General features: G+C 43.4%; 2 protein-coding genes across 5 annotated transcripts; one reads left to right on the forward strand and one right to left on the reverse strand.

Moving 5' to 3' along the window:
- The first annotated feature begins 28359 nt into the window (after positions 1-28359).
- LOC125517665 lies at positions 28360-33560 on the forward strand. Of its 4 annotated transcripts, none has more exons than XM_048682874.1 (10): positions 28360-28749; positions 29004-29015; positions 29175-29288; positions 29695-29791; positions 30724-30973; positions 31058-31223; positions 31336-31564; positions 32175-32404; positions 32477-32725; positions 33300-33560. In XM_048682874.1, coding segments are annotated over exons 5-9 (864 nt in total). In that variant the 5' UTR covers positions 28360-28749; positions 29004-29015; positions 29175-29288; positions 29695-29791; positions 30724-30971; the 3' UTR covers positions 32714-32725; positions 33300-33560. The 4 variants fall into 4 exon arrangements, with proteins under 4 accessions (XP_048538831.1, XP_048538833.1, XP_048538830.1 ...); XM_048682876.1 differs by having other exon boundaries at positions 29175-29281; XM_048682873.1 differs by lacking the exon at positions 29004-29015.
- Positions 33561-35161: 1601 nt separating this feature from the next.
- Positions 35162-41473, reverse strand: LOC125517666. The gene is made up of 3 exons (XM_048682877.1): positions 41151-41473; positions 37390-37761; positions 35162-37320 (listed from the first exon to the last, which is right to left on the reverse strand). Exons 2-3 carry the CDS (start codon positions 37707-37709, stop codon positions 35478-35480), a joined length of 2163 nt encoding a protein of 720 aa, XP_048538834.1. The 5' UTR covers positions 37710-37761; positions 41151-41473; the 3' UTR covers positions 35162-35477.
- Between the last annotated feature and the right edge of the window lie 30616 nt (positions 41474-72089).

Consider the following 72089-nt stretch of genomic DNA (forward strand, 5'->3'; position numbering starts at 1 on the left):
CGCTTTTGCGTGGGTGAGGATAGCTGGCTAGCTGGATGCAACACCAGCGACCCCAGTACATCTAAAGTTAGAGACGGAAACGGGAAATCACGGTGCAGCAAAAACAATAAGCGCCGGAATAAAGAAGACAGCCCGAAGAGCACGGCGGTAAACGCCGGATTCAGAAGCTCTCGAGTAGGTCCGCAAAAGCCGCCCTTTAAAGGCGCCAGAGATGAACTGTCCAGCCTAAACAAAATTCTGGACCAAATATGTCAGATCCATAGCACCCCCGATAAACCTGCAAATCATACCCACAGAGAATGTTGGGTCTTCAAGCAGTCCGGCAAGCTCAACGCCGTACACAAGGGGGAGGATACACCAAGCGAAGACGAGGATGAGCCTCTCAAGCAAGACACTGGGGAACAAAAGAAATTTCCACCAGAAGTCAAAATAGTGAACGTGTTACATGTGATCAAGGGGAGAAACAAAGTGGCACTCCCAGAGAAATATGCCCAAGGGCCTATCACCGCGGAGTCCTGCCACTGGTCGTCTCAACCGATCACTTTCGACCATCGGGATTACTCAGCAAGTATCCGGCGTGCAGGATGGGCTGCCTTGGTATTAGACCCAATAATTGACGGATACCATTTCACACGAGTCCTGATGGACGGTGGCAGCAGTCTAAACCTGATATATCAGGACACAATCCGCAAAATGGGGGTAGACCCAACGAAAATTTGCCACAGCAATACTACCTTTAAAGGAGTAACGCCAGGCCCAGGGGCTCATTGCATGGGCTCCTTGCTACTAGAGGTTATATTCGGCTTCCCCGATAACTTTGGTAGCGAAAATTTAACCTTCCACATTGCTCCGTTCCAAAGTGGCTATCAAGCACTACTTGGACGCGAAGCTTTCACTCTCCTTAATGCAATACCGCATTACGCTTCCCTCACACTTAAGATGCCCGGTCCACGTGGAATCATTATAGTAAATGGAAATATTGAGTGATCCCTGCGCGCCGAAGAGAGTGCGGCTGCCTTGGCAGTCGCACACTAGAACAACCTCACCAACTAAAGCATTCGATAGGTCGTCAAGACCACAGACACAGTTAGACGAGTCTGACGCAGCTATATGTAATTCATACAAGTTTGATGGCCACACCCCTACTACAAATACAAGGGGCTTAACACGCGCAGACAAGTGGCAATTTTTACTCATCTTGACTTGTACATGGTTTCTTTAAACCTACCTTTTTGCACGACAACTTTTCACTTAAGTTTCTATCTTTTACAGATGACCATCGTGCTACACCCGTCCAGGATACGGCACAACGGAGACACAGGCGCAGACGTGCAGTAGGGACCCTGCGTAAACCTTTCTTACTATCTCTTGTTGATACACATCCCTTGGATTCTCAGTACTAATGAGAAGGATGCTGGCGTCTTGGCATGTAGCCACGTCAGAATAATGCACGTACCTGGACACCAGGGGCTTCTTACAAAGGGCACTGTTTAGGCCTGGTTTATACCATAAAGACCGAATACCTTAGGGAGTGTTCGGCGTCGCGAGTTTGACCTTATATGCATCAGCTCCGAATCATGTCTTTGGTTAAATGTTGGGTTTGCCCGGCTCCTGTGTTTTGCTGCCTTACGTTCTGCTCTATCGGCTAAGGCGGCACCAGGAGAACTACTGCGATTGTGCCCTAGGTCATCCGGACGAGCACCTCAGTAGAGAAAGCCGAAAATGGACTATCATGATATAGCGTGAGACTGGTCAACCACTCGATAACCTATCGGAATGTTAGAATTCCTCCGCCTTAACGAAGGGCCGTTTCCCGGCCAAGTAGGAACGCACCCCGAATTCGGGAGAGTGCGGAGCCACCAGGGGCTATATAGTATCCCCACCATCAAACTCCTATGGCTAAGTGAAAGTGTTAAAGCATTATAGTCCGGTTGCCTCGTTCGCTGCGCTACCACCTCATTAATAGGACCAAGACATTGGATTAAGTGTGAACACACGTCTTCTGCGAACACCTCCGCATTATATGCGTGGGGGTTGAAGCCGACGACTGCAATCTTTCAGGTTATATACATATATACATAAACGGCCGCATAAGAGGCATCATATTACTTCCATGCAAAAGTATAAATACAGCCTTAATAAACTTCATAACCATTGTTTTTACAATGGGAATACATCTCACTCAAACATAATATTCTTCAAGCACTGGGCCTCTATCAAACGAGCACCCTCAAGAACTTCTTCAAAAAAGTGCTCGGTAGCCACTCGGCCTATGGCCGAACCCTGCGCTGCAACAGTGGTAGCATCCATCTCCGCCCAGTATGCTTTGACACGGGCAAGGGCCATCCGCGAGCCTTCTATGCACGCCGACCTCTTCATCGCATTGATGCGCGGCACCGCACCAAGGAACTGCTGCACTAAGCTGAAATAGTTGTTCGGCTTCGGCTTTTCCGGCCACAGATGATCTACGACGGACCTCATGGCGAGTCCAGACAATCTATTGAGTTCGGCCCATTCGGCTAACTGATCAGTCAAGGGAAGCGGACGCTCTGGAACATTAAATTGTGACCAGAACAGCTTGTCCACCTCACGATCTGTTTGATCTCGGAAGTATTCGGCCGCATCGACAGCGCTCGCCGCCAAGTCCATATATGCATCTGCCGAACTCCACAGCCGATCCAGAGGGGCATGCCGCGGATCTCCGAACTTCCTCCGCAGCATAAAGGGCTTCCCAGCCGCAATATCCCCGGCTTCACGCAGCTCCTCCTTCTTCGCCCTCATAGCAGAGCGGGTGTCTTTGGTCGCCATCGTGGCCTTTTCAAGGTCCGTTGCCTTCACTCGGTTTTCTTCTTCAAGGAACTGGCAACGGTCGGCAGTGTCTTTTAATTTTACAGCCATCTTGGCCATCTTCTCTTTGCTCTCACAATGCGCGGCCTTCTCGGCTCTTAACTCTTCGACCGCCTTCAAAGCAGCCACATTACTACTCCTTGCTTGTCCGTTGGCTCGGGCAAGTTCCGCCCGAAGGGTCTCCACGGTGGCAGCTCCATCTGCAGTCACAACATATTAAAGATACTGGCATCATGCTGCTCTTACTATGTGACATTCACCAGAAAACATTACTTACCCTGTGCCTCGTCAAGCCGCTTGTTAACAAGCTCGATGTGGGCATATGCCGCATCCAGTTGCCGCTTTAGTTCGGCAAACTCATTAGTCCGGCTAGCCACCGGAGCTTCCACCACCCGCACATAAAGGTGGTTTGGTTATTACCTGGGACTACGATCCTCTGTTCGCCGCCGTTCTCCACGGCAACTAGAGTCTCAGGGGCTACTATCTACACAGGGCACACCTAAAAATGTGCGATACTATCAAAAAGTATATCATTTCACGTACCTCAAAGCCCGTCAGTAGACTCATAAAGGCTTCATGCAATCCGCTTTCGGCGGACGAAATTCTTTCCATCACCGTATCCATCAACGTACAGTGTTCTTCTGAGAAGGCCACTCGCTCCAACAGCTCCCTCAGTACATCCGACCGCATACCAGACGGTGCCGGACTCTTTTGTGTGCTCTCTTCGAGAGCCGGACGCTGGGGACTTCGGGTAACTATAGGATTATCTTCTGGCCTCACCGGATCCGGAGAGGCCCTCCGTGACGACACTTCAAGGTCGCCCGCTTCTTGAGTGGGGGAGTCCGGGGGAGGCGTTTCGCTCTCCATCATCTCCAGAAGAAGATCCCCCGAAGACGAGCTCTGCTAAGAAGGGTTAAGATCCAAACTGCAAGATAAATGCTTCGGTTATTTTCCTCAGAGGTAAGGTAGTATATCTTCACTATTAAAGTACTTTTTGATTACTTACAGCTCGTTAGAGGGCAGATCCCCGCACGGACTTTGTGTGGCAAGAGCACCCTCCAAGGCAGGACCCTCTGGTGGAGATTTCTTCTCCCGTTTGGAAACCTTGGTTTCCGGATCTTCAGAGGTAGTGCTCTTCCTTCCCCGGGGTGAGAGAATGTCAGATTCCTCCCCTTGGTTATCCTCCCTCACGGAGGCGCCCATTCCCTCGGTCGGAATAGGTAGCGGTGGAGGCCTGCTTTCGCCCTCTTTATTCCCCCCTTTATCTTCCTTTGAGGGCTCCGTGCAAGGTGCTAATTGGAGCATCTTTTCCAGTACCGGATTTTCCAAACCCTCAGGAAGGGGGGCGAACACCGAATCATCTTCGCCTTCGTTAGCTAGTCCTGGTCGAAGAGCGATTTCTCAGAATGACGTCATGATAAATGAAAGACGGGGTATTCGGCTAGAAGATTACTTACCTGGTCGGCGGTGCGGTTGCTGCTCAGGCCCACGTCCTCGGTAGTATCCGGACACTCTATTTGAGGTCCGAAGAATGATTTATACATCTCCTCGTGCGTTAGGCCGAGGAAATTCTGAATAGCGCGCAGTCCTTCTGGGTTGAATTCCCACAAGCGGAGAGGCCGGCGTTTGCAAGGCTGGACTCGACGAACCAGCATGACCTGCATTACCATAACCAAATTAAAATCTCCCTCGAAGAGATCCCGGATGCAGCTCTGCAATATGGGCACATCCTTGGCTGGACCCCAGCTTAGCCCCCTGCTGATCCATGACATCAGTTGTGGTGGAGGGCCCGAGCGAAAGGCAGGGTAGGCTACCCACTTGGCACTTTTGGGAGCGGTGATGTAGAACCACTCCCGTTGCCATAATTCGGACACCTCTGGAAAGGAACCTTTTGGCCACGGAGCTCCTGCAATCCTGCTTATTAATGCACCTCCGCACGTTGTGTCTGTCCCTCGACTGTCTTCGGCTTCACATCAAAGGTCTTGAGCCATAGGCCGAAGTGAGGGGTAATGCGGAGGAAGGCCTCACATACGACAATAAATGCCAAGATGTGGAGAAAGGAATCCGGGGCTAGATCGTGGAAATCAAGCCCGTAATAGAACATCAAACCCCTTACGAAGGGATCCAGAGCGAAGCCTAGTCCTCGGAGGAAGTGGGAGATGAACACGACGTCTTCGTTGGGTTCAGGAGTAGGGACGATCTGCCCTCGGGCGGGCAGTCGATGTGAGACTTCGGCAGTCAGGTACCTTGCCTCCCTCAGTTTCTTGATATCCTCCTCTGTCCGGCCATGAAGGCTGGATCCGAACATGATTGAAGGTACGAAGCACCTGACCTAGGCTTTCGGTGTTAGAACTCGGGGCGGGGGAAGGATTCGATTGAGCACGGGAGGAAAAAAGTAAAAGCCTTGTCCCTTTATAAAGAGGGTGAATATCAAGCATCCTCTCCGTAGCCGTTTGGGACTTTCCTGTAATCTAGGAGTCCTAGACACAGTTGGGTTACCCACGACCGTATTGATGAGAATCCCGTAATTAGGGGAACACGATCTCTGCTTTGACAAGACGTGTCAAGAAACCGCCTCGCGTTATGTGTGGAGTTGGTTGGAGAAAAATGGTTCAAATAATCACCGAGCCATGGCATGATGTCATGTTGCCAAAACGTGTCAGTAGATTAAGATTTGTGGAAATATATTCTCTCTACGGTGGTATGTGGAACTTATTTTGCAGGGTCGGACACTATCCTTGTATTCAAATTCTTCTGTGATGTGTTCGGAGGAGGAACCCGCCTTGCAATGCCGAAGACAACACTGCGCGCCGGACTCATCGTCGTTGAAGCCTGGTTCAGGGGCTACTGAGGGAGTCCTGGATTAGGGGGTCTCCGGACAGCCGGACTATATCCTTTGGCCGGACTGTTGGACTATGAAGATACAAGATTGAAGACTTCGTCTCGTGTCCGGATGGGACTCTACTTGGCGTGGAAGGCAAGCTAGGCAATACGGATATGTGTATCTCCTCCTTTGTAACCGACCTTGTGTAACCCTAGCCCTTTCCGGTGTTTATATAAACCGGAGGGTTTTAGTCCGTAGGACAACATACAATCATACCATAGGCTAGCTTCTAGGGTTTAGCCTCTCTGATCTCGTGGTAGATCTACTCTTGTACTACCCATATCATCAATATTAATCAAGCATGACGTAGGGTTTTACCTCCATCAAGAGAGCCCGAACCTGGGTAAAACATCGTGTCCCCTGCCTCCTGTTACCATCCGCCTTAGACACACAGTTCGGGACCCCCTACCCGAGATCCGCCGGTTTTGACACTGACACACACCCACTTAATTTTCTTTTTTGAGCTTTCATACACTTATAGCTCTAGTGCATCCGTTGCATGGAAATCCCTACTCACTCACATTGATATCTATTAATGGGCATCTCCATAGCCCGTTGATACGCCTAGTTGATGTGAGACTATCTCCTTCTTTTTGTCTTCTCCACAACCACCGTCTATTCCACCTATAGTGATATGTCCATGGCTCACGCTCATGTATTGCGTGAAAGTTAAATAAGTTTGAGAATGTCAAAAGTATGAAACAATTGCTTGGCTTGTCATCGGGGTTGTGCATGATTTGAATATTTTGTGTGATGAAGATGGAGCATAGCCAGACTATATGATTTTGTAGGGATAAGCTTTCTTTGGCCATGTTATTTTGAGAAGACATAATTATTTTGTTAGTATGCTTGAAGTATTATTGTTTTCATGTCAATATTAAACTCTTGTTTTGAATCTTACGGATCTGAACATTCATGCCACAATAAAGAGAATTATATCGATAAATATGTTAGGTAGCATTCCACATCAAAAATTCTGTTTTTATCATTTAATTACTCGAGCACGAGCATGAATTAAGCTTGGGGATGCTTGATATGTCTCCAACATATCTATAATTTTTTATTGTTCCATGCTATTATATTATCTGTTTTGGATGTTTTATATGCATTAGTATGCTATTTTATATGATTTTTGGGGCTAACCTATTAACCTATTTTATATGCATTAGTATGCTATTTTATATCATTACGATGGGTGAACAAATTATTGCAGAGCAATTGATAGAAAAGCGCAAAGTGATGACGATATCTAAGGAAATGATCTTGAATATAGGCATCATGTCCGTGTCAAGTAGACCGGAACGATTCTGCATCTACTACAATTACTCCACACATCGACCGACTCCTGCCTGCATCTAGAGTATAAAGTTCGTAAGAACAGAGTAACGCATTAAGTAAGATGACATGATGTAGCGGGATTAACTCAAGCAATATGATGAAATCCTCATCTTGTTATCCTCGATGGCAACAATACAATACGTGTTGGTTCCCCTTCTGTCACTAGGATCGAGCACCTCAAGATTGAACCCAAAGCTAAGAAAAGCACTTCTCCCGTTGCAAGAAAAACCAATCTAGTTGGCCAAACCAAATGGATAGTTCAAAGAGACTTGGTATCAAATCATGCATATAAGAATTCAGAGGAGATTCAAATAATATTCATAGATAAGCTGATCATAAATCCACAATTCATCGGATCTCGACAAACACACCGCAAAAGAGTACTACATCGAATAGATCTCCAAGAACATCGAGAAGAACATGGTATTGAGAATCAAAGAGAGAGAAGAAGCCATCTAGCTACTTGTTATGGACCCGTAGGTCTGTGGTAAACTACTCACGCTTCATCGGAGAGGCAATGGTGTTGATGTAGAAGCCCTCCGTGATCGAATCCCCCTCCGGCATGAAGCCGGAAAAAGCCCCTAGATGGGATCTCACAGGTACAGAAGGTTGCGGTCGGTGGAAAAGTGGTTTCGTGGCTCCCCTGGAAGTTTTGGGGGGTATATGAGTATATATATGAGGAAGATCTACGTCAGGAGGTCAACGAGGGGCCCACAAGGTTGGGGGCATGCCCCACCCCCCTAGGCGCGCCCTCCACCCTTGTGGTCGCCTTGTGGCTCCTCTGACTTGCACTCCAAGTCTCCCGGGTGTCTTCTGGTCCAAGAAGAATCATCGCAAAAGTTTTATTCCGTTTGGACTCCGTTTGGTATTCCTTTTCTACGAAAAGGAAAAAAACAAAAACTGGCACTCGCATTGGGCTCTAGGTTAATAGGTTAGTCCCAAAAATCATATAAAATTGCATATAAAACATCCAAAGCAGATAATATAATAACATGAAACAATAAAAAAATTATAGATATGTTGGAGACGTATCAGTATCTTCACCTCGACCGGAAGCACAATTTGTGGCCCCTCAACCTATTGCACCTACTAAAAATATTGGTTATGAAATTCCTTTGTGTATGATAGAACAACTGCTAGCTAATCTTTATGTAGGAGATGGAACAGAACATCCTGATATGCAGTTGATCTATGTGGATGAAATTCGTGGATTATTTAAGCTTGCAAGTTTACCCAGAGATGAAGCTAAGAAGAAGGTTTTCCCTTTATCTTTGAAGGAAAAAAGCACTGGCATGGTATAGGCTATCCGATGATATTGATCTTGGAACTGGAATCGATTGAAATTGGAATTCCCCCCAAAAAAATTATCCTATGCATCTAGTTCATCGTGATCGGAATTACATATATAGTTTTTGGCCTCGTGAAGGAGAAAGTATCGCTCTAGCTTGGGGGAGGCTTAATTCAATGTTATATTCATTGCCCAATCATGAGCTCTCGAGGAAAATTATTATTCAGAACTTTTATGCTCGGCTTTCTCATGATGATCAATCCATGCTCGATACTTCTTGTACTGGTTATTTTATGAAGAAGACTATTGAATTTAGGTGGGATCTTTTAGAATGAATTAATCGTAACTCTGAAGATTGGGAACTTGAAGGAGGTAAAGAGTTAGGTATTAAGATTGAGTTTGATTGTGTTAAATCTTTTATGAATACCGATGCTTTTCACAAGTTTAGCACTAAATATGGACTTGACTCTGAGATACTAGCCTCCTTTTGTGAATCATTTGCTACTCATGTTGATCTCCCTAAGGAAAAAGGGTTCAAGTATCATCCCCCTATTAAATAAGAAATTAAAGAACCGGTTCCAGATCTAGATGAAACTATTATTTACAATTTGATCTAGTTATGCCTACTGCTTATATTGAAAAACCACATTTCCCTGTTAGGATAAAGGAACATGCTAAGGTATCAACCGTGGTTCGCAAAAGTAATATTAAAGCACATAAACCCTCTGATCAAATTAAAGTATAACTTAGTGTTGATATGGTTACAGATCTCCTGGCAGAAAATATAGATGGGCATGTTATTTATTTCTATGATGAAGCTGCTAGAATTGTCAAACCCGATGAAAAAGATAAACATAGACCCATTGTTGGCATGCCTGTTGTCTCACTTAAAATAGGATATCATTGTTATCATGGCTTATGTGATTTAGGTGCTAGCGTGAGTGCTATTCCTTTTACCTTATACCAAGAAGGTATGAATGACATAGCACCCGCTGAAATATAAGACATAGATGTTACTATTAAGCTTGCAAATAGAGACACCATCACACCACTTGGGATTGTTAGAGATGATGAAGTCTTGTGTGTGGGAAAATAAAATACCCTACTGATTTTCTAGTTCCCACAAGATGACTTTTGTCCCATTATCTTTGGTAGACCTTTCTTGAACATTGTCAATGCTACTATAGATTGTCATAAACAAACTATCAGTGTTAGTTTTGGTGATGAGTCTCATGAGTTTAATTTCTCTAAGTTTAATAGACAAAGGTCATAATAAAGAATTTCCTAGTAAGGATGAAATAGTTGGTCTTGCTTCTATTGCTATGCCTCGTACTGATCCACTTGAACAATATTTGCTAGACCATGAAAATGATATGCACTTGCATGAGAGAAATGAAATAGATAAAACTTTCTTTGAACAACAACCTCTGCTAAAACACAATTTGCCTATACAAACTCTAGAAGGTCCTCGTCCACCTAAAGGTGATCCTGTGTTTGAATTAAAACAATTGATTGACACTTTGAGATATGCTTATATGTGACACCCTGGTTTTTGCCATTTTTCTTTCTCCGAAGTTTATTGCAAATTTGGTTTGAAACTGAGTTTTTGAATTAACTCATTTGGACTTAGCACTTGGGCATTATTTTGATTTTCACCCAAGTGACTCCACTCACTCCCAACAACATCTCTTGTTCTCATATATTTCAAAATATTGCCATGGGAATATTTTTCTCACAGGCAAAATATTCATTTTCCCTCTGAAAATGAATGATTTTCCCTTCTGCTCCAAAGCAACCCCTATTTTATTGCTCCCAAAAATATGAGAAAATTCCCAAATATTTTTTGGACCATGCCTCATCTTCCTATGCAAAAAAATCCTATGGTCATGTGGAGTACTTTTTCTGTAGAAAATCATTTCCATTCTGGTCAGAAATGGTACTTTGTGAAGGAAGTATATTTTTGACTACTCCCCTTGAGCTGAAATTTTTATAGCTTGACGACATTCCTAGCTAACCCATAACCCCCAAGTTTCGGCTCCTAACTCTCTCTAGAATTCTCTCAACAGTTTCTGTCCAAAAACTTGCCAAGGAGCTCTAGTCACCTCATGTCGACCTAGTTTTGATCCAACACCTCAGAGAGACTAAACACTGCACAGACAAACCCCCAGACATGATTTCACCACTCGGGTGCATCGCGTTGCACCAGTGCACGCGGTGACCGCGTGAGTCCAACGTGCCAGGCGTGTGTTCGACGTGCTCTGAGCGCCGGCAGAGCCACTGCTCCGCCGGTGAGCACGCCTCCGGCCATTCCATCTTGTCTTGGAGCTTCCCCTGCCTCGACCCGTCCCTCCTGACCTCTCGCTGGAGCTCCCAGATGTCGGCGACAACCGCTGCAGACGCGGATAAAGAGGAGCAGAGGGCATAGTGCGCCCATGTGCCTAAGTCGTCTCCCTCCCGCGTCGTATGCTTGGCACCACCTCTCCTCTGTGTGCGTGTGAGCTCCTCGACCCCTCCCATCAACCCGAGCCCCGTTCGTCGCTGCTCGCCACTCCACAAGCCTCTCTAGCGATCTCGATCCCCTCCTCCGATGGGGTGAGGTGTCAGCGAGCCATTAGGGATAATTTAATCGGCCTGACGGCCTGGGCCCACCAGAAGTGGCCCAGGGGGTGTTTAACTACGTGCACGCCGGCGATGAACCTCCAGCGAGGCGAAACGTGTGGTGGTGTCCGAAAAATGGTCTCCAGCAACCATTTAACACGCGGAGGCTACCTATGGGATGCCCAGGCTCACGCGCATCCGTTGCCATAGGCGGCGGCGGCTGGGAAGCGTGGGGCTCGCCGGAGACGAGCTCGCGACGGCGGCCCGAGCACGGACTCGACCGGGGGGCGCTAGGGGGCACGGGGGAATATGCTAGCGCTTGCTACGGGATCCTGGGGAGACCCGAAGCACGCCAATGTGCTCGGGCGCGAGCTTTGCTCGTCGTGGCTGCGGGGACGAGGTGCACGCTGGTGGTGAGCTCTCGGACGCGATGGCGGAGCTAGCTAGGGGGGTGCCGGAGCTCAGGGGGATAGGGGAGGATGCGGGGGCTCACAATGAGGTCGACGAGAGCCTAGGGGAGCCGGGGTGGTCGGAGCGCGGCGAATCGGATGCTAAGGTGCGGCGGCCGAAGGTGGAGAAGACGGGTCGAGGGCGACGCTTGACGGCTTCCCTGCTCGGTCTTGAGAGTGGAGATGACGAGGAGGAGCCCGACGGAGCTCCTGGACATGGAGGGGCGGTGAGAGGAGGCCAGTGGCCACGAGATTGACGTCGCCGCGCACCGGCTCCTCATGGTGAGCTCCAAATCGGGGGGAAACGAGGCGAGGGGGAGGGGAAAAGGTCTAGGGTTTCAAGGGGAGAGTGAGAGGGAGCAGGGCTGCTCTTATCCATCACTCCGGCTCTTGATGGCGGCGCGTGCGGCGTCAGTGGCCATGGAGCGGCCTTTCCCTGACGCTGACCGGACATAGGGAAAAGGCCGGCTATAGCGGACAGGGCCGCCCTGTAGCTAGCTAGGGTCCAGTGGCACAGTGCCCGTTTTCCTCTTTTCTTTTTTATTTTTTGTTTCTTATTTCTTTTCTGTTTTGCAATTCGTTTTCACACTAAATGAATTTTGTAAAATGTGATACTTTGCACATAATTCAAGCGCAACATTACTAGGTTGCACAAAAAGTGTGGGGTCATTTGGAAAGGTTTACATATTTTTGAAAATGAAAAGGTCAATTAAAAGGTTGTTGTTCCACTGTTTTAATTCTTAGGGGCATTTTGGGAACTTTAATGATGTTATTTTTCTTATCATAAATACTTAGGGAACATTTTCCATATTATGAACTATTTTGTTTGCACGTTTGTGAATTTAAAATTTCACTTGCAATTTGAGTTGGATTTTTATCAAGGGGCAATTTGGCTTAGTAAATCTTGATGACATGGCACCATTAGTGGAAGGTCACTGTAGCATGACATTGGGGGTGTTGCAACTCACTGACGTCAAGCTCATGGTTACTTCGCACACTTCTGTAGCCTCCGTGCGAGCTGTGCCCCGCCATGGTCGACCCGCACGCAACCACCATTTGTGGTCCTGTTGGTCGTTGTGCCATTGGTTGCTCTCCTAAACGCCGCCTCACCCTGCATGCAGTGTCACCGTGCTGCCGTGGATGTGCTGTGGCTGGGCTCTGACGGCAGGGCGGCAGGTGTAGTCAACGAGGTGGATGGAAGTGCGGGTGTGCTACAAGTGCTCGATAAAATTCCTACAAGAGATAGGATGAGAAGGACAAAGGAGAAAAAGAGAGAGAGGGAGAGAGAGAGGGAGAGAGAGAGAGGGGAGAGAGAGATTGCCACACGGGCAACGACTGGTCAAAACAATGTTGACTCAGCATGGATACCACTACTTTCATATCAAGGGACGAAACTTAACTGGTTTGAAGTGTTAATGGTGCAACTTCTCCGGTTTTAGAGTTGAGGGATCAAATCTAGACTCGCCCAAAAGTTGAGGGACGAAAAATATACTTTTCTCTTTATTTTATGATGAATTGGAAACTATGCTTGTCATGCTACCCTGCACCGGGGGGTGTATCTCTCAAGAGAGGCCGGCCTTGACGTCTACAAATAGCCCACTAGGCCCAGTACAAGGAAGAAGCTCCAGGGAGTGCCAGAGACCTTTGTGCCCCCAAATGCTAAGGGCGACAGTGCCCAAGATTGTGTATGCTGCTATGTAAACCATAAACCTCCCTACCTATATAAAGGGAGGTTACGGACCCCTCTAGGATGATCTCTCCTCAGATAGGCAAACTCTTGGTAGCAATCTCATGCATATTGTAACCCCTCGCATGAGGTATCCATCCACCATGAATGACGAAAGTAAGAAGGATATAAAGTATTACTCTCCGGAGGCCCTAACCTAAATAAACCATTTGTGAAACTTCCGATCTAAGACTTCTAGCAACGCTCGGACCCATACCGAGGGATCTCGCGGTATTTGCACCGTCTGTGTGTTTCGGTCGTCGATCATTATTGAGTTTAGAGAAATCTTACAAAAATCTCTACTAACATGTGAATTCCTGCGCAGCGCGTAGGAGATTACAAGCTGGGCCTATACGATTTGTCCATGTTATTCCTTCAGATCAAGGGGTTTGCGTGTTGTTTCTGTGGAGCTTGTGAACATCTTCGTAAACCCATAACTAATTCTTGATGTGATGAAGGTTTGTCTCATGAAAGATTGGGACAACAACGGATCAACCCCCGCCTTGAGGTACGCTGCACATCACTGCGTTCGTGGTGACGATGGTGACACTCATGGACGGAGTCCTGGATTAAGGAGTGCTTGACACGTCGGCCACTGGTCCTTTTGGGCTGGGCCAAAGAGCCCCCTAAACTCTGAAGGAAATATGCCCTATAGGCAATAATAAAGTTGTTATTTTATATTTCCTTATTCATGATAAATGTTTATTATTCATGCTAGAATTGAATAGATCGGAAACCTAAATACATGTGTGAATACATAGACAAACACTATGTCCCTAGTGAGCCTCTACTTGACTAGCTCGTTGATCAAAGATGGTTAAGGTTTCTGGACCATGGACATGAGTTTTCATTTGATAACGGGATCACATCATTAAGAGAATGATGTGATGGACAAGACCCACCCATTAGCTTAGCATAATGATCGTTCAGTTTTATTGCTATTGCTTTCTTGATGTCAAATACATATTCCTTTGACTATGAGATTATGCAACTCCCGGATACCAGAGGAATGCCTTGCATGCTATCAAATGTCACAACATAACTGGGTGATTATAAAGATTCTCTATAGGTATCTCCGAAGGTGTTTGTTGAGTTGGCATAGATCGAGATTAGGATTTGTCACTCCGAGTATCGGAGAGGTATCTTTGGGCCCTCTCGGTAATACACATCATAAGAAGCCTTGCAAGCAAAGTGACTAATGAGTTAGTTATAGGATGATGTATTACGAATGAGTAAAGAGACTTGCCGGTAACGAGATTGAACTAGGTATGAAAATACCAACGATGGAATCTCGTGCAAGTAACATACCAATAGACAAAGGGAATAACGTATGTTGTCATAACGGTTCGATCGATAAAGATCTTTGTAGATTATGTAGGAGCCAATACGAGCATCCAGGTTCTGCTATTGGTTATTAACCGGAGTGGTGTCTCGGTCATGTCTTCATAGTTCTCGAACCCATAGGGTCCGCACGTTTAACGTTCGATGACGATATTGTATTATATGAGTTATGTGATTTGGTGACCGAATGTTGTTCAGAGTCCCGAATGAGATCACAGACATGACGAGGAGTCTCTAAATGGTCAAGAGGTAAAGATTGATATATAAGACGATGGTATTCGGACACCAAAAGTGTTCCGGAGGGTATCGGGTACTTATCGGGTCACCAGAAGGTGTTTCGGGTGTCCCCGGCAATCCTATGGGCAATATGGGCCTTGTGAAGGAACACACCAGCCCACAAGGGGCTGGTGCGCCCTATAAGGCCATAGGAGGAGGAGAAGGAAAGGAAAGTCTGGATTATGATTCCCCCTTCTTCCCCCCCCCTCCCCCCCCCTCTTTCCTTCCCCTTCATGCTTACATGGAAAGGGGCGTAGGGCAAGGCAGGGCCCCTAGGGGCGGCGGCCAACCCTAGGGTGCGCCCTGGCTGCCTCCCCTCCCCTCCCACCTATATATATGTGGGGAGGGGGCGCCTCATAAGCACACAACAGCAATCGTTAGCCGTGTGCGGCGCCCCCTCCATAGTTTACACCCCCGGTCATAGTTTTGCGGTGCTTAGGCGAAGCCCTACGAGAATCACTTCACCATCACCGTCACCATCCCATCGTGATGACGGAACTCATCTACTTTCTTGACACCTTGCTGGATCAAGAAGGCGAGCGACATCATCGTGTTGAACGTGTGCAGAACTCGGAGGTGTCGTACGCTCGGTGCTTGATCGGTCGGAGCTAGAAGATGTTCGACTACATCAACTGTGTTGTAAAACGCTTCCGCTTTCGGTCTACGAGGGTACGTAGACACACTCTCCCCCTCGTTTCTATGCATCTCCTAGATAGATCTTGCGTGAGCTTAGGAAATTTTTGAAATTGCATTCTACGTTTCCCAACAGTGGCCTCCGAGCTAGGTCTATGCGTAGATGATATGCACGAGTAGAAAACAAAGAGTTGTGGGCGGTGATCGTCATACTGCTTACCACCAATGTCTTATTTTGATTCGGCGGTATTGTTGGATGAAGCGGCCCGAACCAACCTTACATGACCACGTTCATGAGACCGGTTCCACCAACAGACATGCAACTAGTTTTGCATAAAGGTGGTTGGCGGGTGCCTATTTCTCCTACTTTAGTTGAATCGAATTTGACTGCGGTCGGTCCTTGATGAAGGTTAAAACAGCAAACTTGATAAATCACTGTTGTGGTTTTGATGCATAGGTAAGAATGGTTCTTTCTAGAAGCCCGTAGCAGCCACGTAAAACTTGCAACAACAAAGTAGAGGATGTCTAACTTGTTTTTGCAGGGTATGTTGTGATGTGATATGGTCAAGACATGATGTGATATACGTTATTGTATGGGATGATCATGTTTTGTAAAAGTTATCGGCAACTGGCAGGAGCCTTATGGTTGTCTCTTTATTGTATGAAAGGCAAACGCCATGTAATTGCTTTATTTTATCACCATGCGTTAGCGATAGTTGTAGAAGCAATAGTTGGCGAGACGACCACAACGCAACGATGGAGATCAAGGTGTCGAGCTGGTGACTATGGAGATCATGACGATGCTTTGTAGATGGAGATCAAAAGCACAAGATGATGATGGCCATATAATGTCACATATTTTGATTGCATGTGATGTTTATCTTTTATGCATCTTATTTTGCTTAGTACGACGGTAGCATTATAAGATGATCCCTTAACTAAAAATTCAAGGTATAAGTTGAAGGAAATATGCCCTAGATGCAATAATAAAGTTATTATTTATTTCCTTATATCATGATAAAAGTTTATTATTCATGCTAGAATTGTATTAACCGGAAACATAATACATGTGTGAATACATAGACAAACAGAGTGTCACTTGTATGCCTCTACTTGACTAGCTCGTTAATCAAAGATGGTTATGTTTCCTAACCATGGACAAAGAGTTTTTGTTTGATTAATGGGATCACATCATTAGTTGAATGATCTGATTGACATGACCCATTCCATTAGCTTAGCACCCGATCGTTTAGTATGTTGCTATTGCTTTCTCCATGACTTATACATGTTCCTATGACTATGAGATTATGCAACTCCCGATTGCCAGAGGAACACTTTGTGTGCTACCAAACGTCACAACGTAACTGGGTGATTATAAAGGAGCTCTACAGGTGTCTCTAAAGGTACATGTTGGGTTGGCGTATTTCGAGATTAGGATTTGTCACTCCGATTGTCGGAGAGGTATCTCTGGGCCCTCTCGGTAATGCACATCACTTAAGCCTTGCAAGCATTGCAACTAATGAGTTAGTTGCGGGATGATGTATTACAGAACGAGTAAAGAGACTTGCCGGTAACGAGATTGAACTAGGTATAGGATACCGACGATCGAATCTCGGGCAAGTAACATACCGATGACAAAGGGAACAACGTATGTTGTTATGCGGTCTGACCGATAAAAGATCTTCGTAGAATATGTAGGAACCAATATGGGCATCCAGGTCCTGCTATTGGTTATTGACCGGAGACGTGTCTCGGTCATGTCTACATTGTTCTCGAACCCGTAGGGTCCGCACGCTTAAGGTTTCGATGACAGTTATATTATGAGTTTATGCGTTTTGATGTACCGAAGGTTGTTCGGAGTCCCGGATGTGATCACGGACATGACGAGGAGTCTCGAAATGGTCGAGACATAAAGATTGATATATTGGAAGCCTATGTTTGGATATCGGAAGTGTTCCGGGTGAAATCGGGATTTTACCGGATTACCGGGAGGTTACCGGACCCCCCCGGGAGGTATATGGGCCTTAGTGGAAGAGAGGAGAGGTGGCCATAGATGGGCCGCGCGCCCCTCCCCCCTTGGTCCGAATAGGACATGGAGAGGGGGCCGGGCCCCCTTCCTCCTCTCTCTCCTCTTTTCCCCCCTCCGCGAATCCTATTCCAACTAGGAAAGGGGGGAGTCCTACTCCCGGAGGGAGTAGGACTCCTCCTGGCGCGCCCTATGATGGCCGGCCGGCCCCTCTCCCTTGAGCCTTTATATACGGAGGCAGGGGCACCCCCTAGAGACAAGTTGATCCACGTGATCATATTCTTAGCCGTGTGCGGTGCCCCCTTCCACCATAGTCCTCGATAATATTTTAGCGGTGCTTAGGCGAAGCCCTGCGACAGTAGTACATCAAGATCGTCACCACGCCGTCGTGCTGACGGAACTCTTCCCCGACACTTTGCTGGATCGGAGTCCGGGGATCGTCATCGAGCTGAACGTGTGCTAGAACTCGGAGGTGCCGTAGTTTCGGTGCTTGATCGGTCGGGCCGTGAAGACGTACGACTACATCAACCAAGTTAACGCTTCCGTTGTCGATCTACAAGGGTACGTAGATCACACTCTCCCCTCTCGTTGCTATGCATCACCATGATCTTGCGTGTGCGTAGGAATTTTTTTGAAATTACTACGTTCCCCAACAAAGTGTACTCCCCGAGTATGCACCATTGCGACAGTTCGTCGTCTTGAGACACCGTGTGATGATCGGGTATGATAGACTCTACGTTCACATACAACGGGTGCAAGACAGTTTTGCACATGCGGAATACTCGGGTTAAACTTGACGAGCCTGGCATGTACAGACATGGCCTCGGAACACTGGAGAACGAAAGGTCGAACATGAATCATATAGTAGATATGATCAACATAAAGATGTTCACCATTGATGACTACTCCATCTCACATGATGATCGGACATGGTTTAGTTGATTTGGATCACGTATCATTTAGATGACTCGAGGGATGTCTATCTAAGTAGGAGTTCTTAAGTAATTTGATTAATTGAACTTAATTTATCATGAACTTAGTCCTGATAGTATTTGCAAATTACGTTGTAGATCAATAGCTCGCGTTGTAGCTTCCCTATTTTTGATATGTTCCTAGAGAAAACTAAGTTAAAAAATGATGGTAGCAATAATGCGGACTGGGTCCGTGATCTGAGGATTATCCTCATTGTTGCACAGAAGAATTATGTCCTTGCTGCACCGCTAGGTGACAGACCTATTGCAGGAGCAGATGCAAATGTTATGAATGTTTGGGAAGCTCGATATGATGACCAGTTAATAGTTTGGTGCGCCATGCTTTATGGCTTAGAACCGGGACTTCAAAAATGTTTTGAATGCCACGGAACATATGAGATGTTCCAAGAGATGAAATTGGTATTTCAGACTCATGCTCGTGTCGGGAGGTATGAGACCTCTGACAAGTACTTTGCCTACAAGATGGAGGAGAATGGCTCAGCTAGTGAGCATGTGCTCAAAATATGTGGGTACTACAATCACTTGAATCAAGTGGGAGTTAATCTTCCAGATAAGATAGTGATTGATAGAGTTCTCTAGTCACTATCACCAAGTTACTAAAACTTCGTGATGAACTATAATATGCAAGGGATGACGAAAATGATTCCCAAGCTCTTCGCGATGCTGAAATCAGCAAAGGTAGAAACCAAGAAAGAGCATCAAGTGTTGATGGTTAACAAGACCACTAGTTTCAAGAAAAAGGGCAAGGGAAAGAAAGGGAACTTCAAGGAAAATGGCAAAAATTTGCCACTCCCGTGAAGAAGCCCAAAGCTAGACTTAAGCCTGAAACTGAGTGCTTCTACTGCAAAGGGAATGGTCACTGGAAGCGGAACTGCCCGAAATACTTGTCGGATAAGAAGGATGGCAAAGTGAACAAAGGTATGTTTGATATACATGTTATTGATGTGTGCTTTACTAGTGTTCATAGTAGCCCATGGGTATTTGATACCAGTTCAGTTGCTAAGATTAGTAACTCGAAACTGGAGTTGCCAAATGAACATAGACTAGTTAAGGGCGAGGCGACGATGTGTGTTGGAAGTGATTCCAAGGTTTATAAGATCACCATCACATACTCCTCTACCTTCGGCATTAGAGTTGAATCTAAATAAATGTTATTTGGTGTTTGCGTTGAGCATGAATATGATTGGATCATGTTTATTGCAATACAGTTATTCATTTAAGTCGGAGAATAATTGTTGTTCTGTTTACATGAATAAAACCTTCTATGGTCATACACCCAATGTAAATGGTTTATTGAATCTCGATCGTAGTAATACACATATTCATAATATTGATGCCAAAAGATGCAAAGTTGATAATGATAGTGCAACATACTTGTGGCACTGCCGTTTTGGTCATATTGGTGTAAAGCGCATGAAAAAACTCCATGCAGATGGACTTTTGGAATCACTTGATTATGAATCATTTGATACTTGCGAACCATGCCTCATGGGAAAGATGACTAAAACTCCGTCCTCCGGAACAATGGAGCGAGCCAATGACTTATTAGAAATAATACATACCGATGTATGAGGTCCAATGAGTGTTGAGGCACGCGGCGGGTATCGTTATTTTCTGACCTTCACAGATGATTTGAGCAGATATGGGTATATCTACTTAATGAAACACAAGTCCGAAACATTTGAAAAGTTAAAAGAATTTCAAAGTGAAGTGGAGAATCATCGTAACAAGAAAATAAAGTTTCTATGATCTATTCACAGAGGCGAATATTTGAGTTACGAGTTTGGCCTTCATTTAAAACAATGTGGAATAGTTTCACAACTCACGCCACCTAGAACACCACAACATAATGGTGTGTCCAAACGTCGTAACCATACTTTATTAGATATGGTGCGATCTATGATGTCTCTTACCGATTTACCACGATCTTCTGGGGTTATGCATTAGAGACAGTTGCATTCACGTTAAATAGGGCACCGTCTAAATTCGTTGAGACGACACCGTATGAACTATGGTTTGGCAAGAAACCTAAGCTATCGTTTCTTAAAGTTTGGGGTTGTGACACTCATGTCAAAAGGCTTCAACCTGATAAATCTCAAACCCAAATTGGAGAAGTGCGTCTTCATAGGATACCCTAAGGAAACAATTGGGTACACCTTCTACCACAGATCTGAAGGCAAGATCTTTGTTGCCAAGAATGGGAACTTTCTAGAGAAGGAGTTTCTCTCGAAAGAAGTGAGTGGGAGGAAAGTAGAACTTGATGAGGTAATTGTACCTTCTCTCGAATTGGAAAGTAGCTCATCACAGAAAACTGTTCCCGTGATACCTACACCAGCTAGAGAAGAAGCTAATGATGATGATCATGAAACTTTAGATCAAGTTACTACTAAACCTCGTAGATCAACAAGAGCATGATCCGCACCATAGTGGTATGATAATCTTGTTCTAGAAGTCATGTTACTAGACCATAGCGAACCTACGAACCATGAAGAAGCTATGATGAGCCCAGATTCCGACAGATGGCTTGAGGCCATGAAATCTGAGATAGGATCCATGTATGAGAACAAAGTGTAGACTTTGGTGGTTTTGCCCGATGATCGGCAAGACATAGAAAATAAATGGATCTTCAAGAAGAAGACTGACTCTGGTGGTAATGTTACCGTCTACAAAGCTCGATGTGTCGCAAAAGGTATTCGACAAGTTCAAGGGGTTGACTACAATGAGACTTTCTCACATGTAGCGATGCTTAAGTCTGTCCGAATCATGTTAGCAATTGCCACATTTTATGATTATGAAATCTGGCAAGTGGACATTAAAACTGCATTCCTTAATGGATTTCTTAAAGAAGAGTTGTATATGATGCAACCAAAAGGTTTTGTCAATCCTAAAGGTGCTAACAAAGTGTGCAAATTCCAGCGATCCATCTATGGACTAGTGCAAGCATCTCGGAGTTGGAATATACGCTTTGGATGAGGTTATCAAAGCATATGATTTTATACAGACTTACGGTGAAGTCTGTATTTACAAGAAAGTGAGTGGGAGCTCTGTAGCATTTCTGATATTATATGTGGATGACATATTATTGATTGGAAATGATATAGAATTTCTGGATAGCATAAAAGGATACTTGAATAAGAATTTTTCAATGAAAGACCTCGGTGAAGCTACTTATATATTGGGCATCAAGATCTATAGGGATAGATCGAGACGCTTATTAGGACTTCCACTAAACACATACCTTAACAAGATTTTGAAGAAGTTCAAAATGGATCAGTCAAAGAAAGGGTTCTTTCCTGTGTTGCAAGGTGTGAAGTTGAGTAAGACTCAAAGCTCAACCACGACAGAAAATAGAAAGAGAATGAAAGTCATTCCCTATGCGTCAGCCATAGGTTCTATAAAATATGCCATGTTGTGTACCAGGCCTATTGTGTACCTTGCCATGAGTTTAGCAAGGGGGTACAATAGTGATCAGGAGTAAATCACTGGGCAGCGGTCAAAATTATCCTTAGTTACCTAAGAGGACTAAGGACATGTTTCTCGGTTATGGAGGTGATAAAGAGTTCGTCGTAAAGGGTTACGTCGATGCAAGCTTTGACACCAATCCGGATGACTCTGAGTCTCAATATGGATACATATTGAAAGTGGGAGCAATTAAATAGAGTAGCTCCATGCAGAGCATTGTAGACATAGCAGATCTGAATGTGGCAGACCCGTTGACTAAACCTCTCTCACAAGAAAAACATGATCACACCTTAGTACTCTTTGGGTGTTAATCACATGGCGATGTGAACTAGATTATTGACTCTAGTAAACCCTTTGGGTGTTGGTCACATGGCGATGCGAAATATGGGTGTTAATCACATAGGATGTGAACTAGATTATTCACTCTAGTGCAAGTGGGAGACTGAAGGATATATGCCCTAAAGGCAATAATAAAGTTGTTGTTTTATATTTCCTTATTCATGATAAATGTTTATTATTCATGCTAGAATTGTATTGATCGGAAACCTAAATACATGTGTGAATACAGAGACAAACACTATGTCCCTAGTGAGCCTCTATTTGACTAGCTTGTTGATCAAAGATGGTTAAGGTTTTCGTACCATGGACATGAGTTGTCATTTAATAACAGGATCACATCATTAAGAAAATGATGTGATGGACAAGACCCATCCGTTAGCTTAGCATAATGATCGTTCAGTTTTATTGATATTGCTTTCTTAATGTCAAATACATATTCCTTTGACTATGAGATTATGCAACTCTCGGATACCGGAGGAATGCCTTGTGTGCTATCAAATGTCACAACGTAACTGGGTGATTATAAAGATGTTCTATAGGTATCTCCGAAGGTGTTTGTTGAGTTGGCATAGATCGAGATTAGGATTTGTCACTCCGAGTATGGAAGAGGTATCTCTGGGCCCTCTCGGTAATACACATCATAAGAAGCCTTGCAAGCAAAGTGACTAATGAGTTAGTTACAGGATGATGTATTACAGAACGAGTAAAGAGACTTGCCGGTAACGAGATTGAACTAGGTATGAAGATACCGACGATAGAATCTCGGGCATGTAACATACCGATAGACAAAGGGAATAACGTATGTTGTCATAACGGTTCGATTGATAAAGATCTTCGCAAAATATGTAGGAGCCAATATGAGAATCCAGGTTCCGCTATTGGTTATTAAAAGGAGAGGTGTCTCGGTCATGTCTACATAGTTCTCGAACCCGTAGGGTCCGCACGCTTAACGTTCGATGACGATATTGTATTATATGAGTTATGTGATTTGGTAACCGAATGTTGTTCGGAATCTCGAAGTGGTCAAGAGGTAAAGATTGATATATAGTACGATGGTATTTGGACACTGAAAGTGTTCCGGAGGGTATCATGTACTTATCAGGTCACCGGAAGGTGTTTCGGGTGTCCCGGCAATCCTATGGACCATATGGGCCTTGTGAAGGAACACACTAGCCCACAAAGGGCTGGTGCGCCCTATAAGGCCATAGGAGGAGGAGAAGAAAACGGGGAAGGGAAAGGAAAGTGTGGATTAGGATTCCCACTTCCTTCCCTCACCCCCTCACCCCCACTTTCCTTCCCCTTCATGCATACATGGAAAGGGGGTGCGGGGCAAGGCAAGGCCCCTACAGGGCAGCGGCCAACCCTAGGGCACGCCCTGGCTGCCTCCCCTCCCCTGCCACCTATATATATGTGGGGAGGGGGCGCCTCACAAGCACACAACATCAATTGTTAGCCGTGTGCGGCGCCCCCTCCACAGTTTACACCCCCGGTCATAGTTTTGTTGTGCCCCTCGTACGGTAGTGCCTAGTCACCAGCCTTGCTCCTCGCGCTCGTCATCTCTAGGGGAGGACGCGGGGGTGGCGGCGAGAGAGGGATGGGAAGAGCAGCAACGGAGGTGAGCTCAGCGACGGGAGAGGAGAACCGTATAGAAGCACAACGATGGCTGCAAGGGCAAGGGAAAGGGGCGCGACATGGATGACGACTAAGATTCTCACCCAATCGAGCGCTCTCCTATCCTTTACACAGAAAAGACCCGTCCACGACACACCATGCAAGGGCAAGGTCGCTCTAATACCCATGATTGGATCTGAGAATTACAGCCGGTGGCATGCAGTTTTGACCGCAGGCCACCCGCGCCGGATCTATGCGTACCCACAGCCGCAGACAGGGTGGCCCACCAGTCGCACATCCCACGAGTTAGAGAGAGAGTACCAATATTCTGAGGTAAGAAAAGAAAACTATCCATTACTCCGATTGCGAATTTTATCCAACCGCTCATGTCATCTCACGGGCAAATCAAATGGTCCAGGATACATTAAGAAGAGGATCGGAGACCAGAATTCCCAAATCGCCCAGGAGGATCATGTCCCGGCACGACTCTAACCATGGGATATAGTACATTAGTACTTGTAGCAGAACGTTTCCAAGTCCGAGTCATGGTCTTGCTCTTTGTTTCCATGTCCGAGTCATGGTCCGCTGTTTTCTGCGCGTTATAAAGGGGGTGCTACGCGCTAGCACGGCCACGAAGCCAGAGCACATTAGCCTCAGGTTAAATAATTCGTGTGCGTGACCGCCGGTGATCGACCCTAAACATCTTGGTGAAAGCGAAAAATAACCAGCATGTCGCTGCTTACAGGGTACGTCTCTCTCTCCAACGTTCTCTCGTTATGATTTTCTTTATCTCCAGACGATCTACTGTTTCTTGGATGTTTAGAATTTCATGCTCTTCGATGGGGAAAGTCAAAAGTATTCTGGTCTCAAGCCTGATATAAGTGTCCTGTCTCCATACCCTATCTTAGACCTGTTAATGGACAACCCGGCTGGAGGCCCGAACCCAAAACCCGACATCCAGGCTGGACTCGGGCTATTTTTCTTCGGGTGTTGCCAAGCCCAGTCCGAACCTGACCCGGCCCATGGAATGATCAGGTTTACCCTGTTTACACTCGTTACGACTTAGGGGGGCATGCTTGGATTTCTTGGTGTATATTTTACACCAGTATCTATCTTGCCGGCTGCTCTACTCTCGATGCAAACAAAACGATGAGTCGAGACCCTTATTCTATAAGGATGTATTTGAAAAGAATATGACAATCCAAACATGGCATTAGTGTTCAACTATAACCTACACAATATTCAACACAACTCGAACACTTCGTACAAAGGTAATACTACCTCCGTTTAAGTTTGTCTAGATCTATAAAAAAAGGTGTCAATATTTATATCAAAAAATTAGTTTTTGTTCAAGTCTTCATAAAATATATTTTTGTATATATGCTAAAACACTTTTCTATAGACTTGACCAAATTCTTATTTATCTTGACTTTAGAAAAAAATGGAACGTCAGAAAATAAAATAAAATGGAGAGCTATTTTTTGGAGCAATTAATGACCGCACTAAGTTCTCATGTTCGAGAAAAAGTATGAGAATGTTATAAAATTGTCCTCTCTGGACACTCTCATCAGGACCAGAAATCTTAGGCTGTGAAACGCTGTATTGTTTTTTTTAGTCAAGGAAATCGTACTTGTCCTTTTAAACACCTGTAAATATATTCATACTTGTAAACACTATATGCACAATGGTTTGTATCCAAAATCCAAGAAATTACAAAGTAACTCCTATAACTAAACATTTCAATAAAATTTCTTAGAGATAGCTTCTCCGTGGTATCCATCTTTGCCAGATGAAACATTTCTAAAACTTCAACAAAGATACCGCAATTGGAGTGACACAGTGGTACTATCATTTATTCACCTATATAAGAACTTGATTATCAATAAAGATTTTTGTAAGTCATTTGAGTCGTTGTCCAAATAGAAGCAATGTCTGATGAACGGACTTGGCTCGGGGTTAATCCCCTACAAATACTGTATCGTTGAATGACAAGATCTTCGGCGCAACATCGAGGAAATGTTTCAACTCCACAAAAAGCCAAACTAGCAAAAACAATTCGTCACAATAACATAAAGTTGTCAGATTCAAATAAATGGATATGTCAGAACACAAAGCTTACTAGCTCCATGCACCGCCATTTTATGGTTTAGATTTTTCTTCGTAAAAGCACCACTATGAAAAAGCTACCGAAGACGACATCACTATTAATCTGATGTATCCACACTTTTCAGCGCCAAGATGACAGCCGAAAGTGAGGGAACGGAATATTTTTCAATCGCGGCCTCCATCTCTCAAACCCTTTACCTGATTGAAAAAAAAGAGAGCCTAATCCTATTCGCGCTTATGCGCTAGTTAGTGTGTTGCCCGTGCATAGTGCCCACGGCGTTTCTACATGGGCCGATCCATCTATTTGACTTCCATAGTCCGGTTTTTGGGAACCTGCTGGAAACTTCTGGTCTGATTTTACTGATGTTTTCTGTCTTCGGTATTTCTATGTTGGTTTTATTTGGTTTGCATTTTTTCCTTATTCCATTTTAAAAGTCATGTTTTTTAAAATATTTTTAAAATTCGTGAATAATTTTCAAATTTATGAGAATTTCAAATTATTTAACATTATCATATTTGTGAGATTTTTGAAATCCATGAAAGGTTTTGAAATACGGGTTTAGTTTAGAATTTATGATTTTTTTCATGGTCAGGGTCATAGCCAAAGTCAACAGTTAAAAAACTTGTAGATGCCTGTTTTGTTACTAAGAAAAGAGAGTGACGAATCAGGCGCTAGCGCTACATGGGCCGGCCCTTAAAGTCGTGCTCCGTTGACTAAACCATGCATGAAGCGCTGTATAGGTGCGAGTTCTCCTTGTCTATATAAAAAAAGAGCGATCTCTCCAAAAGAAATTTTTAAATCACACTAGCTTTTTTCTTTTTTGAGAAGAAAATCCCACTAGCCTGGATGGCTTGGAGCGGACAAGAACGTTTGGTCTATGGGTGTATACACACTCTATATGGGAAAGTAGCAACTAAATAAAAGTTTTAAAAATTCTGAAAATATTTTTAAAATAAACTTGAACTTTCATTGTACTTGTAGAAAACCGCAAAGATAAAAACCCTGTGGACTTCTTTAGAAAAAAACTAAATTTCAGCCAAAATAGTATGAATAGTGACCTATAATAGCAAATAAATTCTGTTCTTTTTTTGCCTAGAAGTCGACACTGGTTTTTTATTCATGAAAAATTATATACTAGCGCAAAAGAAGTTAAGTTTATTCTAAAAGGACTGCTAACTTTTAATGTTTTTAATTATTACGCCCTCTAATCCAAAATAAATGTCGCAGCTTTGAACTACCTGTATATCAGTTGTGTATATGCTAGGAACAAAGGGTATTTCCCTGGCTTGGACGACATTCTTTACTTGGCCAGGTTTGCCTATAGATGGACCATGGATAGCGCACCAACCTTCCTTCACTCCCTCTTGTTCTTTCCCTCGCTTTCCCCCATGGAAAGGCTTCTGTCTTTCCCCATTTCCCATTGCCTACCCAGCAAAACCAACCTTCAAAACCTAGATCCATAAAAGCATCCTCCAAACCCTGGACCTCTCTGCCGCCCCATGCCGACCCGACAATACCAGGGGCATGGTGATCTCTAAAGAGAAGTCGCCCCCGTCGCCCGGACTAGGCAATGCTCTCGTCTGGTGTCCCTCTTCCTGACGGCAACCGTATACCTACCCTCACGGCGATGGCTATGAGATATCTTGACTCTTGAGTTATGTACATTTGGCGACTACTCCAACCTCCACCACCCGAGACTAAGCATTGCCAGATGCATGCATGGAAGTCGCCCGCACCGACATCCAGATGAGGCCCTACGATCGCCCACGGCCTCCACAATATGACCTTTATCGATCCGTCCCTCTCTTAATTGTCTCTCAAGCAACATAACCAAATTCTCACACCTTATCTTTGTTGCCAGTTACATTTTTTTTGAATCAAAGGGGTTTCCCCCCGCCCCAACTTTTTATTAAAAGCCAAGGCCAACATTTCCAGTTACACTAGTTAAGTAGTGTGCAATCCTCAACTATACTATCTTAATCATGATCCACTGATTTTATATCGCTTGTCTCTGCTATGCTGGTGGCTATATTCACTAGGTGGTTTGTTTATTATTAGGAAAACAAATATGAGTCTGAAGGAATGAAGGGTTATCGTATATAGATAAATAAAGAATAAACTTTTTTTCTCTAGTTATTCTTCAACTCATCAACCTTGTCTTCCACTTTACACCACTACTAGAATTTGCAAATAGCCCTAGGGCTGAAGCGCTTCCCTAGAGTTAAATTGGACACCCTAGGGACGTAAAGGTTTCCTAGGGTACACACTGAAAACCCAAGGGATTGTATTGTTTTCTTAGGGTCTAATTGCGCACCCAAGGGATACTCCGTGCATGGGACCATGCTGAAGCCATGCTGGCGTGTTTCCCTACGGGTTATCTTATTAACTCTAGGAAAAGATCTATAACTAGGGTGAAAAAACAAAACTCTAGGGACTGAACATATGGTGTAAACGGGGCTTTAACATTCCAACTAACGCCGTAGAGTATCTCCCGCGGCTGTCGCTGCCGCAGCCGCCGCCGCTGCATCTGCAGCAGACCTGGGCTCCCGCGGCTGCCGCTGTAGAGGGGCCGCCGCCGCCGCCTCTGCTGCATCTGCAGCAGACCTGGGCTCCCGCGGCTGCCCCTGTAGAGGGTCCGCCGCCGCCGCTGCAGAGGGTCCGCCGCCGTGGAGCTTGACCGACCTGCTGCCCTCGACAACAACTTCAGGCGGAGGCATCCGTGCTGCTGCCACCCTGCTCCTACCCTGCCGCCCTTGACCAATACGTCCACGGTCTGCAACCTGCTGCAACTATAGGCGTCTTCTTCAACTTCAGAATCAAAGGCTCCATTAGGTGAGCTCACATGACAATGTTTCCCTCATGTTCCTATATGTGTCTGATGCATCAGTTTAGGGATCGGTAAATGAATTTTTTTAGAGATCTTTTTTACTCCATGAAGATGAAGCTCACATCTAGGAAGTTGTGATCCCTAAAAAAACTGTCTATTTGTGTATATTTGTTTTCTGATTAAAACTGTGTATTTCTTCATCTCATAAAATTGTAAGCTGTATATTTGTGTTCTGATCAAGAAATTGACTCTGATACAGAATCAGAAGATGGTGAGGACTTGCAATTATCTCATGGAGACATTGATGATTTCTAGTAGTTTTCTTGTTGTTTGAGATGAATTTCCTCAATGTATTTTTAAATCTGGACATTGATGATTTCTGGTTGTTTCCCTTTGTGTTGTACTTTCTAATTTGTCTAAAAAATTTCAGACCATCGCATCCCTTCAAGGAATTCCAGCGCCTGAGATTCCATGCATTGTTATACCACCACCTCCAGCTTTTCCAAGTTTAGCCACTTCGTCTCCGATCTGTTCCCCGTAAGTGGTATGTACCTATGTCTTTTTGAATGCAATAGCGCCAAATAGGCCAAATGAAAACATAAAAGGAATATGTTGTAGTATATCAGCAAATGCGCAAGAACAAGTGAAAATTTCCCAGAATAGTAGTCGACATATGGTTGCACTTTGTATTTTTTGGCCAAATAGTGCTGAATTGGTATTTTAATTTTACTTTTTAATTGGTTTGGCAAATATGATTGAAAATTTCGCAGAATAGTAGGCATCATATGGTTGTCCTTTTGTCAAAATTTCATAATTTTCTGGACATTTGTTATTTTGGTTCAATTTTTTTGCCAAATAGGGGCTGAATTGGTATTTCCATTTTATTTTTTAGTTGGTTAGGCAAATACAATTGAAAATTTCCCAGAATGCTAATAATGACATTTGTGCAGCCCTCTGCCGGCGAACCAACAAATGATGTTGAAAATATGGATAATACATTACGTGGAGCGGAAGATGGAATGTTTGGCCGCTTCTTTGATGCAAATGGTAATGATGCGAATGGTGTTGCTGCTGGAACTTTCTCCCCACCTGGTGATGATTTACCTACATTTTGAGATATACCTCGTCGTGGTGAAGGAGGTGGTCTGAACTTTTTTTTTTGATTAATTGGAAGCAAATGGACAATTATCCTTTTGGCCATGCACTTGGTTAAGGTTGTGATATTCTGGATCAGTAACTCATATGATGCATGGTGTATGTATTCCACGCTACTAATTGGCACCTAGGTAGATGACATTTTGTGAGTTCTAGGTACTGAGCTAGATGCCATCTTTTGTAAAGAGTGGTACTATTATGTAAACTCTTTGATGTTGCTATTTATAATAATGGTGGTTGAAATATATATTTCATGTGATTGTTTTCTAATTTTTGAAGTGATTATATACAATTATTTTTTATAGTTTAATTTGTACGAAACAATATTAATTTGCCCAGTAATGCAATATTTTGAAATAATGATTCCCTAGGGTTTGTAAACCCAAGGGATCTAAACTGGGCTAACAACGGTCGCCGTTACACAATATTTCCCTAGGGAAGGAAACTAACCCAAAGGATATCAACTTTACAGGTCAGCATGCGGGCCACCTGTCGCTTGTGTCCCTAGGGTATAGAACCCAAGGGAAAGAGGACTATACCTAGGGTATTCCTTCTTCACCCTAGTGAAACCGAGATTTCCCCACCATTCGTGCCCTAGGGCGATTTCCCTAGGGGATACACTAGGGAAACCCCTTTCCCTAGCGTTTTTACCTGCTTGCTTAGGGTATCCGACCCTAGGGCTATTTGCAAAATCTAGTAGTGCACGTGCATGTGGCATGTGCAAAAAACATATATTCCCGACCTTCAAATTATATGAATTATTCATCACCAAATATTAAAATTTGTTGTCTATATACTAACCTTCTAACCATGTTCCATTTCAGGTGTGAGTACCCTTCCTCATCCTCCAAGCAGGCAGAGGTGGTAACTCATGATGTCTCACCAACGTCAACACACTCGTCTCCACTCATCTCGGCTCGTAAACCTCCTGGTTGGCATATACAGTTTTTCATCAGAATAGATCTGGGGGGGTTCTTACCACACGTATCCTCGTCTGGGGGGGCCATTCCGGAGCTTGGAGGAAGCTGAAAAGGCTATCAAAAGCCATCTTGATGGCCTGCGCTCTCCAATAATGTGTTTTTTCTCAACTTTGCCATGGATTTCTGCATTTCAGAAATTACAATCTACTAACATATAGTGTGTTCTAACCTCAACCAGGTGCAGAGATGGGCTATCGCCGGCGGAGGTTGCAGTGCGATATCGCCTTTATTGGCCTGATGGCACAAGGAAGAAGTCGTCCGAAGGCAATCCCGGGCGTAGGAATATGAACCTATTGGTTCAAGCTTTACTGGATAAATACAATGAAGATCACCATCTTTTGGGGGTTTGATCTCTCTCCCTCCTCCCGCCCTCACTCTTTGTCCTATTACCAGGCTTGTATTGGTCGTCTTCTGTTCATGTACTAATTGCTGATACAATCCATGCCTCCTTTTTAGGATCTTGCATATGAACTTGATAATGTTGTGTGCTCCCGACAAATTTACGAGGAGGAGGGCGGCCTTATTAACAAATTCTATCATATCAATTTGACTGCAAAAACCAAAGGAGATGATGGTTTTCACAGTGGTGTCGACAATCTATTCTTTGGTGAAATCACACGAATAGAAGGCGAAAATGAAGAATACATGCTCAATTGTTTCTGTATGGTTAAACCTATTGACAATGGTATTTATTCCACCTTAGATTAAGTTCTGTTTATACAGTTTGGGGTCACATTTGTTTGTTTGCCCCTTGTGTCATGTTTCCCTTCATCTCATCCATTGTCCTTGAGCTTTACTATAGTTTTAAAGTCTAAGCTAGTTCATTCGCAGCCATATGTAGTCACTTTCTGCACATGCTTTTATTTTGCTTGGTTGGTTATTTTTTGGTAATTAAATGGCAAATCAATGGTATTTCTTCCACCTTAGATATGTTCTGCTCAATTTGGGGTCACATTTATTTGGCCGACCTGTTTGGTTGCCCCTTGTGTCATGTTTCTGTTCATCTCATCCACTTTCCTTGAGCTTTACTACAGTTTTAATATCTAAGCTAGTTCATGCCCAGCCATATAGTGACCGTCTACACATGTTTTCTTTCTCCTGGCTAGTTATTTGGTAATTAAATGACAAATCAATGGTATTCCTTTTACCTTAGATTAAGTTCTTTATAGAGTTTTAGGTCACATTAATTTGGTTAGCCTTTTGGTTGCCCTTCATCTCATCCACTGGTCCTTAGCTTTACTACATTTTATATCTAAATATGTAGTGACTGTCTACATGTCTTTGTTTTGCCTAAGGCGCATGCTCAGGTTGTACGGAGTACGGGGAGTATGATTTGAAGCACCCTGTTGATGCTGATAAATACAAAGGTGGCCACTCTACCCCGGTCATTCAGTGTCGTGGTATCAATCATACTCCTTTCTTGCAACCGGATGTACCTGTATACATCCGGAATAAGCAGGATTGGTTGGAGTTTGAGAAGGCTATGTTGGCGAAGGAGGAGGCTAAGATAAGATATATATATGAGGTAATGTTTTATCTTGTGGTTGGTATTTGCTCTTGTTAGTAATGGTACTGAAGTGTTATTGTTCGCTTTCAGTGCCCTGCTGATTCTCCTATTCAAGCAAAAGTGGATGGTGCAAGAATGCCTGCTTGTTTGGCCAAGGGACAAGAGGATGCTGGTTTGGCCAAGGGACGAGAGAGTGCTGGTTTGGCCAAGAGAGGAGAGGGCGCTGGTTTGGCCAAGAGAGGAGAGGATGCTGGTTTGGCCAAGCGAGAGGATCACCAGGGAAGCGTGAAGTACATTGTACCTGCTAGGCGTGGGATGGTGTTTTGAGTATCCCCTCAGGTATTAGATAAATTTGATTTGATTTCGGTAATATTTGTTTCACTACTCAGTGGTTCATTAGGTTCAAGCATTATAGTATTGTTACAATCTACGCCGTTGCATGTTTAATGAATATTTAGTTGATCAACTAGTGCCTTGATTCAAATTTGTAAACTTGTTCTTTTCTTATCACTTTGTGGATTTGCACAGTATTGACATATTTGTCAAGTGTATAAGAACAATTGTTCCCAAATTCTCTGGACATTTAAACACTCGTGTGAGTCATTCATTCATGATCGTTCAACTACAAATGCTCTCATACTCTTATAAGGCTATTTTCATTTCAAGTTTAGCAAAGGACGATGCATTCCATATGCTCTCGATGTGTCATTTTATAATTTTTGCCATCCTGCCAAATTGACAGAAATGAAATTCCAATTGATGAGTTGTTTCCTTCATAGCTCTCCTTGATATTGTTACACTATTTCTGGAACTTGAATCATCCAGCAAAGTTGATTTTGCTTGGCATATCTGTCTTTTATAGGTTAGTTGATATATCTTTTGACCATTCATCTCATCACATATTCTGGTTCAGGTCTCTCTCCACTCATGGACTTGACAACAGCTACATGGCGAAGACAGCATAGCAATCTATGGGGATGTAGTTTGTTGCCACACCATCTATCATAATTGCTGTTTTTTAAATTTCCAGTATCCTTTGAGAAAGATTGAACTCGTCATGCATCATCATTTGGAATACTGTCGCTGTATTGGTAGCATGTATGATAAAGTTTGGTCGGATTTTATATTGCTATGGTACTGGAATCGGATGCACTTTCCAATTTTGTCAGTTGTAGATGAAGGTTCTAATCCAGAAGTTGAGATCTTGTAAGTTGAAATGTACTCAACCAATAAATCTTTTCAGTCCATAATGCGATTTCTACCTTTTGAAAAAAATTCATTTGACCAATTACTTTGGACTTGGCGTATGTAGTTGTTGAACATGTAAGTAGCTGTAGGAAAGTTCAGTCCGATTTTATATTGTGATGGTACTGGAATCGGATGCACTTTTCAATTTTATCAGTTGTAGATGAAGTTTCTAATCCAGAAGTTGTGATCTTGTTAGTTGACATACACTCAACCAACAAATCCTTTCAGTCCATAATGTGATTTCTACTCTCTGAAAAACTGCATTTGATCCGTCCAGTGGCCATCTACCTGCCTCCTTGTTGACAGCATTGCCACTCATCAAGTTTCACATATTCTCTCTAGATCACATAATCCATATTGTAGACAGCGTTGCCATCCATCAATTTTCTCATGTGATCACATAATCCATATTGTCATCACTAGCCTTTAGCAGTTGTTTGTTGGCGTGCTGAGCCCCAGTTCAACAGATTATTACTCCCTCTAAAGCTAGTACAAAGTTGAGTCATCTATTTTGGAATGAAGGGAGTAGTTTCAAGCAAATGGCCGCATATAAAACATAGCTTGTTACCTAGTGGATGATGATGAAAGTTAGCTTTCCGACCATAGCCATCGCCACCGCAACAACTTCCCTACACGCGCTGATTGGGCACCCCTTCTTCTTCCCCGTTCGGCAGACTCATCGGCGGAGCTTGTAGAGTACCATTCTAGAGTAACTCTTAGATTATGGCTTCAATTTCATCCGGTGGTGTGAATACAAGGCCTTTGATTCACTGGTTAACTATCGTGAGGTGAATCCGATGGTCGCATGGTCTTTTAGGGAGGGTAGTGGGTTCTAACTTCTAAGAACACATCAGAGAAAGAGGACCAAAGCTGCTTGAGTCCTCTTCTCAATTGGAAGTGTGGTATCGAAGGGTGAACCTAAACTACTAAGCGGAGCAGAGGCACCGAGATTCCCCTCCCGCGACCGGCTGCCGGAGCGGCAGGCAGAGAGGAGGCACATCCAAGGGCTCGCCGGTGAAGTCCGGAGGAAAAAGTTTGCCCTAGCCGCCTAGTGTTAGGGGAGGCACTCCTCAAACCTTAATTGGGCTGTCATGGGCACGGTGGTTCTTTATCTCCCACAATGCGCAAGAAATAGAAAAAATGGTCTAGATGTAGCGAAGCACGTTTACTTTGAAAATCTCCTAACCAAGTCACAAACTGCATAAGATTGCACTTTGCGCAATAGTATTTTCCCTGTTCCACAATATTTGTATATTTTGGAGAAAATATATCTTCCTGAAATTCACCGCCAAGAAAACTTCTGCACACATAACTCGACAGTTTTCCCGCTTGAGCTATTGTTGGAGAGTAAAATTTTTGGCCCAGTGAAAGACTGAAACGAATTCCACAACAGATGACGATTTTTGCATAGAAGGGATCATTCTTGAAGAACCAGTTACACACCCCTCTTGTGAGAAGAGAATGATTTGCATAAGGTCACCAAAAGGAAACGTAAAGAACAGCTTTTTGGTGGCAAAAACAACCATGTAAATCAGGCCCGGGCCTGGGGGAACAAATGGAGATAGATATAACAGTGTGCATCAGTTATTCAGTTCACACAACCTTCAAAATCTTTCCCCATGCCGCCTACTAGGAAATGTTTCTAAATATTCAATGATAACGCACAGCAGCAGTACAACATGTTTCGGGCTATGATCCACACAAAGACAAGGTAATGTTCTGCACATTGTCAGATGAACGATGAAAATCTTCACATAAAAGGTACCACTAGAGTTCATTAAGGAGAAGGAAAGCAACTATCAACATAATGTACATTCTTTGAACTGATAACAGCAAGTACAACTTATGCTGTGAGAGGGACTTTGCAAGTTGCTTTGTTGTGCCCATAGCCCTTGCACCTGCTGCAGCGCACCGCCCTTTTAATTGCAATACGAGGATCAGCTGGCTTTTCCTTTGGTCGGCCAACTTGGCGGCGAGCTAGAATGGGGCATGGTTGCAATCCCATGCTCTGCGTTACGTCAGTTGATGCAGGAGGTACAATGACATCAGGTATCGGGTTGATTGACATGGCGTAAGTCATGCGGTAGTAATCTCTTCTGAAATACTTGGCACAGTACTCGACTGGATTCTGATCAGTTTGCTCGAACACAGCGATGGCATGACAGCAAGGAATCCCAGACACATGCCACTTTCTGCAGGTGCAGTCCCATGTATCAATGTTGACCGTATAGACCGAACCATCACATACTTCAAACACATTATTGTTTCCATCATTTTCAGTTGAGCAAACAACACTGAGTGAAAGAGCTTTGTTCATCTCTTCCTGAAGTTTCTGATTTGCTGATGGTGTTAATACTTCTGACCATGTATTGGAAGATTCCCTGCGTGTATAGATCATCTCCATCAGGTTGCATCTGATTGTATCAAGCAGCTGCACTACCGGGAGCTCATATCTGTTGGGGATCCACTCCGCAATTGTCTCGGAAATATTGCATGTGTATTGGCCAAGACGTGACCCTTTGAATAACGCATCTGACCACCGCTCAGGTTTAGTCTCCAAAAGCCATTCAGCAAGCTTGTCACACTCAGCTTTAATGAGATCAAAATAATGATTGAATTCATCAACTCTGCACGAATATATGGCATCCTTAAGATGCTCGACCATTATATCTTTTACTTCTTCACTCCAGCTGTCATCCAATTTTGTTTTAAATTCTTCAATGAAAAAGCTGACATTGTATCCATGATAACTATCTGGAAATATTACAGAAACATCATCCCAGAGACCATTTCTGCCATTTGATATGAATGTTATGTCTCCAGGCATAGGCAACGATGCCTTTAGCTGTTCAAGAAACCAATGCCAATTTTCTTGACTCTCGTCATCCACTACAGATAATGCAACAGGGAACACATCACCTTCACCATCAACAGAAGTAGCACCTAATAGTTTCCAATGCTTATTTGGTTTCACAGTTATCACATCAAGAAAGAGAAGAGGCCTGCAACCATTCTCAAAACCATGAAGGGAGGCATGGAATGCAACAAAGAAGCGGAACTTTGAACCTTCCAATGCCTCTACTGTTGCCATACTCCCAGGGTTTGTTGCGAGAATTCTATCACGAAACCAAGGTAACTGATTACATGCCTCTTCATGTGGGCTGTAAAGTTCTTTTCGAGCTATTAGTTTGCCTCGCCAAGCTTGAGAATAGTTCAGGCTTAGTCCGTATTCACGCTGGAGATCATTTGCAATATCTCTTGGCCTGTAGTTTGGACTGTCACGTAATTTTTCCTTGATAACACTAGCAACCCATTTTTGAGAAGCTAGGCGATTACTTTTGACTGTCTCTGATTCACATGTATGGCTCCCAACCACTTTCTTGATCATGAACTCCTGATTTGCAGAAGATTTGGAAGCATGTATGCGCCAGGGACATCCTTCATCAGTACATTCCACAGTGACACGAGAAGAGTCATTCTTGACAAATCTGTAATGAAACCTATGTGCAATGGCATACTTGTGCAATGCATCACGAAATTCCTTTGGACCCTCAAATACTTGGCCAACTCCAGTGATTGTGTTCTCCCAACTTGCACATATCTTTTGCCGCTTAGATCCATCTGGAGCAGTCCCTATTATAGCAGAATCTGCAGGAGTGCTGGAATCTGCTACAGAGCTCTTTACCCTGTAAATATATCTCATGTCACTTTTAGAATACGCTTAAGAGGGATATTTATATCAGTCAGAAGGTTACCTGTTGTCAACCTTCTTAATGACATAGATGTCTGTTGTCTCCGAGTCCGCATGGAATTCAACCATGCGCTTAAGGTCTTTGTCATTGGAAATTGAAATCAAAGTCTTATTATTTCTCGGAAGGAAGTATTTGAATGCATAGGAATCAAGCTTGAGGTTATTGAGTGTTGAAGATATCTCATGTTTAAACGCTTTAAAAGTCCAACCACTTTTCACAAGCATCGCATGTGCCTCTCCGCCAGAATAGGTCATATGCCCATCATCGTCAGTTGTGAATACTCCACCTAGTTGAAGAACAGCGACAACTTGTCTGCTCCCCATGGCTTACTCCTTCCTAAGATGATATAGCCAATCCAAAGATCCCTAAGATGATCTGCAAAATTCATAAAATTTACACTTAATAAGGGTCTGTTTGTGGTTGCTGAATCATGCTTAACTTATTTTAAAATCTGATGTGGAAAAATAGCCACGAGAGCAGAAAAATGTAATGATAGCCAAATGAAAAATTAGGCAAGAGCTAGTTAGGAATGTCGGATCATCATAATCCACCTCGATGCCAAAGGCAGCCTAGTTAACCTACACTGGGAGCCAATTATGGCAGTTTCAATTTTCCTTTTTGCTCAGTTGGTATGTATTTAACCCGTTAAAAGAAAAGGCTTCAAGTTCAAGAAATAGTTGTGCTGAATATTGCCCAGTGATAAACTTGCTCAACAAACTCCAACCGTAGATTGTTAAGAAAAATAAAAAGGGCAGCCCGGTGCACGTAGCTCCCGCTTGTGCAGGGTCCAGGGAAGGATCCGACCACTTTGGGTCTTTTGTACGCAGCCTTTCCCTGCATCTCTGCAAGAGGCTGCTCCAGGATTCGAACCCGTGACCTCATGGTCACAAGGGCAACAGCTTTACCGCTGCACCAAGTAGATTGTTAAGAAAAATAAGAGACAGAAATAGCAGGTTATCAAAAGAGCCAGCTAAAAATAATAGAAAAATAGTCTGCATGGCATAGAAAATCGAGCATTGATTTGAGTGAGTTTGACAAACTTCCATATTGTTTGAACAATCAAAACAAATAAGAAAATAATCAATCTTTAGGGCTATTAGCTTTAGGGCAGTCCCAGGAATCTAAAGTTTTTTTTCAAGAAAACAAAAAGAAACATTTGCGTTTCTTTCCATTGAAAAGGCAGAGCTTGAGTTACAACCCTCCTAAGAGGAACAGCAGGCAATCAAACAACAGTGAACTAATGTACATCCCAGGTTTAGGAATCTAAAGCTGTATCTCATACTTTCAATAGGTGCTTAGATACAACTACTAGAGTGGTTTGCATCTTGAATGTTACATCTATTTAACTTGGTTTGTGATTAATATTATCATCTCAACTTTGTGGTCTGTTTGTGGTGTGAAACCAGCCACAGTCGAGCCTAATTACTCAAAATGAGTTGCCCAAGTACGCAAGTAACCATAACAAGAAAAATTAACTGAAAATTGCACACTCTCACAATGCTTATTCATCTACAGCTCTGGAACAAATTGACAACTGAAACGCCCGATATGGTTTTCCGAAAATATCATTCAAACATGATTCTCTTAAAAATATGGAATCACTCAGATAAATCTTGTTAGATTTCACGAATGAACCAATGGTCCACAAATGACTCCACTCTGCTTCCATTCCAAAAAGAGCAATGGATGTAACTAGTCGTATGCACTTGACTCATGGTGAGAGATGAGGTCCAAATTGATTTCAGTGAGACCGGCAAGGAGGGCATTGATGACCAGCTTGTCGCTCAAAATGCGGCTACCTGTGCAGCCCTAAACGCCACGGCAGGCAGCGGCAAAGCTACAGTCAAGGGCTGGACAGGCCAAACTAGAGCAGAGCCCAAGTTTTTTTCCTCGTGGCCCAGTTTTCCTCTTAGGCCCACTATTTTGCAGCAAAACTGGGCGTAGGCCCACTATTTTGCAGCAAAACTGGGCGTAGGCCCACTATTTTGCAGCAAAAGTGGGCGGGCCACAGCCCAGTTTTGCTTCAAAGAAGCTCCGCCACTGCCTGTAGCACCAGTGATTGACAAGGAGCTCCAGGTGTCGGCCAGTGAAGGAGCCTGGCTCCAACAACCGCCGAGCTTAGATATCTGAAGGAGTGCGTAGAGGAGGGTTGCGGCCGGAGAATGTCCTGGATGGCAGTGCCCTACAGCTTGTTCCCGGGATCGAGCGTCGTCTGCAAGGAGCTACTCAAGCAGACAAGCGGCAAAACTGGTGGCCGCACGGTGGCAGCTTGGGTGATGAGATGCAAGACGATGGTCGCTCGGGACAAGGATGTGACGACTGCAACGGCTGGGACGGAGGGGAGACAACGGTGACCGCATCTTGGGCCAAAGGGAAAACAATGGCTATTAGTGGGGGCCACAAGCAAGGTGACCCCGAGGAGCAAATGGTGGCGGAGTCATGGAGCAGAAAGGCTTGCGGGGTGAGAGAATGGGGAACACTGGATCAAGATGGATATTATTATGCCTCAGGTTCGCCGAAAAGAGTTGTACCGTGTTGAGGATACAATCTCGCTTTCTCTCTCCTTTAATTACCCCTCCACGTCAGATAAAATCCTACATGGTAAGTATGATTTGGACACGGTCCAGGCTGGAGCACTGGGGCTGTCCTTAAGACAGTTTATCCTAATTAATTGTATTACAGTTCGGTTGGTTAATAATTAAGAGCAAATTCAATTATCGAGTGCTTCACACGTACGATATAGCACTTTACAGGACCCTCCCAACAAATTTAACTTTTCAGATATACAGTCCCTAGCTAGCTTCGATCAACTTGGACTTGGCTGCAAATAGTAAACTAATGGTGCTTGAAGGGCTTAGGTATAATCTCTAATCTATTAAATGTTTCCCATGCATGGTACCAGCATTCCCCTACTACACAATATGCAAGCCTATGACTGGTAAGGAAACATATTTTATTCTCTTCAGCCCTGAGCTTCTTACAAATTACTTTTGGTTGACACAGACATACGAAGTATCCGATGTTTCAGTACTTTGCACAATTGCAACCATCTGGGTGGGGTGGAATGGATTAATAATTCACCATTAGTAAAAACACATTGCTGTGTATCATGTACAATTTAAAATTCACATGAGCCAGGACAGAAATTTAGGGGCCTTATTAAACATACGTGAAGCAATGAACTTTTTTTTTGATAAAAGAAGGGTCTCCCCCTTCCGATTTCCATTAAAGAAACCCAAGGTTCACAAGCTACCGAGACGGACTAAAGACTCTATGGAGCAACACGCCCAGCGCATCTCAACCCGAAGGAGAAATGTCACCAGCATGAACTCCAAGCTAAAAACAAGGACAGAAAAAAGAACTACCATCCACAAGCGGCTACAATGCTGAGAAGCAGGGTGCCAAATACCACAAGCCAGTCTACTTATTACAGACTCCGGGAGCACAAAGCAATGAACTTTTTATGAAAGGAATTCCTACCAAGTGAATATCTGGTAAAAAAAGACATATGTTAAAACACTGGAGTATCTTGTCGACCATGGCCATTACACTCATGAGCCAGCACAACACTACTGGCTGCGACCCTGCGACCTTATGATCCCAGGGGCCGTTTTAAATCACAAAATCCCTGGAATTATACAATCGTTACTTTGGCTACCTCGTCCTTGGTCGGTGCAGAGATCCACATTGCTGTAAAGATCACCCGAGGATAATAAAGAAAATAAAAGACTCGGAATGGAAGCATCAGTCAGTCGTTATCAAACCTTTAGCTTGAACTTGAGCTTCACTGATGCTGCCGCTCCGCCTGACACTGCCCCACTGCTCGCTTGAACTTGACGCCGACACGCACCTCGCAACTGCAGCTTGCCCCAACGGCCCACGCGGCGCCGAAGCCTGCTGCCCGGCACGCTGGCCGCCGGCGCCGCGCTAGGGTTACCGTACCGGCACGTGAGAAGCGAGGCCGAGCCGAGCGGGGAAGACGGCGGGTGGGGTGGGGCTACGGGAGACGCCGACGATCTGGCCGTGCGGCTAGGGTTCGGGCACCGATTTGGGCTCGTGCTCACGCGCACCCTAGACTGGGAAAAATAGCAGGTCCTTTCTGCAAAGATGGAATTACAATCTTGTCCTTCTCCTGTGGGCTGAAATTGGGCTACATAATTACAGTTGAGTCCTTGTAGGCTATCATGGGCTAAAAAGGAGCATAAGAGCACCAGCAGTGTTTTGGAGGCAGCTCTACCTCTAAGCTGGGCCCATATACTCACCTCTAAACTTAATAAAATACATGCAATGTGTAGCCCTACCATAACACTAAATAATTCTGTACCCTTTAAAAAAACTAAATAATTATATTTTATACTTGTATCTCCTGATCAGAACTGTGCATGAACTTGATCATCCTAATAACAAGTAGGCCTGATAAAATATTTTAATCAAAGGAAAAGCTTAGAGGCTGCCTCTTCACTTGAAGGAGATGCCAGGCATTTTTGCCTAGAGGCAGACAGTTTTAGTATATGGCGCCAGCCTCTAAAGACATGGAGGCGGCCATAAAGGCAGTAAAATCGAACACTGTGGATGCCCTAACATCTCTCATCTTTCTGTAACTTTGGCTTGAAGCTTTCTATATAGTACTTCATTCTCGTTGTTTTCTCAGCATACTAATATCTTGTGCAATTTTTAACAAAGCCAACAAAGTATTTTTCCTTGTTTTAGGCGTGTGCCTATACTCATGAAGAGATAAAGATTCACAAATATGTATGCATTGGTTCGCATGATAGAATATATGGATCTCAAAAAATGGTGGTGGTATTGGCGTCCAATAGTGTTCGAGCTAAACCAATTCAAGCTCCAGTTCGCTCAACACAGTCCATTATGCCTTGTGTCTCATTACACTATCATAGAAGACAGAAGGGATTCAGAGGTGGCTAGGAGAAACTGTCCAAGAACTATGTAAAATTGGATGTGCACTTTTAGATAACAATGATGAGAGTGGGGTGCTAATGCAACACTTATAATGTTAATTCGACAGTCATGCAAGAAGCAAGGGCCCTATGGGGCGGCTATCTGCTCTTTTCAAGACTAGGGATGCACTAGACTAATAATCAACTTTAGGTGTGTGGAGATAGTAGAGGGACTATGCATAGTGGTAGGAACTCTATTGGTGTCGCAGTTGCAAGCTATGAAGAATGCATCTTTCTATATCAGGAGTTTGCTTATGTCAAGTTTGAACAATGCCCAAAGAAAGCTAGTCAAGTTGCACATTCTTATCTAGCAATTTTGTTGGATCACCCGCCAACATGTGGTTGCATGATCCACCCGATCTAATATTAGTGTGACTAGCAAACCATGTAACATTATAACCAATGATAAAGTTGCAATGATGGATTTCCCATGCAAAAACATTTGAGCCATTTTTAACAAAGACAAACAAGTTCATTAATCATGTAGATATGATATTTCTATCTTTCAAATTTAATTTTCACTTATGTATATTCTTCACAAGTTTAACTTTGTCTTGTGTAGTAAGAAATTGTAATTTTTTTCAAACAAACAGAGATCTCGCTCTTTTGGAACGATGTGGGTGCATTTTTTTGGCCTTGTTATCTTTGTTTGTATTGTTATTAGGAGAAAAACTAATTGAATTTTTTCAATACAAAAAATATGAAACAATCTTTTTGAACTAACTGGGTTTTTTACGATCATCACAATATGGTATACTTGTATCCTAGAAATAAAAAAATGTACGTGGATTTCAGTTACAATCATGTTTAAAACATGGTACAAAAAAATTTATTGCATGAACATTATAAATATCTAAAATCATACAAAGACAAGTATATAACGAGCATTCTTGTGTCACGTTTATGCATTGGATCTCTATGTTCTCCTAGCATATCATTGTTCGATATTTGATCTATACTAGACGAAACGACGCGCTCCGCTGCGCCCAACTATAGCAATCATCACAATCACAAACCAAGCCTAAGAATACAACCAAGAATCAAGAACAACTACAAAAATGCATCTGCAAAACAAATCCTTAAATAACCATCAATACATAATACACCATGGAGAAATACCCCACTGGGATTATCAAAGCAATGGGATGGACGGATTGTTGCTTCAAGTAGCCTTAATTAACAATATTTATTCAATGAATTGACAGTCGGATGGGGAATTGTATCTCACTCTCATACGGATCATCGCATGGTATCTACTTTTTAGTTCTTATATAGTCTTTTGATGTATATTGTGCATGGCAAATTCAGTATTGCTTACTATCTACTCTTGATTCAACACACTTCCACTGTAATCTTTGAGAACCATAATAGACTAGTATTATTATTTTATCATTCAATCGTTTATTTCTCTTGAAATGAAAGTTGAAAGCGGGTTAATTCTTTTACATACGTCTTTTTTTAGGCGGTCGACATCCATTATGCGGCATAGGTGTTACATCGTGTATACAACTTAATCGCACACCTCTTTTAGCAATGGCTCGTAATGCGGCATCTCTTCCACTACCAGCGCCCTTTACCATAACTTCTGCTCGTTGCAAACCTATCTTCAAAGATCAGAAGCTCAATTTGGAATGAAAATTATAGAAAGAAAACAATAAAAACAGGTGACACAAGGTTAAACATGAGTCATTCATAATCTTTTTTGCCTAGAAAAACATGGCTCATTTTGTAAAGTCATATTCCAGAGATATAGTAGAATGAGAATAAAACTGCTAACCAAAACAAAAAGAAAACAAAGTTATACGTATTTTCTCCATACAAAATTGTGAATCCTTTTACGAAGGTCGTATTCCGACCTATGAAGATTTACGAAAATGAGAAGCCTTGTCCATCTCTGCCTATCTTGAGCCCAGATGCCAGTCCTAGTAATTTAAAAAAGCATCTCATGTCCAAATATGCATCAGATTAGTACTCTCGTACTTCCTAGATGCACATCACGTATATTATATCAAAAGAAGTAAATGCCATTTTTTGGCAATCAAGGAGATGATTAGAACCAGGTTGCCACACAACAGCACACACTGAGACACAATAGTACGCATGATACAACGCCGGCGACTCAAACCAAATACATCACATCGGGGCCGAAGCAGCTCTGGAGCGTGCGGACCCAACATCACGCACGCGGTGTTTCTTGTAACTTTTTTCTCTCCTCTGCCCCTTGGTTGCGCCCTTCGCCATCCCGCACGAGGTCAGCCACGCGAGGCGGAATCAACCCCAAGGTGGAACCGGTGCAGGTGCCTTGACGCGGTGTTGGATCGAGGGCTGCTGCTCCTCCTCCTCACCGGCGCCTTGACATCACCGGCTACGACGCCGTTCATGTGTTAGCCCTAACCCCTCCATCCACCGCCTGAAGCCCAAGAAATCATCGTTCGCAGGTAGCTCTTTATCTCCCTCACTTTGGATTGAACTGGAAAGGGAGCGAAGAAACATCGAGGAGCCGAACCTAGCGTTGGACTACAGGCCCACAAGGCCACGGTCGAACCAGAAAGGTCCACCAGCCAGCCATCGTGAACCTCCAGATGGTTTGAGCGTGGGCCTGGATACCCACACATAAATTTGAAGGAGATTCATCTTCCATACAATTAGATCACCTGAGAGTTAACATCCAAATGCGAGATAGGGTTAACCTTATTATGAGCTAGGGTTTACCATCCCTCCTACCCATTTTTTTCTTTTCGAGAAGCATTAGACCAAGTCAATAAATGTCATGGTGATACTTCTAACTACCATATCAACACCATGATGAGTAGGACATAATGTGAATAGCACCACTATATATCATGGAGATAATATATTGGGTGACCCCTAGCTTTTTGGCAAAGAGTTGAATACATGGGAGATCCTAATTCCCTGAAATGTCAAGCATGGCAATGTTATATGAAAAATGCCCATCCTAGTCCCGATTCTTTGCTAGTGGTTCATTGGAGGTCTTATTGGCCACTGGCTGGCTTGTGTGTTTCTTTGACTACAATTGATGGAAATATGCCCTAGAGGCAATAATAGAATGGTTATTATTATATTTCCTTAATCATGATAAAGATTTATTTTTCATGCTAGAATTGTATTACCAGAAACTTAAATACATGTCTGGATACATAAACAAATACCGCGTCCCTAGTGAGCCTCTACTAGACTAGCTCGTTGATCAAAGATGGTTAAGGTTTCCCAACCATAGACATGAGCTGTCATTTGATAACGGGATCACATCATTAGAGAATGATGTGATGGACAAGACCCATCTGTTAGCTTAGCATATTGATCGTTCAGTTTATTGCTATTGCTTTCTTCATGTCAAATACATATTCCTTCGACTATGAGATTATGCAACTGCCGGATTCCAGAGGAATACCTTGTGTGCTATCAAACGTCAGAACGTAACTGGGTGATCATAAAGATGCTCTACATGTTGTAAGTGCATCTAGTGCCCCTTAGTGATTTTGGTGTATTGAAGACTTATAGGTTAAGGGACTAATGCGTGTGTGAGTGTACACAGGTCTATAAGTCTATGAGGAGTTTGATATTTACAGGAAAAGTCGACCCCTAAAAATGAATATCTTCGACTGAAGATTTTGGTATTTGTGAAGACTTTCATGAAGACTTTGAAAGTGAAGAAATTGGTGTGTCCGTGAAGACTTGATATTCATGCGAGAAATATGAAGCTTGAAGACTTTCGTGTTCATAGTTTTGTTTTTCTCTTTCTTGAGTCATAGGAAACACCGTACTGTTAAAGGGGGTCGAGGAAATACTAAGGAAAAATTTCCATGTGATGCTCAACTCAAAATCCTACACCTACCAATCCCTTCGAGTGAAGCCATTGGAAATCTCATACAGTTCAGTCAATTTCTTCAGTGACAGAGACGAAGTTCTTCTGGTCTCTGAGGAATTTGTCCTGACTGAGGAGTTAGGAATTTTCCAGTGCAGATTGCCTACACAGTGAGGAACATGATAGCCCTGAGGATTTTGCTACTCAAAATTCTGACCGTTGCTGTGCTATGCGCCAGCTGTCCCAAAATATCTATCCACCTAACGGTCATATCATTGAAGGGCATTTATGTCTTATCATGTCGGGCTGCTCCCTAGGCTATAAATAGCCGCCCCCTACAACCACTAGCTGGTTGGCTGCTCCGAGAGAAACTGACACTTGTCATTTGAGAGCAACCCATCCTCCGAGGACTTTGAGCGAAAATCATCAAGTGATGAAAAACCCAAAACCCAAAACCCAAACACCTACAAACCCCAAGTGATTGAGCATCACTGAAGAGATTGATCCTGAGTGGATCCGACGCTTGTTACCTTTGAAGACTGTGCTTCTTCCAGACAGTTAGGCGTCATGGTCTAGAGCATCCAAGAGGAATTGTGGATCATCGAGCGACCAAGTTTGTGAAGATTTGGAAGTCGCCTGAAGACTTACCACGAGTGATTGGACGAGGTCTGTGTGACCTTAGTTCAAGGAGAATACGGTGAGGACTGGGTGTCTTGGACTAAGTGTCCTTGACTGGGTGTCTGGGACTGTGTGTCCTCGAGTTTAAATACTCAGCCGCTCCAACCAGACGTACAACTGAGACAGCAGTTGGAACTGGTCTATCAAATCATTGCCTTCACCGAGCTTACTGGTTCAATTTCCTCAACTCTTTCATTTCCTCATAACTGTGCCGTGTGTTTGTTCATATCTGTGTTTGAAGACTTTGACTGAAGACTTTCTCAATTTCCTCAGTTCAATTTCTTCAGTATGTTTGTCTTCATCCTGTGTTATCCTGTGATTACGCTTCCTATACTCTGTGCCTGTCTTCATTTCATCATGATGACTATGCTTGTATTCTGTTATGTTTACCTTTGAGTACTTATTCCGCTGCTAGTAGTTCTTCGCTAAGGAATTTCCTCACCGACAAATTCCTCAGTGAAGAATTTCATAAAAATTGCCTATTCACCCCCCCTCTAGTCGATATAACACACTTTCAATTGGTATCAAAGCAAGGTACTCCCTTGTTCTGTGTGATTTTGGTTTAACCGCCTGGAGTTTTAGTTATGTCGACCGCAGGTATGATCAAGGTCTCTGCTGGGTGTCCTACCTTCGATGGGACGGACTACCCCTACTGGAAGAATAAGATGCGAATGCATCTTGAAGCAATTAATAACGATCTCTGGTATGTTGTGGAAAATGGTGTTCCCTCAGTCACACCTTCTCTGAATGCTGCCGATGTGAAGAGATTCAAGCAACTCGACTCTCAAGCGAAGAATATCATATGTGGCCATCTGAGCAAAGGACAGTATGGCAGAGTGAGTGCTTTGGAAACAGCGAAGCTTATCTGGGACAGGTTGTCCAAAGTGAATGAAGGAGTCTCAACTCAGCGTGACTCTCGAGTTGATGTTCTTCGCAATCTCTTCAACCGCTTCAAAAGACTCGACAATGAAAATGTTCAAAAAACCTTCGATCGCCTCACTGACATCTCAAATGAGCTTCAAGCACTTGGTGCCACTGACATCACCGACCATGAGGTGGTGAAGAAATTGTTGAGATCGCTTGATTCCTCATTTGACACTCTGGCATTGATGATACAAGAACGTGCTGATTACAAGTCACTTGATCCCGCTGATATTCTCGAGAGGCTAAATACTCATGAGTTCCAACTTGCTGAAAAGAGAGATCTCTATGGTTCAAGCTATGGCAGAACATGTGCACTGAAGGCCAAGGCAGTATCTGAGTCCAAGGATGAAGACTCTGGTAGCAGCCTTGGTGATCCTAAAGAACTGAGCCATGATCTAGCTCTGCTCGTGAAGAAGTTCCAAAAGTTCTCAAGATGTGTTCGCCTTGGAAGATCCTCAAGGAGCAATGATTCCTCATCCAGTGACTACAAGAAGAGGCTCTGTCACAAGTGCAAGAAACCTGGACATTTCATTCAAGATTGTCCTTAGTGGGAAAAGGAATCAAAGAAGAAGAAATACAAGGATTACAGTTCTGATGATGCAAAGAAAAAGAAGAAATCCACAAAATCCTCAAAGCCTTCATATCACAAGAAGAGCAGCTCCAAGAAGGCCAGGGCATTCATTGGCAAGGAAATGGACTCTGAGGCTGAATCTGAAGAAAATGAGGAAGAGGAGTCATCTGAGGAGTCCGAATCTGGAGTGGCGAGACTAGCTCTCGCAACTGCATTCGTCAGCAAGTCTATCTTCAACACTGAAGAAAATGACCTCACCAACAAGGCTGATGAAGGCGATGATGACTATGCTCCCACCTATTGCTTCATGGCAAAGGGTGCCAAGGTACTCAAATATACCTCCTCTGAATCAAGTGAGAATGAATCTGATGAAAACCTTAAGCCCAGCTATTCTAAACTTGCTAAGATTGCTATAAAACAGCAAAGGGCTTTAGAAAAGGTTCAAAACATGCCCAGTCACGACGTTGTAAAACGACGGCCAGTGAATTGTAATACGACTCACTATAGGGCGAATTCGAGCTCGGTACCCGGGGATCCTCTAGAGTCGACCTGCAGGCATGCAAGCTTGACAAACTTCAAAGTCATCATAACACTCTTTTATCGGATCATGAGAAGCTTTCTTATGAATTTCTTCAAATAAAGCAAGACCTTGAGAAGCTAAGAGTGAGTTATGAAGATCTTCAGAAGGAGCGCGATTCATTACTTGCTCAACAAATCAGCGCATCTCAGGAAGAATTTGTTCCTCCATGCTTGAAGTGCATTGAACGTGAATCTGCTAATTCTTCACCTGAATGTTCAAATGCTACTAATGTTTCAAATTCTTCACATGCCTCTGCTATCACTAATTCCTCATCTGAGGACATTGCTAGTATCACTGACAATGCAGGGCTGAAGGAATTGTACATGACAGGCATGTACAAAAGCCTCAAAGGGCATCAGGCTCTTTGTGATGTGCTTAAAAAGCAGATCCTCAGCAGGAACCCTAGGAAAGAGGGTATCGCCTTTGAGAGGAAACTCAATGCTGATGGTACATATTGGAAGCCTGGGCAGTATCCCAAAACTACATGGGTTGCTGCAAAGGGACCTCCAGTTGATCCATCTAACTTATCTGGATTTGCATGTGAATCTCCTCATTCTGATGATGAGTCAATTGACTCCAACTATAAGCTATTCAAAAATCAGAATGGTGAAGTATTTGCTAGATATGTTGGCACTAACTGCAGGAACGGCTCCCTGATGAAGAAAATCTGGGTTCCCAAAAGATGCCTTGAAAATCTTCACGTGAATGTCATCATGACGCCACCTGTGAAGAATAGGAACCCCAGATCAAATTCCTCATACGGACCAAATTCCTCATATGGATCAAAGTCCTCATATGAACATCATCATGCTAACCCGTCTGTTTCGCAGGGAAGATCTAAGGATTATGGATATGTGCATTATTCTTCAAATCATTATGTCCATAAGTCCTCGAAGAATTTCTCTGCTTACTCATATGCTTACTCTAACCCATCTTATGTGAAACGAAATGGATTGGCTTCTATGCCATCCTTCTCGTATGGAGCTCGCAGAATGATGAACTCTTCGCCACCCCTTCAGATATGGGTGGTGAAGAAAAATAACTAATCTCTTCTGCAGGGTCAGGTCTCCAGACGCACATAATCGTCTGAAGAATTTGCTGGAGACCTGAGCATGCTTGATAGGACGCAGGCTAATCATGAAGAAATGAACTTTCATTTCTCACGTCCTCATATTGCTTTATCAGTTCTTTTACTTGATGAAATTGATCTGATGAATTGATGTCATATTCTTCACTGATGAAGTATATGAGTTTGTAAGTTGCACTAATTCATCTGCAGGATGATCAACCCAAAGCCACTGAGTGGGTCCTCGATAGTGGATGTACAAACCACATGACTGGTGACAAGAATCTATTGATGGATGCTCCATTATCTCCGTCGCATCTGAAGCATATCATCTTTGCTGACAAAGGCAAAAGTCAGGTATTGGGTCTAGGTAAGGTTGCGATTACAAAGGATCGACACATGGACAAAATCATGCTTGTTGAGTCCTTAGGATACAACCTTATGTCTGTCTCAATGCTTTGTGATCTTGATATGGTTGTTGTCTTTGGCAAGTACCGTTGTGTTGTGGTTATGGAAGCTAAAAATTACAAAGTCTTCGAAGGCTTTAGGAGAGGAGACCTGTATATTGTTGATTTCTCTACATGACCACAACCAGCCGTGTGCTTACTTGCAAAAAGCTTCAGAAGGCTGGCTCTGGCATCGACGACTTGGTCATGCAGGCATGAGGAATTTGCACACGCTTGCGAAGAAGAAGCATGTCATTGGCATCGAGAATGTAAAATTCCTCAAGGATCACCTATGCGGAGCCTGTGAAGCTGGGAAGATGACCAAGGCCAAGCATCCAGCGAAGACTATCATGACCACCACTCGCCCATTTGAATTGCTTCACATGGATCTCTTTGGTCCTAATCATTATTCTGCTATCTCAAATGAAGCATCTCAATATGGCTTCGTTATTGTTGATGATTATTCTCGTTACACATGGGTACACCTTGTTACTTACAAAAATGAAGTGCAGGAAGTCTTCAAACGATTTTCCTCGAGGGCTTCAACCAACTTTGGTGTGAAGATCAAGCACATCAGAAGTGACAATGGCACTGAGTTCAAGAATTCTGGTCTCGATGACTATCTTGATGAACTTGGTATCACTCATGAGTTATTTGCTCCTTACACTCCTCAGCAGAACGGCGTCGTGGAGCGCAAGAACAGGACTCTTGCTGAGATGGCTCGCACTATGCTTGATGAATACAAAACGCCTCATCGTTTCTGGACTGAGGCAATTGATACTGCGTGCCACATCATCAACAGAGTATATCTTCACAAATTCTTCAAAAAGACTGCCTATGAACTCCTCACTGATAAGAAACCCAATGTAAGTTATTTCAAAGTCTTCGGTGCTAAATGTTGGATTAGAGATCCTCATCACAACTCAAAATTTGCACCGAAAGCACATGAAGGTTTTATGCTTGGTTACGGAAAGGACTCACACACCTACAGAGTCTTCAACAACGTTCTTCATAAAGTTGTTGAAACTATAGATGTGCGGTTAGATGAAACTAATGGCTCGCAAAGAGAGCACCTACCTACCGTGATAGATGAACCAGCACCTGAGGAAACTATCAAGTTCAAGGCTACTGAGGATGTCATTCCTACTGAAGAATCTGCTAAAGAATTCATTCCAGAACATGAAGAACATCGAGCTAATGCACCTGAAGAAAATGCTGAAGAAAATGGTGCTGAAGAAAACGCTGATCAAATTCTTCAACGACAACCAGCTCATCCTCGCATTGCAAAAGAAGTGCAAGTTGAAAAGATCATCAATGACATCAAAGCGCCAGGTCCTCTCACATGCTCAAAAGCTTCATATTTGTCTAACTTTTGTGGGCAGTATGCTTTTGTCTCTATTACAAAGCCCACTAAGGTAGATGAAGCATTTCTGGAGCCTGAGTGGATTCAGGCCATGCAAGAGGAATTACATCAGTTCGAGCTTAACAATGTCTGGGAACTGGTCAAACGTCCAGATCCTCGCGAGCACAATATCATCGGCACAAAGTGGATCTACCGCAACAAGCAAGATGAAAATGGCCTTGTGGTGAGGAATAAGGCACGACTTGTAGCTCAAGGCTACACACAGGTTGAAGGAATTAATTTCGATGAAACTTTTGCACCTGTTGCTAGACTTGAGGCAATTCGCATATTACTTGCTTATGCTAACCATCAAGATATCACTCTATATCAAATGGATGTGAAAAGTGCATTCCTCAATGGTAAGCTTGAGGAAGAAGTATATGTTGCTCAACCCCTAGGTTTTGAAGATCCAAAGAATCCTGACAAACTCTTCAGACTCAACAAGGCCCTCTATGGCCTCAAGCAGGCCCCACGGGCTTGGTATGATACTTTGAAGGAACTCTTCATGAAGAAAGGCTTCAAACCCGGTTCACTCGACCCTACTCTTTTCACTAAATCTTATGATGGTGAATTATTTGTGTGCCAAGTATATGTTGATGATATTATCTTTGGCTGTACTGACCAACGTTATAGTGATGAATTTGCCTATATGATGAGTGAAGAATATCAAATGTCTAGGATGGGATAGCTGAAATTCTTCTTAGGTCTTCAAATTCGTCAACAACACAATGGCATATTCATATCTCAGGAGAAATACCTCAAGGATGTACTGAGGAAATTCGGCATGCAAGATTGCAAAGGCGTCAAAATTCCTATGCCCACAAATGGCCATCTGTGCACTGATGAAAATGGTATTGACTTCAATCATAAGGTATACCACTCCATGATAGGTTCCTTATTATACTTATGTGCATCTAGGCCAGATATAATGCTTAGTGTTTGCATGTGTGCCCGATTTCAAGCTGCACCGAAGGAATCACACCATAAGGCTGTGAAGCATATTCTTCGATATCTAGCTCACACACCAACACTTGGATTATGGTACCCCAAGGGCTCGGCTTTTGATCTTGTTGGATATTCTGACTCTGACTATGCTGGTGATCATGTGGATCGCAAGTCAACATCTGGTACATGTCATTTCCTCGGACGATCTTTGGTCTATTGGTCCTCGAAGAAACAGAACTGCGTATCACTATCTACTGCTGAAGCTGAGTACATTGCCGCTGGTTCTTGCTGTGCCCAATTGCTATGGATGAAGCAAACTCTCAAGGACTACGGCGTCAACATGAAGAATGTGCCTCTCTTCTGTGACAATGAGAGTTCCATCAAGATTGCTCACAACCCAGTTCAGCACTCGAAAATAAAGCACATTCAGATTCGTCATCATTTTCTTCGTGATCATGTGTTGAAGGGTGACATTTCTATTGAGCATGTGAAGACTGAAGAACAGCTAGCCGATATCTTCACAAAGCCCTTGGATGAGAAGAGATTTAGCAAGTTGCGGTGTGAGCTAAATATCCTAGAATCTTCGAATGTTCTTTGAAAAGGACACTCATCCTAACACTTATGCAAAATTGATGACTTAGATGTGCAACACATGAAGAAACGTTTTACTTCAATTAATGAAGAATAACACTCTTAGTGTGAAGAAATCAACGAAGAATTTGATTCCTAGAACCCTACGATAATTGTACACGGTGTCTGAAATCATCATTCTTATACAGTGGGTCACGCCACCACCAAAAGTTGAAATTCCTCAAATTATTCATATTCTTCAACTTTGCATATTCTTCACTGGTTCCGTCGTTTTTCTTCATTGTCTATATATATATGAGTTTATGTCCTCTACAACATTCACTTATTGCTATTTCTTCAAGTTGGTTTTCTGCTAAGTGAATGTGATCGGACCCTTCCCCTCTATGCTATACTCAACCCAATCTGTTCACAAATTCTTCATGTGCGTTCTATTTGAAACTCGTTCAAAATCTTCACTGTGTCCTTGTCAGCTGAAGAAATTGTGAACATAACTTTAAAACCTATCTTATCGAAATTTTCGGTTTTGCCGCTCAAACCGTTCCGCATCCCACGATACACTTATCCACTCACCCACGATCTAACACGATCTCCACCTCTCACTACGTGGGTGACACATGTCATGCGAATGAGAAGGGTTAGGGGCACGTTCGTCCAATTTCTTCGAACGAGCAGTTTTTCACCGTGGCTATAAATACCCCTCCTTCCCTTCCTCACTTCTTTTACTCCGCTCGACCTCTCTCTCCAGCTCGAGCTTCTCAAACCCTAGCGCCGCCGCTACTTCATCGCCGCCGGTGAGGAAGAGCTTCACTGCCTCAACCTCGTCGCCGACGTCCTCGCGCCGACCGCAGACATCTTCACTCCGCCGCCGCCGTAGCCGTCTTCCTCCGCCAAGTTAGGGCGTGGAAGATCTGCACAGATGAACTTCACCTCTCCTCACTCCAGTTCGTCGTGTTCTTCGTCCAGGGTAAATAAAAGTTACTTTTACTGCCCTCGTTGATTCGAATGATTATCTACAAAATCTTCAAAAGTGTTTTTCTTCATATCTTCACACACTAAACACCTCACAAAGTCATCTGTTCTTGATTCGTTTCTCTAAGCATCATTTTTCTTCAAGATTCCTCAATTGTGTGGATCTTCGATCTATACAACTCTGGAACCTAAGACAAAGAACGCTTAGTGAAAATCTTCAAGACTCATCTGGTTAAATTCCTCAAACTTGTTCATTTTGAAAAACCTTCTGAGAACGCATATGACCTCTCCAAAATTCCTCGCAACTATACTTTGTTCACAGGTACACATGTCAGCTGCTGAATCACTAGGTTCTCATCAACTTAACTCATTTGCAGCATTCCTCAAAGAAAAGTTGCATACTTCTTCAGAGAATTCAATTGTTCAAATTCCTCAACTGAAGAAAATGGCTGATGGTAAAAGGCCACAGAAGGGAGGAAAGAGGCCTGAGGTAAATACAGCGTTTGAAATCCCCGATGACATATATGCTGGGTACTGCACACCTACTGAGGAAACCAAGAATGAGCGCAAAGTACACATTCAGAAGATAGAGAGGAGATGGGCAAGAGAATGGAGGGAGTACAGATATGTCACTCCTAAGTATATGAAGAAATCCACACTCAATCCTCCATGCCCAAGAGCACCACTGGCACCTGGCCACATAGCAGATCCCACCAGCCTCAAGCGCGGTGAGGACTATCCTGATGAATGGGCCAAGCGCCAAGGCAAGTTGGCTAAGCAAGCCAAAGAAGCAGTGAGGAAATTCAATGAAGACTCTGCTGCTGCTGCTGCCTCTGCTGAGGTCCTTGCTGTCAAGCCAAAGAAGGCTATGTCAAAGAAGCCTGCGCGCAAGCCAAGTGCTTCCTCAGCAATGCCCTCACGGCCAGAATCATCAAAGCCCTCACGGCCAATTCCTCATGCTGCTCCTATTCCTCCAAGGTCCTCAGCTCCTCCGCCAAAGCCTTCAGCTGTTCCGACCAAATCCTCAGCACCTGTGCATCTCGCTTCGTGCCAAAGGACTGCCGGCATCTCCATTGCCTCAGGTGTCTCAGCTAGTTCCTCAGCTGGCCCCTCACTGCTCAAGACAAAGGCCACTGCTGGACGAGGTCCACGCCCAAGTCCTCAAAAGAATCAAGTCGCTTTCCAAGTGCCGTCTGATGAAGACGAAGCTGATGATGATGAACTTGCAGAAATCATCAAAGACAGGCAAGTCAGGGCCGGTAGAGCCAAAGGATCAGAGGTGCCACTGCTTTTGGATCCCAAGCTGATCCTCGACTACATTGATGATTGGCGCAAGGACCCCAACACTCCCTTGCCTGACTTCAAGCTGACTCCTGGCCAGAATCACATGCTGACCCACTTCATTCAAGAAGAAAAGTGGAAATTTGAGAAGGCCAGACAGATCAAGAAAGCGCAGTACAAGAAAGACCGCTATCTGAAGAAAAACGTTGTCTTTATGACAACTGAAGAACTTGTCACTACTCAGACTGAGATTAAGAAACTCAGTGATGACTTTGAAGCATATCGCGCTAATTGGCTTGGAGCCAAGGTTCGTTTTGTGAAACTTGCGGATAACTTCACTTCCAATGTTGCAGCCCCAACGCAACAGGAAATTCCTCAGGCTGAAGCATCTGCTCAGCCTACTGAAGAAAATGCCAGCACCGCTGATGACAATCAGGCTGCTGAAGATAATGTGAGTTCCAGGGCTGATGACTGCATTCCGGCCGCTGAAGAAATTGCCAGGGCACCCACTAGTGGTGTGCCTGAAGAAACTGAAGAACTCAGGGCAACTGCATCAGTTGTGCCTAAAGAAAATCAACCAGATTCCTCAGCTGCTCCTGCACCAACTTCAACTCCAATCCTTCCATCTGCATCGGGTGTGAAGAAGACCAAGGCTGCAGAGTGTGCTGCAGTGAAGAAAAGGAAAGCATCTGCTGCTTCAGATTCTTCAGCTCCGAAGAAAATGAAGCCTATGACAAGCTCATTTGCAAATCCGATTGATGCTGTTCCCATCTCAACCAGGCCATCAAAGGACCTCGTTTCCTTTGATGAAGAATATGTGATCCCCAGCGGATCTGATGACGAAACTCCTTCTGCTGCTTCGTCTGAACCAATCGATGAAGAAATTGAAGTGGATAATATCCCTTCAACGCCTATCATCTCCTCGCCTATGCCTTAGTTCACAGCTGAAGAGGCTGGCGTTGAAGAAATGGCAGATGAAGATATGGACATTGGCTGCTCCACACCCGTAATCAGTGATGAATTCTGGGAAAGTCAGCGTCCAAACTCTCCAATGTTCACCCCTCTACAGCAAATTCCTTAGCTTGAAGAACCTGCGATTGAGATTCCTGAGGTCGTGATGCAACTCACTGACACTCCTCTGCCGAAGCCAAAGGATCCATTCTCACGCAAGCAAAAGTTCAAGGCTGATGATTTCTTCGACGAGCACGTATTCTTCGAAGATTACAACCCATATGACTCTGCTAGCATTAGGAAGAGGCGTTTCTGGACTGCTAGTCAAGCCAATTTCTATTCCTCAGTGCTGTTCAACAAGGAGAAGATTTTCTACCATGAGCATATTCCTCACGTGGATATGGAATCTCCGCCGTGCTTCGCACCAGTCCTCAGTGTTCTTCACGACACTGGGATGCTCAACTTTTGCTCTGACATCTGTGATTGGAATGAAGAACTGATTCTTCAATTCTATGCAACGCTGCACATCACCGGAGATGCTGAAGATGTGAATTCATGGGTGCTGGACTGGATGTCTGAAAACACTCACTACACTGCACCAGCCTCTGAATTGCTTCGTGCTCTACCACTCAGTCCTCCCCTTGAAGAAGCTCGCTGCATCTACAGTGAACCTGAGCTCACACATCATTACATGCAGGTGCTGATGAAACCTTTGAAGCCAGGTCAAGCACCAAGAACCAAATTCCTCGTGAAGGAATTGTTGTACGTGCCCAGAACTGTCTATCGTATTCTTACGAGGACAATCAGTCCTATCAAAGGCCACGACTCATCTGATGAGGAAATTGTTGGCATCATGAAGAATCTGGTATTCAACATCGTTCATGGCATTCCTGTCAATTATCACAATTTCTTCATGAGGACTATGGCCAATGTTGCACTGTCTCCGTTTGAGCTGAAGCCTTATGCACCTTGGATCATGAGATTCCTCAGGACAAGGTCTTCACTCAACTACAAAGCTGATTTCCAGAATCATCTCAGCTACTTGCCCCCAATTGAAGTCCTCAAGCAGACATATTCCTCAGTTGATGGAAAGGGCAAGGCACCAGCTGTAATTGATGAAGGCATTCGTCCATTGGATGGTCAGTTTTGCAAATCTGCATCTTATTCCACCAATGATGACTCTGCCACACATGACTCTGCCAATGCACCCAAGTCCACTCCTCAAGCCACTGCTCCGCGCGTGATGACTGACCGTGAACTTCTGCTTAGTCTTCACCAGAAGGTGGATCGAAATCACAAATGGGTTAAGCGTCAGTTTAGTTCACTTCTTCACAACATGACTGCCACACACAATGCAGTGAAGAAAAACCACTACTACCTCCATCAAGTCTTCGGTCGCACCTGGGCAATCCTGTCACATCTGTATGGTGAAGAAGATCTGAAGAACATGGGTCTTAATGAAGATTTTGACTGGTCTGCACCTCCACCGAAGAAATTCAAGAAGGTCAAGGTTCCTTCTCTGGTGGCCAGCTCATATTCTTCATCGCGCGACACTGATGAACATGAAGATTTGGACGACACTGCGGCAGGCCCTACATCAACCAACGACCCCAACAACGCTGGCGCTCCTTCATCAACATGATTATCTTCAGGGGCGTTAGTCCTCATTTTTGATCCTTTTGGTCGTTCGATGACAAAGGGGGAGAAATATGAGTTAGTCTTCAAGCGGGTCTACTATATGGGCGTTTTTTTGCTAAGTTACAACTCTCGTTCTTCTGAAACTTTATTGGATCGAGTTGTAATCTTAAACCCGATGGTGCTCTGATACTTTTGATGCACTGTGCTCTAATACTCTTGATGCACTATTCTACATGCTTATTCCTCGTTAATATTATTGCACGCATGCTGAATTTCATCAGGCACCATATTTCATCGTGCATTTCAAATTCTTCATATTATATGTTAAATGCGTGTATGAATTACAAGATATAGGGGGAGATCTCCATGATTCAACTCTTCAAGTGTGCATTGCTTCAAAAGCAAATTCCTCACTATGCACATCTTCAGGGGGAGTTCTTCCATATCTTGCAATCAAATTCCTCAATATCAGTATTTACACTTCATATGTTTATCCCCATTGAAAACTTAACCTATATTGTCATCAATCACCAAAAAGGGGGAGATTGTAAGTGCATCTAGTGCCCCTTAGTGATTTTGGTGTATTGAAGACTTATAGGTTAAGGGACTAATGCGTGTGTGAGTGTACACAGGTCTATAAGTCTATGAGGAGTTTGATATTTACAGGAAAAGTCAACCCCTAAAAATGAATATCTTCGACTGAAGATTTTGGTATTTGTGAAGACTTTCATGAAGACTTTGAAAGTGAAGAAATTGGTGTGTCCGTGAAGACTTGATATTCATGCGAGAAATATGAAGCTTGAAGACTTTCGTGTTCATAGATTTGTTTTTCTCTTTCTTGAGTCATAGGAAACACCGTACTGTTAAAGGGGGTCGAGGAAATACTAAGGAAAAATTTCCATGTGATGCTCAACTCAAAATCCTACACCTACCAATCCCTTCGAGTGAAGCCATTGGATATCTCATACAGTTCAGTCAATTTCTTCAGTGACAGAGACGAAGTTCTTCTGGTCTCTGAGGAATTTGTCCTGACTGAGGAGTTAGGAATTTGCCAGTGCGGATTGCCTACACAGTGAGGAACATGATAGCCCTGAGGATTTTGCTACTCAAAATTCCGACCGTTGCTGTGCTATGCGCCAGTTGTCCCAAAATATCTATCCACCTAACGGTCATATCATTGAAGGGCATTTATGTCTTATCATGCCGGGCTGCTCCCTAGGCTATAAATAGCCGCCCCCCTACAACCACTAGCTGGTTGGCTGCTCCGAGAGAAACTGACACTTGTCATTTGAGAGCAACCCATCCTCCGAGGACTTTGAGCGAAAATCATCAAGTGAGGAAAAACCAAAAACCCAAAACCCAAACACCTACAAACCCCAAGTGATTGAGCATCACTGAAGAGATTGATCCTGAGTGGATCTGACGCTTGTTACCTTTGAAGATTGTGCTTCTTCCAGATGGTTAGGCGTCATGGTCTAGAGCATCCAAGAGGAATTGTGGATCGCCGAGTGACCAAGTTTGTGAAGGTTTGGAAGTCGCCTGAAGACTTACCACGAGTGATTGGATAAGGTCTGTGTGACCTTAGTTCAAGGAGAATACGGTGAGGACTGGGTGTCTTGGACTAAGTGTCCTTGACTGGGTGTCTGGGACTGTGTGTCCTCGAGTTTAAATACTCAGCCGCTCCAACCAGACGTACAACTGAGACAACAGTTGGAACTGGTCTACCAAATCATTGTCTTCACCGAGCTTACTGGTTCAATTTCCTCAACTCTTTCATTTCCTCATAACTATGCTGTGTGTTTGTTCATATCTGTGTTTGAAGACTTTGACCGAAGACTTTCTCAATTTCCTCAGTTCAATTTCTTCAGTCTGTTTGTCTTCATCCTGTGTTATCCTGTGATTACGCTTCATGTACTCTGTGCCTGTCTTCATTTCATCATGATGACTATGCTTGTATTCTGTTATGTTTACCTTTGAGTACTTATTCCACTGCTAGTAGTTCTTCGCTAAGGAATTTCCTCACCGGCAAATTCCTCAGTGAAGAATTTCATAAAAATCGCCTATTCACCCCCCCTCTAGTCGATATAACACACTTTCACATGTATCTCCGAAGGTGTTTGTTGAGTTGACATAGATCGAGATTAGGATTTGTCACTCCGAGTATCGGAGAGGTATCTCTAGGCCCTCTAGGTAATATAGATCATAAGAAGTCTTGCAAGCAAAGTGACTAATGAGTTAGTTGCAGGATGATGTATTAAGGTACGAGTAAAGAGACTTGCCAGTAAAGAGATTGAACTAGGTATGAAGATACCGATGATCGAATCTCGGGCAAGTAACATATCGATGGACAAAGGGAATTACGTATGTTGTCATAACAGTTTGATCGATAAAGATCTTCGTAGAATATGCAGGATCCAATATGGGCATATAGGTTTCTCTATTGGTTATTGACCGGAGAGGTGTCTTGGTCATGTCTACATAATTCTCAAACCCATAGGGTCCGCACGCTTAACGTTCGATGATGATATAATATTATATGAGTTATGTGATTTGGTGACCGAATGTTGTTCGGAGTCCCAGATGAGATCACGGACATGAGAGGAGTCTCAAAATGGTCGAGAGGTAAAGATTGGTATATAGGACGAGGGTATTCGGACACCGGAGGTGTTTCGGGGGGTACCGGGTACTTATCAGGTCACTGGAAGGGGTTCCGGGCACCCCCGACAAAAGATATGGGCCTTAGAGCATCTCCAGCCATTGCCCCCCAGGAGGCATAAAAATCACCACCTGGGGGTGAGCCGGCGGTAGAATCGGCTCTGGGGGCGGTTGGGCATCCAACCGTCGCCCCGGGCGCCGATATTGGCCCAGTTTTCGGCCCACTTTCGGCGAAAAATGGCCCGATATCGGCGAGAATCGGCCCATATTCGGCGTGGTTCAGCATTGAATTCTCAACTTAACAAACTTTTTTATCACATAGTCCATCATAGAAAATTAAATAGTTCAAAAAAATAGTGCAACAACAATTAGTTCAATACAGTTCAACAAATAAAAACTCATATTTCATCACACTCGAGCTAGGCGTCGCCCTTGATCCTCCATAGGTGCACCACTAGATCTTGCTGAAATTGATGATGCACCTGTGGGTCTCAGATCTCCTGATGCATATTGAGGTAGGCAGTACAGGTCACCAGTAGCTGGTGATCAACTTCGGCTAGAGGACCCTGCCTGTAGTATGGTTCAGTGTCAAACACTGGCTCTTCCTGCTTGCTCTCGATGATCATGTTGTGCAAGATGACACAACAAGTCATGATCTCCCACATTTGATCTTTCGACCAGGTCTGAGCAGGGTACCGTACAACACCAAATCAAGATTGGAGCACACCAAATTCCCACTCGACATCCTTCCTACAAGCCTCCTGCACCTTGGCAAAGTGGGACTTCTTGCCTCCTGGCACAACGTTTGAGATAGTCTTCGCAAATGTAGACCATCTCGGATAGATGCCATTAGCTAGGTAGTACCCCTTGTTGTAGTGCCGCCCATTTACCTGGAAGTTCACCAGAGGAGAATGACCTTCTGAAAGCACAAGTGCTCCCCGAGTGATTTTGGTAATTAATGTCAACATATCTCTTGTTGGACTAATACTTTCATCTAGCATATTTCAGATAAGTCCAACAGTGGAGTGGCATGGACTAGAGGATGTGGGACCCCTTCAAGATGATGAAGACAAATGATTGGCTCAAGCTCAAAGATCAGGACTCTACATTTTTTCATTTTAGTGATCCAAGATCACATTGAGTCCATAGGAAAGCCAATACTATTAAGAGGGGATGAGGTGTTGCTTAATGGCTTGCTTGCTCAAAGTGCTTAGTGATATGCTCCAAAGCCCTCAACCACTTTCTCATATCCACATTTGTCTCAAACCAAAAGTCAAACTCGGCCCCACCGAAACTTTCTATCCGGCGCCACCGAGTTCTCTTGACATAGATTTGAGTTGAAATCAACTTGGGAAAGGCTAGAGATCAAGATTTATGTTGTGCTCAATTACTTTGGATGACCCAAACTCTTAAAGATTATGGGATCAATGTGAAACATGTTCCATTGCTTTGTGACAATGAGAGTGCTATTAAGATTTCTCACAATCCCGTGCAACATTCTCGAACTAAGCATATTTAAGTTCGTCATCATTTCATTCGAGATCATGTTGCTAAAGGGGACATTGATCTTAAGCATGTTCGTACCGATAAGCAATTGGTGGATATATTCACCAAACCGCTTGATGAGAAAGTCTTTTGCCATTTGAGAGGTGAATTGAACATCATTGATGCTTCAAACTTGGAGTAGGAACTCCATTTGGATACATGCAAGGCATGAGTCTATGAAAAATCCTTGATATTTCTCTTATGATGATATTCATATGTCTTGGATATATTTACACCCTTGCATGTTATTTAACCCTTGTAGGTACTTGGATGAATCTAAATCTATGAGATAGCAACCCACTCACATCTTGAGCGATCTCTACATCACCAATTCTCTACAATACGGTGGTTGATGACAAGGAAGCACAAAACCCTTCAACATATCCTTTGACAAATTATATGTATAAAATTTCATGATTGTCATTTTGGATACACAAGTGCTCTTCCTTGCAAAACTAACCCATGTAGGTAGATGAACTCAAATCCAAGTGGTGCTCCCAACCATTCTTGTGCTACATCAACCTTGAGCACCCCATGCAAGTTCAACTACATGATCAAGATCAACACCACCACCCAAGGTATGTCATTCCATCTTAGAGAAGCTTTACCTCAAGACATAGGGTCAAAGCAACTCAACAATATGTGAATACATAAAATTCTTAAATGAAAAATGGTAACCCCATTTTGAGCTTAAACGATGAGTATGACTTATGATCAAGTGTTCTTACTTGACTCCTCAGTCAATATACTCTAACATAGGTGACTTTGTCACCGCCCAATTCTATATGAAGTTCTCTAGTGTTTCCGTGAGTTTTTGCAAACTTCATCTAGATTTCCTTTTCTTTGGTTTGTTCTGCATACCTTGCATCCAATTCCTTGCAAATCCTTGTGAGATCTTTCTTGTCTAGTGAGCTGAGGTGACAAGTGTTTTCTCTGTGATAAACTCGGTCACACCGGTTTGTTGTTTTCGGTCCAACTGAACTCTTTCGGTGCAACCAGAACATACCACTCGGTGCAACCGACTTCACCATAGGAAAGACAACTTGCCACTTGTTCCTGCATTCTTTTTGCTCCAGCTCCACTCAATGATTCTTGTCCTCTACCAACATCACATTCGACTTGCTGCTTTGCTTTGTGACTCAAGGACCAAACCCATTGTAACAAACGTCCAGAAGAGCCCTTCTTGGAAATTGATGTCAAAGGGGGAGAGAGAGATCACATCAAAGCTTAATCATTTCTACAGGGGGGAGAGAATACTCAGGAGGAGAGAGTTATTCAATGAGAGAAGTATCACATCAAAGACCCCGGATGCTTGGTGTTCAAGAGGAGAGAAGTTACATGTCTTTAAGAGGGGAAAGACATGTTCATATTTGATTGTTTGCATTTGCTTTTTCTTTCGTTGCTCTGATTTTCTGTTCCCTATCTTCTCCCAGTATCCCAAGCAAGATTCAGGGGGAGCAAGACATCTAAGGGAAGGAAATCCTTGAATTCATTGCATATCTTTACCTTTGGGGACATGTCTATATCCAATAGAGTACTCAGTACTCACTCTCTACATGTCATCCCAGTCTTGGTACTCTTGTGGTTTCTTTGTTTACTCTGGCTAGTAGATGTATCTGTGTTATCTAACCTTGTTTACTCAGGTTCATTCCTCCTAAGCCAACTCAAGACCACAAGGTAAGTATATGCATCACACTCATGTGCATGACTCATGAGCATGTTAGGTACATTTCCTATATTTACATCTTTTGCTCTGATGCATATAGCCAAGATACATGTAACACACTGCTTACTCTGTCATGCTATGCATTCACATGTTCTTATATTCCATATTTACATGATTGCATACATATAGGGGGAGCCTATGCATGTTACATGTCTTTCCAAAGCTTTACTGTTATTCTCTATATCTTTATCTAAAGCTTTGATGTATGTTGTCATCAATTACCAAAAAGGGGGAGATTGAAAGCACAAGTGCTCCCTGGGTGATTTTGGTAATTAATGTCAACATATCTCTTGTTGGACTAATACTTTCATCTAGCATATTTCAGATAAGTCCAACAGTGGAGTGGCATGGACTAGAGGATGTGGGACCCCTTCAAGATGATGAAGACAAATGATTGGCTCAAGCTCAAAGCTCAGGACTCTACATTTTTTCATTTTAGTGATCCAAGATCACATTGAGTCCATAGGAAAGCCAATACTATTAAGAGGGGATGAGGTGTTGCTTAATGGCTTGCTTGCTCAAAGTGCTTAGTGATATGCTCCAAAGCCCTCAACCACTTTCTCATATCCACATTGTCCCAAACCAAAAGTCAAACTCGGCCCCAAAACTTTCTATCCGGCGCCACCGAGTTCTCTTGACATAGCCACTGCCAGAAACCCTAATCAATTCGGTCTCACCGATGGGATCTCGGTCTCACCGAGATGGGCTTGCAAACTCTCTGTTGCCTATTGCATTAATTTCGGTCTCACCGAAACATGAAATCGGTCACCAAGTTTGCTTGGCCAACTCTCTGTTTAGCTTATTACAAAATCGGTCCAACCGAGATGAGGCTTTACCCTAACCCTAGCACATCGGTCCCACCGAGTTGATCAAGTCGGTCCCACGAAAACCTAACGGTCACATTATGAACTAAATCAGTCTGACCGAGTTGTATGAGTCCCACCGAGTTTGGTGATTTGTGTGTACACGGTTAGATTTTGTGTGGAGGCTATATATACCCCCTCCACCCACTCTTCATTCATGGAGAGAGCCATCAGAACATGCCTACACTTCCAACATACATTTTCTGAGAGCAGAACCACCTACACTTGTGTTGAGGTCAAGATATTCCATTCCAACCACATAAATCTTGATCTCTAGCCCTTTCCAAGTTGCTTTCCACTCAAATCATCTTTCCACCAAATCCATCCTATGAGAGAGAGTTGAGTGTGTGGAGACTATCATTTGAAGCACAAGAGCGAAGGAGTTCATCATCAACACACCATTTGTTACTTCTTGGAGAGTGGTGTCTCCTAGATTGGTTAGGTGTCACTTGGGAGCCTCCGTCAAGATTGTGGAGTTGAACCAAGGAGTTTGTAAGGGCAAGGAGATCGCCTACTTCGTGAAGATCTACCCTAGTGAGGCAAGTCCTTCGTGGGCGATGGCCATGGTGAGATAGACAAGGTTGCTTCTTCGTGGACCCTTCAGTGGGTGGAGCCCTCCGTGGACTCGCGCAACCGTTACCCTTCGTGGGTTGAAGTCTCCATCAACGTGGATGTACGATAGCACCACCTATCGGAACCACGCCAAAAATCTCTGTGTCTCCAATCGTGTTTGCACACTCCAATCCCATCCCTTTACATTCTTGCAACTTGCATGATTTACTTTCCGCTGCTCATACACTCTTGTCATGCTTGCTTGAAATGTATTGTGAATGTTCAAACTTGTGCCAAAACTCCACTTCAACTTAAAGAAATTAAAAACTACAACTTTTCTTGCTAAGAGTCTATTCACCCCCCCCCTCTCTAGACACCTCTTCTCGATCCTACAATTGGTATCAGAGCATTGGTCTCCATTGCTTTGGTTTAAACACCTTTGGAGGAAGATGGATGAGTCTACGTTGGGGAGTCTTAGACGTAGAGTGCATATTCTTGATGGAGAGTATTTTCATGAGTGGAAAAATGAGATGCTTGAGATCTTCAATGAATATCATTTGACCAAGTACATTACTACTCCTTGTGCTCGCATTGTTGATCCTTTGCATCCTACCCTTGATGAGTCTATTGACATGATCCGTAATCTTAGAACGGTCAATTTAATCACTAGAGGTTTGCCTAGAAACTTGCTTGCTAGCTTGCCTACTTTTGATTGTGCCTACACCTTATGGAGATTCCTTGAGGAACGATTCCCAAATTATTCCTTGAAAATTCTAGATGAGATTCTTCATAATCTATTGCCTTGAGTAAGATGAGTTCTAATGATCCCAAGTTTGGTGATTGCTTATTTGAGCTTACTAATCTTACGAGTGCAAAAGGAGATGTTGGAATTATTAGCAATATCATTTCCGAAGTCATTAGAATCCATAGGGATGAACATTGTTACGGTCATACTTCTAATGATTTACCCTCTCTAGGAGTTGATCCATCACATGACGATGTTGAACATGGATACTATGATGAGGATGATGATAGTGACTATGATCTTGATGATGCGATGAGACACTTTGGTCTTATGGCTAATCTTCGCGGCTACATGGCTGCAGGAAAGGAATGGGTCCTTGATAGTGGATGTACTGATCATATGACCAGACACAAAGATATGTTTCGTGAGCTTGCTGAAAACAACGACCCTCGAAAGTATGTCACTTTCGGTGATAACTCAAAGGGTAAGGTGGTTGGCCTTGGTAAGGTGGCCATATCACATGATAGCTCCATACAAAATGTTATGCTCGTTGAATATCTTGGCTACAATTTACTTTCCGTATCTGGACTTGCTGACTTTGGTTTCAATGTCCTATTTACTGAAGTAGATTGCCAAGTGTTTCGTAGAGATAACCATAAAATGGTATTTACCGGTATACGTAGAGGTGATCTTTACATTGTTGATTTCACTAAAAATGCTCAACCTAGAACTTGCTTAATTGCTAAATCTTCTAAAGGCTGGTTGTGGCATAGAAGGCTAGGTCATGTGGGCATGCGAAATCTTGATAAGCTTATTAAAGGTGATCATATCCTTGGAGTAAAAGATGTTATATTTGACAAGGATAGACTTTGTAGTGCTTGTCAAGCAGGAAAACAAGTTGGAGGAAGTCACCCTGTGAAGAACATTATGACCACGAGAAGACCGCTCAAGCTACTTCATATGGATCTTTTTGGTCCCAATGCCTATAAATGTCTCGGTGGTAACTCATTCGATCTGGTTATAGTTGAAGATTTTTCAAGATTTATGTGGGTGTTCTTTCTTGATGATAAATCGTAGGTCCAAAAGATCTTCAAGAACTTTGCTAGGAAGGCCCAAAATCAATTTGAAGTGAAGATCAAGGTTCACAGTGACAACGGAACGGAGTTCAAGAACGGAAATGTGGATACCTTTCTTGACGAAGAAGGGATCTCACATGAGTTCTCGGCTACGTACACGCCTCAACAAAATGGAGTTGTTGAGAGGAAGAACCAAACTCTTATTGAGATGGCTAGAACGATGCTTGATGAGTACAAGACTCCAAAACACTTTTGGGCGGAAGCGGTTGAGACAGCTTGTCATGCAACAAATCGCTTGTATCTTCACAAGCTACTCGGCAAGACGGCATACGAGCTCCTCACCGGTAACAAACCCCAAGTTGGATACTTTCGAGTATTCGGCTCAAAGTGCTACATTCTCGATAAGCATCGTCATTCTAAATTTGCTCCTAAATCTCATGAAGGTTTCCTACTTGGTTATGGCTCAAACTCTCACACTTACCAGGTCTACAACAATTTCACCCGAAAGGTTGAAGAGACGGTAGATGTGAAGTTTGATGAATCTAACAGCTCACAAGTAGAGCAATTGCCAATTGATGTAGGATACAAAGACCCTTCAGAAGCAATTCAAGACTTGTCTATCGGCAAGATTCGTCCAACGGAGGTGAAGGAGAGTACCTTGTCCGTCCAAGTGGAAGCTTCCACCTCACGACAAGGTGAACCAAGAGTTGACTTGGAAGCATCCACGAGTGGGACATACCAAGACGAAGAAAACAAGGACGTACACCAAGATGAACCTCATCAACCTCCTTCTCCACCACGACAAGAGAACGACAACACCAACAATGAAGAAGGCCAAGAAGAAGAAGAACAAGATGAAGAAGATGTTCCACCCCGATCCAAGCAAAAGCTTCCACGAGTTCGAGCAAGAGTCGCCAAAGACCATCCCATCGAGCAAATCTACAATGATATCCAAACCGGGAGAATCACTCGCTCTAAAACTCGTTTGGCTAACTTTTGTGAACATTATTCATTCATCTCTAGCATTGAACCTATGAAGGTTGAAGAAGCATTGGAAGATCCGGATTGGATAAATGCCATGCATGAAGAGCTACACAACTTTGAGAGAAATCAAGTGTGGACATTGATCGAGAAGCCCGACAACAACCACAACATCATCGGTACCAAATGGGTGTTTCGCAACAAGCAAGATGAAGATGGTCAAGTCGTCCACAACAAAGCTCGTCTAGTCGCCCAAGGCTACACTCAAGTCTAAGGTATGGACTACGGTGAGACATATGCCCCCGTTGCTAGACTTGAGTCCATACGCATCTTACTTGCCTATGCTAATCACCATGATATCACTTTATACCAAATGGACATTAAAAGTGCTTTTCTAAACGGTGAAATTGAGGAGGAAGTTTATGTTAAACAACCTCCCGGCTTTGTCAATCCTAAGAAACCCGATCATGTTTACAAACTTCACAAAGCCCTTTATGGTCTTAAACAAGCTCCTAGAGCGTGGTATAAATGCTTGACCAAGTTCCTTATTGAAAAATGCTTTGAAATTGGAAAAATAGATTCTACTCTTTTTACTAAAAGGGTTAATGGTGAGTTATTTGTATGCTAAATTTATGTTGATGATATCATATTTGGCTCAACTAACCCTCATTTTAGTGAGAATTTTGGAAAGCTAATGTCGGAGAAGTTTGAGATGTCTATGATGAGTGAACTCAAGTTCTTTCTTGGTTTGCAAATCAAGAAAACTAAGGAAGGAACCTTTGTATCTCAAACAAAGTACACCAAGGACTTATTCAATAAGTTCAACATGTAAGAAAGCAAAGGTATGAAAACTCCCATGCCTACTAGTGGACATCTTGACTTGACTAAGGATGGTGAACCGGTTGATCAAAAAGTTTACCGCTCTATGATCGGTTCATTGTTATATCTATGTGCCTCTCGTCCCGATATTATGCTAAGTGTGTGCATGTGTGCACGATGTCAAGCGGCCCCCAAAGAATGTCATCTTAAGGCTGTGAAAAGGATAGTGAGATACTTAATACATACACCAAAATTTGGCATTTGGTATCTTAAGAGGTCGTCTTTTGATCTTGTTGGCTATTCCGACTCGGACTATGCCGGAGACAAGGTTGATAGAAAGTCCACTTCCGGTACTTGTCAATTTCTTGGTAGATCTCTTGTGTCTTGGTCTTCCAAGAAACAAAACTCGGTATCCTTATCCACCGCCGAAGCGGAATACATTGCCGCCGGTTCATGTTGTGCTCAATTACTTTGGATGACCCAAACTCTTAAAGATTATGGGATCAATGTGAAACATGTTCCATTGCTTTGTGACAATGAGAGTGCTATTAAGATTGCTCACAATCCCGTGCAACATTCTCGAACTAAGCATATTTAAGTTCGTCATCATTTCATTCGAGATCATGTTGCTAAAGGGGACATTGATCTTAAGCATGTTCGTACCGATAAGCAATTGGTGGATATATTCACCAAACCGCTTGATGAGAAAGTCTTTTGCCATTTGAGAGGTGAATTGAACATCATTGATGCTTCAAACTTGGAGTAGGAACTCCATTTGGATACATGCAAGGCATGAGTCTATGAAAAATCCTTGATATTTCTCTTATGATGATATTCATATGTCTTGGATATATTTACACCCTTGCATGTTATTTAACCCTTGTAGGTACTTGGATGAATCTAAATCTATGAGATAGCAACCCACTCACATCTTGAGCGATCTCTACATCACCAATTCTCTACAATACGGTGGTTGATGACAAGGAAGCACAAAACCCTTCAACATATCCTTTGACAAATTATATGTATAAAATTTCATGATTGTCATTTTGGATACACAAGTGCTCTTCCTTGCAAAACTAACCCATGTAGGTAGATGAACTCAAATCCAAGTGGTGCTCCCAACCATTCTTGTGCTACATCAACCTTGAGCACCCCATGCAAGTTCAACTACATGATCAAGATCAACACCACCACCCAAGGTATGTCATTCCATCTTAGAGAAGCTTTACCTCAAGACATAGATCAAAGCAACTCAACAAGATGTGAATACATCAAATGCTTAAACGAAAAATGGTAACCCCATTTTGAGCTTAAACGACGAGTATGACTTGCGATCAAGTGTTCTTACTTGACTCCTCAGTCAATATACTCTAACATAGGTGACTTTGTCACCGCCCAATCCTAGATGAAGTTCTCTAGTGTTTCCTTGAGTTTTTGCAAACTTCATCTAGATTTTCTTTTCTTTGTTTTGTTCTGCATTCCCTGCATCCAATTCCTTGCAAATCCTTGTGAGATCTTTCTTGTCTAGTGAGCTAAGGTGACAAGCGTTTTCTCTGTGATAAACTCGGTCACACCAGTTTGTTGTTTTCGGCCCAACTGAACTCTTTCGGTGCAACCAGAACACACCACTCGGTGCAACCGATTTCACTACAGGAAAGACAACTTGCCACTTGTTCCTGCATTCTTTTTGCTCTAGCTCCACTCAATTATTCTTGTCCTCTACCAGCATCACATTCGTCTTGCTGTTTTGCTTTGTGACTCAAGGACCGAACCCATTTGTAACAAACATCCAGAAGAGCCCTTCTTGGAAATTGATGTCAAAGGGGGAGAGAGAGATCACATCAAAGCTTAATCATTTCTATAGGGGGAGAGAGAATACTCAGGGGGTGAGAGTTCTTCAATGAGAAAGAAGTATCACATTAAAGACCCCAGATGCTTGGTGTTCAATAGGAGAGAAGTTACATGTCTTTAAGAGGGGAAAGACATGTTCATATTTGATTATTTGCATTTGCTCTTTTTTCTTTCGTTGCTATGATTTTCTGTTCCCTATCTTCTCCCGGTATCCCAAGCAAGATTCAGGGGGAGCAAGACATCTAAGGGAAGGAAATCCTTGAATTCATTGCATATCTTTACCTTTGGGGACATGTCTATATCCAATAGAGTACTCAGTACTCACTCTCTACATGTCATCCCAGTTTTGGTAATCTTGTGGTTTCTTTGTTTACTCTGGCTAGTAGATGTATCTGTGTTATCTAACCTTGTTTACTCAGGTTCATTCCTCCTAAGCCAACTCAAGACCACAAGGTAAGTATATGCATCACACTCATGTGCATGACTCATGAGCATGTAGGTACATTTCCTATATTTACATCTTTTGCTCTGATGCATATAGCCAAGATACATGTAACACATTGCTTACTCTGTCATGCTATGCATTCACATGTTCTTATATTCCATATTTACATGATTGCATACATATAAGGGGAGCCTATGCATGTTACATGTCTTTCCAAAGCTTTACATGTTATTATCTATATATTTACCTAAAGCTTTGATGTATGTTGTCATCAATTACCAAAAAGAGGGAGATTGAAAGCACAAGTGCTCCCCGGGTGATTTTGGTAATTAATGTCAACATATCTCTTGTTGGACTAATACTTTCATCTAGCATATTTCAGATAAGTCCAACAGTGGAGTGGCATGGACTAGAGGATGTGGGACCCCTTCAAGATGATGAAGACAAATGATTGGCTCAAGCTCAAAGATCAGGACTCTACATTTTTTCATTTTAGTGATCCAAGATCACATTGAGTCCATAGGAAAGCCAATACTATTAAGAGGGGATGAGGTGTTGCTTAATGGCTTGCTTGCTCAAAGTGCTTAGTGACATGCTCCAAAGCCCTCAACCACTT

Source organism: Triticum urartu, chromosome 6 (assembly GCF_003073215.2).
Source record: "Triticum urartu cultivar G1812 chromosome 6, Tu2.1, whole genome shotgun sequence".
NCBI classification, from domain to species: Eukaryota; Viridiplantae; Streptophyta; class Magnoliopsida; order Poales; family Poaceae; genus Triticum; species Triticum urartu.

Coding starts and splice junctions, on each gene's coding strand:
- LOC125517665 (XM_048682874.1), top strand. Junction 31,224..31,335: donor AAGATCACCATCTTTTGGGG/GTTTGATCTCTC, acceptor CCTCCTTTTTAG/GATCTTGCATATGAACTTGA. Junction 32,405..32,476: donor AGATAAGATATATATATGAG/GTAATGTTTTAT, acceptor GTTCGCTTTCAG/TGCCCTGCTGATTCTCCTAT.
- LOC125517666 (XM_048682877.1), bottom strand. CDS start 37,709: ATGGGGAGCAGACAAGTTGTCGCTGTTCTTCAACTAGGTGGAGTATTC. Junction 37,321..37,389: donor ATTAAGAAGGTTGACAACAG/GTAACCTTCTGA, acceptor ATATATTTACAG/GGTAAAGAGCTCTGTAGCAG.